This window comes from Camelus dromedarius, chromosome 9 (genome assembly GCF_036321535.1).
Source record: "Camelus dromedarius isolate mCamDro1 chromosome 9, mCamDro1.pat, whole genome shotgun sequence".
Taxonomy (NCBI): domain Eukaryota; kingdom Metazoa; phylum Chordata; class Mammalia; order Artiodactyla; family Camelidae; genus Camelus; species Camelus dromedarius.
In genome coordinates, this window is record NC_087444.1 from 64,748,444 (window position 1) to 64,815,827 (window position 67,384).

General features: G+C 52.2%; 5 protein-coding genes across 18 annotated transcripts; 4 read left to right on the forward strand and 1 right to left on the reverse strand.

Annotated features, from left to right (window-relative positions):
* The first annotated feature begins 8,159 nt into the window (after positions 1–8,159).
* On the forward strand, positions 8,160–14,048 carry FXYD3 (FXYD domain containing ion transport regulator 3). Of its 3 annotated transcripts, XM_031456961.2 has the most exons (8): positions 8,160–8,337; positions 10,931–10,994; positions 12,148–12,180; positions 12,291–12,314; positions 13,172–13,246; positions 13,326–13,362; positions 13,693–13,730; positions 13,866–14,048. In XM_031456961.2, exons 2-8 carry the CDS (start codon positions 10,955–10,957, stop codon positions 13,883–13,885), a joined length of 267 nt encoding a protein of 88 aa, XP_031312821.1. In that variant the 5' UTR covers positions 8,160–8,337; positions 10,931–10,954; the 3' UTR covers positions 13,886–14,048. The 3 variants fall into 3 exon arrangements, with proteins under 3 accessions (XP_031312821.1, XP_031312819.1, XP_031312820.1); XM_031456959.2 differs by lacking the exon at positions 13,326–13,362; XM_031456960.2 differs by lacking the exons at positions 8,160–8,337; positions 13,326–13,362 and adding an exon at positions 9,592–9,636.
* An 868-nt stretch (positions 14,049–14,916) lies between these two features.
* Positions 14,917–23,244, reverse strand: LGI4 (leucine rich repeat LGI family member 4). 3 transcript variants are annotated; one of them, XM_031456876.2, is made up of 9 exons: positions 22,403–23,244; positions 21,914–21,985; positions 21,598–21,669; positions 20,144–20,215; positions 19,946–20,017; positions 19,553–19,722; positions 17,319–17,483; positions 16,729–17,234; positions 14,917–15,877 (listed from the first exon to the last, which is right to left on the reverse strand). In XM_031456876.2, exons 1-9 carry the CDS (start codon positions 22,582–22,584, stop codon positions 15,563–15,565), a joined length of 1,626 nt encoding a protein of 541 aa, XP_031312736.2. In that variant the 5' UTR covers positions 22,585–23,244; the 3' UTR covers positions 14,917–15,562. The 3 variants fall into 3 exon arrangements, with proteins under 3 accessions (XP_031312736.2, XP_064345304.1, XP_031312737.2); XM_064489234.1 differs by lacking the exon at positions 21,598–21,669; XM_031456877.2 differs by lacking the exon at positions 21,914–21,985 and having other exon boundaries at positions 22,403–23,243.
* Positions 23,245–26,523: 3,279 nt separating this feature from the next.
* Positions 26,524–30,825, forward strand: FXYD1 (FXYD domain containing ion transport regulator 1). Of its 3 annotated transcripts, none has more exons than XM_010978802.3 (7): positions 26,524–26,654; positions 27,822–27,886; positions 28,360–28,392; positions 28,982–29,056; positions 29,314–29,350; positions 30,283–30,332; positions 30,530–30,825. In XM_010978802.3, exons 2-7 carry the CDS (start codon positions 27,826–27,828, stop codon positions 30,550–30,552), a joined length of 279 nt encoding a protein of 92 aa, XP_010977104.1. In that variant the 5' UTR covers positions 26,524–26,654; positions 27,822–27,825; the 3' UTR covers positions 30,553–30,825. The 3 variants fall into 3 exon arrangements, with proteins under 3 accessions (XP_010977104.1, XP_064345307.1, XP_064345305.1); XM_064489237.1 differs by lacking the exon at positions 26,524–26,654 and adding an exon at positions 27,379–27,450; XM_064489235.1 differs by lacking the exon at positions 26,524–26,654 and adding an exon at positions 27,381–27,487.
* Positions 30,826–30,936: 111 nt separating this feature from the next.
* Positions 30,937–39,223, forward strand: FXYD7 (FXYD domain containing ion transport regulator 7). 4 transcript variants are annotated; one of them, XM_031456928.2, is made up of 6 exons: positions 30,951–31,146; positions 35,290–35,319; positions 36,907–36,981; positions 37,101–37,134; positions 37,284–37,324; positions 38,840–39,223. In XM_031456928.2, the coding sequence occupies exons 1-6, from the start codon at positions 31,116–31,118 to the stop codon at positions 38,860–38,862; spliced, it is 234 nt and encodes a 77-aa protein (XP_031312788.2). In that variant the 5' UTR covers positions 30,951–31,115; the 3' UTR covers positions 38,863–39,223. The 4 variants fall into 4 exon arrangements, with proteins under 4 accessions (XP_031312787.2, XP_064345308.1, XP_031312788.2 ...); XM_010978804.3 differs by having other exon boundaries at positions 30,955–31,146; positions 37,101–37,143; XM_031456927.2 differs by lacking the exon at positions 37,101–37,134 and having other exon boundaries at positions 30,937–31,146.
* Positions 39,224–39,578: 355 nt separating this feature from the next.
* FXYD5 (FXYD domain containing ion transport regulator 5) lies at positions 39,579–51,275 on the forward strand. 5 transcript variants are annotated; one of them, XM_031456953.2, is made up of 11 exons: positions 39,579–39,720; positions 40,243–40,353; positions 40,444–40,504; positions 42,256–42,336; positions 43,089–43,145; positions 44,440–44,541; positions 46,979–47,047; positions 48,093–48,122; positions 48,203–48,277; positions 50,941–50,986; positions 51,049–51,275. In XM_031456953.2, the coding sequence occupies exons 3-11, from the start codon at positions 40,444–40,446 to the stop codon at positions 51,101–51,103; spliced, it is 576 nt and encodes a 191-aa protein (XP_031312813.1). In that variant the 5' UTR covers positions 39,579–39,720; positions 40,243–40,353; the 3' UTR covers positions 51,104–51,275. The 5 variants fall into 5 exon arrangements, with proteins under 5 accessions (XP_031312813.1, XP_031312814.1, XP_031312810.1 ...); XM_031456950.2 differs by having other exon boundaries at positions 39,580–39,720; positions 51,090–51,275; XM_031456952.2 differs by lacking the exon at positions 39,579–39,720 and adding an exon at positions 39,751–39,779 and having other exon boundaries at positions 51,090–51,275.
* The last annotated feature ends 16,109 nt before the right edge of the window (positions 51,276–67,384 follow it).

The window sequence follows — 67,384 nt, forward strand, 5'->3', positions numbered from 1 at the left end:
CCAATTTGGTTGTTCTAATTTACAAATAACAGGAAACCTTTTTAAAACTAACTCAAACAAGTAAAAATTTTAGATTATTTAACTGCAAATTCCAGCAGGAGATCAAGCATGGCTTGATCAGGTTGCAGACTCTGTCAGCATTTCTCTTGGTTTGTGGTCCTCTATAGTGTTAGCTTTGTCCCCAGACTGGCTTTTCTTGTGGAGGCAAAATGATTACAACTTCCAGGCCTCAGATGTGTTCTCTCCACTGTCCAAAGCAAAACCCAAATCTTTCCTTCCCTCAACTACTAAACAAAATTCCCATACTTCACTTTGATTGGACCCCACTGAACCAGTCATTGCAGCCCAGTGATTGTCTTCAGCCTATCTGGTCCTAGCCTCGGGAGCTGTAGGTAGGAGAGGTTTCCTCCAACCCTCACAGCTGCTTATCGCAGGGAAAAGCCTCAAATGGGAGCCCACTCCAGTGGGCTGGCATTCCCAAACCAGTACTTCTTGTTGCAGCAACCTTCAAAGAAAGTGAATGTCCTGGAAAACCTCCCTCCTGAGACCTGAGACTTTTGTCTGAAACCCATAGGGGTGGATGTGTTTTCCACGCCTGAGGGCCCCTGCCTACAAGAGTTCCATTGTTGGCTGTTGGAAAACACACAGCGGTGCCCCTCCCACCCCATCGCCTTCCAGGAAGGAAACCAGCTTTCAGAATTAGTCATGCTGACAGCATCCCACACAACAACCCCATTGAATCCAAAGGGCAGCCCTGCAGGGTGAAAACCATCTTATCCCCATTGTATGGACGGGGAAACTGAGACCCAGGGAGAAAGACTTGCTTGCCTGAGATCACACAGTGAGAAAGAGGTGGAGCTAGGATTTGAACCTAGGTTTTCTGGTTCTGAGTTCCTTCCCTCTCCATCTGTTGGCCTGTGTGCCCACAAAGTATGATCTATTTAAGGAATGTGGGGTACCTGATTCATCTGTATGGGGCCTGGATATAACGGCTCTCAGGAATGGTTTTCTTTAGGCTCACGGACATAGAAAGCAAACCATGGTTACCAAAGGGGAAAGTGGGGGGTAGGGATAAATTAGGAGTTTGGAATTAACAGATACACACTACTGTATATAAAATAAGCAACAAGGACCCACTATACAGGGAACTATATTCAGTTTCTTATAATAAGCTGGGATAGAAAAGAATCTGAAAATATATGTAGATATATGTATGTATATGTATAGCTGAATCGCTTTGCTCTATAACTGAAACTAACATTGTAAATTAACTACGCTTCAATAAAAAAAAAATTAAAAGACCACCAAAAAAAGAATAGTCTTTTTTTCTTTTCTTTTCTTTTGAAATGTAGTTGATTTACCACGCTGTGTTAGTTTCTCATGTACAGCACAGTGATTCAGTCATACATATATATAGGCATATTCTTTTTCATTATAGGTTATTACAAGAAGCATGGTTTTCATTCATTTGCTCAACACATATTACCTGAGCACCTACTATGTGAGCCAGACTTTGTGCTCACTGCTGGGGACACAGAGGGAATGGAACAGCCAGGGTCTCTTCTTCCCACATCTGACATTATAGGGGAAGGGAGCAGAGAGAATAAATATAACCAATAAGCATATAATTATACAGTATGTCAGGAGGTCATACATGCTAGTGCTACAGAAAAAAAAAAAAAAAAAAGAACAGGGTGGTATAGGGTGTTTTCCAGATGGAAGATGTGGTTTTAAATCGAGTGGCCAAGAAAAACCTCATCAAGAAGGTGATGTTTAAGCAAATCCCTGAAGAAAGGAGATGAGGGAGGTTAGCAATGTGACATCTATGAGAAGAGTGAGTCCAACAGTAGTAACGGCAAGTGCAAAGGTCCTGGGGCTGGTGGGTTGGAGGAAAAGCAAGGAGACCAGTGTGGCTGGAGCTGAGTGAGCAAGTGAGGGGTTGAGTGGGGGAGATGAGGTCAGAGAGGTGACAGGGGACCAGATAGGGGAGTGATTTATAGGTTGTGGGTCATGGTGAGGACTTTGGCTTTTACTGGGAGTGAGGGGCAGCCAGATGAAGTCCCTGAGCCAGGAGGATCCTGATCCAACTTAAGGATTCACAGGCTCCCTCTGTCTGTATGTGAGGAGCAGACTGTAAGGGGGCTGGAACGGAAGCAGGGAGACCAGGGAGGAGGCTGTGTGATTTTAAATCAAGTAGCCAGGAAAAGCCTCATCAAGAAGGTGATGGTCCAGGAGGGAGACGATGAAGGCTGGGCCAGGGTGGGGGCAGTGGAGAGCAGGAAATGGTTGGCTCTGGAAACATTCTATGGGGTCTAATTCCCTCTTCTAACCTCCTGTCTGTTCTTGGGACCCTCAAAGTTATGTGAGGCCCTTTGTCCTTTTGTTATTCCTCACCCCAGCCTCTCTTCCTCTCCCTCCACGGGGTGTGGAGTCAGACAACCTGCCTTGGAATCCCAACTTTGGCCCTTAATTAACCAAGCGACTTGTAGGGAATTGACAGAGCCCCTCTGTGCTGCAGTTTCCACTGGGAGAATGTTGCCTGCCTAGCGAGTGGTAAGTCCTGCAGCCGCACGTGCCGCAGGATCGTTAGTTGAACAATTCAGAGAGGCAGTTAGCAAGAGGCGGTAAATGACTCAGGGATGTACAGGGGTGTGGAGCTGGCACTCAGCACCCCCTTCTTGGATGCCAAGGTGCAGAGGGAAGGGGGATGGGAAAGCTGAAATGTCAGGGGCCCTGGCTGCCAGCAGGCTGCTGGGTCAGTGCCTCCCCATGGCCGTGGGTGCCAGCCAAGCTCTTAGAACTGCAGACTCATCTCCCTACCTCTGCAGCCTGGCAGGAGCCTGCCAGCCCAAGCGTCAGCCTCGGAGCCCCAGGGTCCCCCACCAGGCCAGGGCTGGGCAGCCAGGAGAGGGTAAGGCACCCACAGCTGGGGAGGGGCAGAGCAGGGTACCAAGGACTCAGGGACTGGGAACTGATCCGAGAGAAGGAAAAGAAAGGCATTGTGGGAGGGCAAAAAGAAAACAAACTTTATCTAAATGGGAAAAAAAAACTTTATAATATTTAATATAGATTAGATACATAAATATGTGACATCCAAAGTCCAATGAAATTCAGGTTATTTAACTTTTAGGTTACTCAATCCTGGATTTCCTTTTTCCTCCATTCTTTTGCTGTTGTTTTTAACTGGTGTTTTATTATTTTGTGTAAACTTTACTGTAAAAATTTTTATTGATTTTTCCCCAACTTTGATTTTAAACAGTGCAATGAACCCAAATACCCTTCCAAAAGCTTCACCAGGTCTTAATATAGTGCCTCATTCGCTTTACCTCTGTATCTCCTGCTATATTTTATAATTTTTTTGAGGTCTTGCGTCTCAGAAGTCTTTTCCTGCCCCCTGTGTGCAAACATTTCACAAAACTTCGTCTTTTCTGTTGTTGGTTGGCCATCAAAACCTTTTCCGGGCTGGAGGGAGTCATATAAATATGACCAAGGTTTTTTGTAATTGGGCCTTTTCCCCTGACTGCGGGCAGAGTCGGAATCACAGTCCTGGGGATCTTTCCGGCACAAATCGCACCCCGATACATCTCCCCAGCTACGAGTGTCCTGAGTCTGTGCTGTAAAGGTGGCCTCGTAGGCGCGGAGGGTGGGTCTGAGATGGGAGGTGACAAGAACAAGCCTGGGGGCAGAGCAACTGTGGGTCTCCCTCTGCCTCCCGCCCGCCCGCCTGCCCGCCTATGAAGCCTCCAACCAGGGGAAGACAGGGCCTGGGTCACCCCCAATGAGACAGACCTACCCTTTTAACAACTAATGCCAAGGGGGAATGTGGCCTAGTATACCAGGTCTTCCACAAGAAGCTGGACATGCATCTTGTTATGTTGAAACATCGTGATGTTTAAATGTTGGCAACTGTTAATTTTTGCAACAGTCTTAGAACTAAAAGAAACATACATGATAGTTGGGTCAGTCCTGGGGCTGCCAGTTTGAGATCCTTGTCTTAGGGACTGACACAGGCTGGGAGGAGGCTGCAGGGTTCCCCCCTCGAGCCCCAAGCCCCCTCTCTTGCTTCCCTGCAATTCCCACTCCCACTCAGGACTCCTAGCCATCAGCCCAAGCCCCTCCCCAGTGAAGAGGAAACTGGTCCAGGCCTGTCAGCCAATGTGGCCCCCTTTGCCCACCTGTCTCATTAGCAGCTCATCCTCATCTCGGGCCAGGCCTCTGTGATGGGGAAGGGAGAGACAGGAGCATCTTTCTTTCATTATTTATGAAATACTTCCTGAGAATCACTACGTGCCAGGCATCGTTCTATATATAATTCAGATGAAAATCCTGAGGAGCTGATGTGACAGCAGGGGAGGCAGATAATCAAAAAAGCAAAGAGAAGTCTCCCAGGATAGGCTTTGAAGACAGGTAAGTCAGAAGAGACTAGAAAGGGAGAGGGTGGATGTGATTTTTAATAGGGAGGTCAGGGAAGGCCAGGTGAGAAGGCAGCGTTTGAGGTAGGACTTGAAGATGGTGAGGGGATGAGCTGTTATGTGTTGACATGTGGGGAAAGAATCCCAGACAGAGAGCAGCTGTTGCAAAGGCCCTGAGGCAGAAACATGCCTGGAGGGCTCCAGAAATAGAAGGAGGCCGTGGTGACTAGAGCAGAGTGACAGTGTGAGGGGGGCTGAACCTCCTCCCAGCCTGCCTAGTCCCTGAGATGGGGACTCACAGTGGTGGTCCCAGGGCCTCACCCAACCTTGGGCAAATTTCATTTGGTCCACAGGGTGTTAGGGAAATTAAAAGTCAGTTATCAACACTTAAAAAGCAGATTTCATCATAAAAATCAATATTTCCAGCTTCTCCTGGTGGGTGAACACATCAGACCAGCACAGGGACAGATCTCAAGGGACCTGTAAACCCTAAGCTGCCCCGTCTGGCACCTCACCTGGCTCCTGGAAGCCAGGCAGACAGAGACATGTCCACAGCCACACCCTCTAAAGTGGCAGAACAGGTCCACCTGCCAGCTCCCACTTTCCTCCCAAAGAAGCCAAGTTCTGAGGCTACAGGAGCTGCTCTACAGAGCCCAGGAGGCCACATTTGTCTGCCCATGGGTGTCTCCGTCTCCATCCTGCCAGGAAGTAGGAGCTTGGAGCATCACTGTGACCACATATCCTCGGCCCCCAGCCCAGCCTCTCAGCCTCTACCTGGGAAGGCAAGGCCCCGGCCCCACCAGAGCCCTTCTCTGGCTCCCACATCCCAGGCTGGCCCATTAGGGCCTATACATTTGCCAGGAGCCTGAAGAAACACTCACAGCTTTAAGAGAACAATAAAATTACTGAGCCCTGAATATCAAAGGCAGATGGCAGAACCCAAATTAACAAAACTTTGAATCAGTGACTCTGTAACACCCTCCCCGGCCTTGGTTTTGTACCTTCATTCGGCATTCCTGAAAACTCTGAGCTGTTCAGAAACTACCTGTAGGTTTGGTTTTTCTCATTTCACAAGAATTCCCAGGATACTGAGAAATCATAGCTAATCTCAGCTTCGACAAATGATTTCTAAAACAAAATGGAAAGGAAATATTTCCAATGGCTTTATTATCTATATAATATGACAATATATGTAACATACTTACATATAAACCTACACACACAACACATATACATATATAAATAAGTGGACACGTTAAATATGACTGAAGTCAAATCAGCCTGGAAGACTCATCCCAAAGAGATGCTACCCTTGATAGGATACAAGGGGCCGCATGCACTCCACCCTTTGCAGACCTATCCCCCGGGTCTCAGTATTCACACGAGTCTTGAGTCTGCCTCTCCTGGCCCTAAGCCTCAGCCCCAGCCCAGCACCCACTTGGATGGGGCATGTTCCGGTCCAGCCCTGGGAGGAAGTTATGGTTGGCCTGGGTTGGGTATAAGCCCCGTAACCCAGTCTGTGTCCCCAGATGCAAGACCATGAGATGAAAGATTCAGGGAATGAAGTTGGCAGAAGTCTCAAATTGGTGGTTCCCCCAGGCTGAAACCAGCCCTGAAATGTGTTTTATTTGACCGGTGTAATTTTTTTAAAAAATTTGAGCCAACTTTTAATGTTGGGAATTCTGCATAAAGATTCAGGTTTCAGACATCTATTGAAGGTATAGAAGCAATTGGCTGGAACTATGGAGGGGATATCCTTAAACTCTTTTAAATGAACTGTTTTATCAAAGTAGTACGTCTTCAGGACATAAAATTTAGAAGGTACAAGAGGGTGTGTGATGATAAGTGAGTCTCCCTTCCACCCCCTCCCCTAGCCTCTCCATCCCCTTCTTCAGAAGCAACCAAGGTACCAATCTGCAAAGATATTTCATTTATTTATAAGTATATGCACCTATATTTTTCCCCCTTACAAGTGGCAGCATTCTTCTCCACATCTTGCTTTTTCTCCCGGGGCGAGATGCGAGATGTCTGGGAGATACTTCTGTATCTGTCCACAGGAGCTGGCTCCAGTCTTTTTGGTGGCTGCCCTTTAATGAGGACAATAGTTCTCCTGTTTGTCCAGCTGCCACCGGGCCTTATTGTCTCACGCCTGTCCTGCTCCACTCGCTCGTGATTCTTGCCTGGCCCCTTTGGCATCCTGAGCCTGTGGACTCGCACAGGTGAAGGGTGGATGGAGCATCTCTCCTAGCCACCCAGCTCTCATCTCTTCTAGCTCTCAAATGCATGATGCATGCAGTTCCTGGACTTCCCAGCAGAGGGAGACACTACTCCACCCCAGCCCCACCAAAAGGGTCTTAAAAGGGACGTTGCAATCTTGAAATGACTGGGCAAGAGATGCTATCCACCCAGATACAAAGACTGCCTTAACTGAACTGGGATGCCCTGCCACCAGGCCTTGCTTTCTGTTTCTATTCTCCTCCTGAACCTCTCTGACTGGGTCTCCCACCCCGCCCCTGTGCCCCCTCCACTCCTTGTAGAGACTGGCCCCTCCTTTATGTGGGTAGGGGGAGACCTGTCCTAATCTAGGGCCTGGAGTTGAGAAACTGCCTGAGGGACCCGCATAAAGAGAGCATGTATCTGAGCGGGTGTTCCTTGCCCTTGGCCGTCTCTCCTGGCTGAAAAGTGGTGGGGGGGGGGTCCTTTCTCCCTGGCCTGGGCAGACCCAGACCTCCCCCAGCAGCGCCTTGACCTCGAAACTCCCTCTCCTTGTCCAGCACTCTGTGGTCCCCAGAGTCCTCTCTCCCTGGCCTAGTTCATGCGGCCCTCATCCCCACCCCCGCGATGGTGTTGGGGGTCGCCTAGAGTCCAGCTGGTGGCCAGTGCAAAGCCACCCCTTTCCTGGCCCTGCCCCTCCCCGTGACCCCAATCCTCCGCCAGCCACTCAAAGGCGCCTTGTTCTCCATCCAGCCCCCAGACAAAAGTCCTTCTGTCTAAAAAGGCGGAATTGGGGGGAGGGGGCACCCCAACGGGGACCAAGTGGGGGCCTGCACAGACCCCAGCCGGAAGGAATGCCATGAGGAGGAGGGACAGGAGAGGGAGGAGGGAGGGAAAGGGAGCCTTGTGCAGTGCAGTGGCCTTATCTGGGGTAAGAGGCGGCCCCCACCCTAATGCCCACTGCGTAGACATCTGGCTCCCAGCACCCCTGGGAAAAGCCCAGGCTAGGAAGGTCCACCTGGTGCGGGGAACCAGTTCCCAGTCTCCCTAAGGCACAACGGGCATGACGGGGGAGAGTCTCAGTCTAAGGCTGCGCAGCCCCATCCCCACCCTGTGCATCCTGCCCCCACCTCACGATCTTGGTCCTATCAGCATCTTCTGTTGACCCTCAAACTGTGTCAACAGCAAGAAGTGGCCCAGAAGCAGACTTTAGATCTCCCACAATGGCCACCAATCCCTCCTCCAAGGAGGGCACACAATCTGAGTGAGAGAAATTCAGTTATGGCACCAAGGCATGGCCTTCCTCCACCGCCCCCACCGGACAGAAACTGTGCTGTTAGAGACCTGAACCTCTGCTCCTCCCAGGTCCTTTTCTGAGGGGCGAGAGATTGGAGAAAGCCCCCTCCCCTGATGTGCAGGGCAGAGGCCCAGCCCTCACCCTGTTCTCCTTCTGCCTCACCTAAGGCTGCTGTGACCTTGGAGACCCCAAGGAGCTCCGGGCCACTAGTGTTTGAGGGGGAGAGGGACTGTCTCTTTAAGAGCAGGAGTGAGATGAGAGAGCCCCTGAGCTTTAGGGAGTGTGACTAGTTCTCTACCTGCCCAGGTTTGCTTAGGGTGTGGCAGCTGCAGCTGCAGATAAAGGCAGGACTCAGGCTTAGCAGCCTGCTTGCTCCCGGAACCTGGAACCTCACGCAGCCTGGGGAGCACGCAGGTGAGGGGCTGGGACCTCCCTCCCTCAACCCCTTCTTGGCTCTGCCCCCAACCATCCCTGCCCCTCTCTCCACTGGTCTCCATTAAAGACCCCTAGAGTCTTCCCCCTTCAAGGTCCTTTTCTAGGGGAGCAGCTTAGAGGAAGCCCCCTTCCCCATCATTCTTCTCACGGGAGGCTGGGTGAGCCAGCTTGGGTGAGGGTAAAGCCCGAGGATGGGATTGGGGTCTCTGGAAGCCTGGTGGGTAGATCGGGGTGTCTGAGTAAACCAGAAGTATCTGGATTGTGGGGCTCAGAGTAGATGGGTGGGTGACTGTGTAGACTCGAGGTGTTTAGGGACTGGGATATGTGGGTCCTGGAGATCTCTAGGGAAAGGGGCTGGTGGCTTCCTGGGGAAGTGGTAATATGGGGAGATGGGAAGGAGATTTCAGGGACAGGAGGGAGTCATTTGGCTCACGCCTGGTGGGCCTGGAGAAACAGTGGGATGGTAGGGGGTGGACGGCGGAAACAGTCCTCACACCAGCACTGGGATCTCCGGGGCCAGGAAAGAACAGGGAGGGGTGGGCACAGCCTCCAACTGTAGGCTGCCTCCTTTCCAAGCCTTAGCGCCGATGGCGGCAGTCAGTTTCGGAGCAGCCCAAGGGCCTCTTCCAACAACAGCGGGAACAGGGAGGGGGAGGGCAGGTGCCCAGACACCAGCTCCCACGGCCCACACCGTGGGACAGTTGGGTGGAAAAGTTGTGCAGAGGTTGGGGTGCGGCTGGAACTACCCACCAGAACACCCCACCCCGTGCTGGGGATGCTGGGAGACGATGCCTGGAGATGGGGCTTCCAGAGCCCTCACCGGCCAGGGCGGCTCGGAGGCGCCCAAGGAAAGAGGCTGAAGCGCTGAGACTCTGGGTCCCGGGTGACAGCATAGAGCATTAAGCTGAGTTCACAGGGGTTACAGGGTTGCGACAGCAACGTGGGCTAATCGTAGTGCCAGCTTCGTCAAGCTGCGAAGATTATATGCGTGAGTAAGTGCAAAGAGCTGAGAACAGTGCCCGGCGCAGGGTAAACACTCAGGCAGCATCAGCTCCTGTTACTAGTATTAGTGGTGTCATGGGGTGACCAAGTTTCACGTGTTCGCTTTAGACAACAGGTGGTCCTTCTACAGACCTGTGCCAGGCCTGCTAGGCTGTCCTGCCCACCCACTCACTCCAGCTCCACCCCTCACCTCAAACCTGGGCGGGTCCTAAACGCCTTGGTACTGTTCCCCAAAGCCATAGGCTCTTTTCTGACAAGAAATAGGTGCTCAAAATTGTGAGTCTGGTATATGGGATGAACTGGGAAGCTAAGAGGATTCCCAGGATCTGGGGTGGGTGGAGGGAGATGGAGGAGCCTGTGAGAACAGGCAGGAAACAGAAGGAAACTCAAGGTGGGGGTTATGTGGAGGCTAGAGAGGGAGCTTGAGATGAGAGGGGTTCCCTCTCCAGCTGTGGACAGGAGACGGAGCACGGAATGTCAATGGGCTTTTTAACCATTCTTAGGGACTGCGTTTAGGCGTGTGTTTTGCTGTCAGTGAAACAGGGCGTGTAACAGACGACCTCTGGGGTTCTTGGGGGGTTACGTGAGGGGAACCCAGCAAGGTCATTTGGCAGTGCCCAGCACAGAGTGGCTCTGAGTTAAGTGTTAGCTGTTGCTATCAAGTTCGGGACAACAGATACTGTGGCAGTGGGGCAGGGGCAGGGAGAGGGCAGGGGGACACTCAGAGATGGTGGACTCATACCGGACCAGGAAGGGGACGGAGCAGGGTTCTTCATGCTGGGCAGGTCTGTCTGGGGAAAGTGGAAGTGTCTGCTGCCAGAGGAGCTTGGTAGGGGCAGGGGCTGGTCTGGGACTGGACAGTAGAGGCAGGAACTGGGGCAGGGTGGGCAGGAGTGGGGCAGAAGTGGGAGAGTGGGATGTGGGTGGGGCAGAAAATGGGACTGGGGCTGCAGCCAGGGGGTCCTTCTCCTCCCCCTTCCTCTCCACCCTCCCCAGGAGTTCTCTCCTCTCCACTTCCTGCCCTGCCCAGCCCGAGGTCTGCAAAGTCTGGGCAGGGCAGGCAGGCTCAGAGCTGTTCATGGGGGACACTCCCAAGAACCGGGCCTCCTGCCACCTGGCTCCCAACACCCCATTTCCCAAAACACCCCAAGGTGCTGAGAGAGTCCTGAGTTAGGAACAGCCTCCACAGAGCCAGGTCTGGCTTAAATCCCGCTTCCTGGCAAGCTGACCTTGAACACCCACCTTCACTTCCCTGAGCCTCGGTTTTCCCATCTGTAAGATGAGGATAACAACGGGCAGCACCTTCCTCGTTTGTTTGCCAGGGTGATTCACTTTGAGCCTCCAATCCACATCCAGTGAGTTATTACTGCTGCTCCCTCTCAGGTCTGAGTTCTCACTCAGCCCCCACTGCACTTTTCGGCTGCCTTATCTCTCAGCCCAGCAAGTTTCAAGGCCAGTTCTTCAGCTTTTCAGGGGCGAGCTGTGCCACCCTGGGTGGGGAGCAGAGTAGGAGGGGGTTGGGAACCAGAGGCATCCCAGTGGCCCTGCTAAAGCTGGACCCTCTCCCCAGACCCCTCCAGGCCAGTGCTCCGACATGCAAGAGGTGGCCCTGAGCCTGCTTGTCCTCCTGGCAGGTGAGTGACTGTCCCCAGACTGCCTTTTCCCTGATCCCCTTGGCTGAGTGGTCACCACGCTTGAGTGCGGCTCTTTCGTACTTTCCTGTGGGGTGGTGAGTCTCAGGACAGCATCTCCTTGGGTAGGAGATGATTTCAAGGGGCACATAAAGGAGGACCTCTCTTTATTTTTAACGGAGGTACCGGGGATTGAACCCAGGACCTCGTGCATGCTGAGCACACACTCTACCATGAGCTATACCCACCCCCGCAAGGAGGACCTCTTAGAGCAGAGGTCTTGACATCTTGACATCAAGGAGAAGGCTCAGCCCGCGCTACTGTCTTTAACACTTTATTACTAGAGGTAACAGAGAACTTCGTGGTTATGTGGCAAGTAACCGAAATCCCTTGTGCCTCGGTTTCCTCATCTGGACAACAGTAACAACTACTTATATACTCATTGTGAGGATTAAATGCATTACTATTTGCAAAGCCCTTAGAATAGTGCCTGGTACAGAGTAAGCACCATGTGTTTGTGTTTCAAACGTTATTTAAAAATGATCAATCTCCCCTTAACAAAGAAAGAAGAGAGTGTAGGCCCAGAGTTAAGGCAGCCCACTGCTTCAGAATTCGGTCCTAATCCTTTGCTTTCATTATATTTGTTTTTACCCATTACATTGGACAAGACTGGTATCCCATTCAGGGTAGTGATGTAAAGTTGTTTTTTTAAAATAAAGTGTATTGAGTTGATTATCAGTCAGTTGCTTGACAGGGAATGGTGAGCAAACGGCAGAACCAGAACTGGTAGGGTGTGGAGATAAGGGCTGAGAACGCCTGGGGGCTGAAGCCATCTGTCACCTTGACAAGCCCTGCACTCCGTTTCTGCAGGAGGTGTGGATTAGCCTGGTGTCCAGAAATGTGAGCCTAAAGGGTCGCCAGAAGCCACCCAGATTAAAACCTATTTCAGGTGTCGGGCTGAGAGGGGGCATCCACATCTCCAAGGTGGGCTGTGCAGAGACAGCTAGCTTAGGGCTAGACCCTTGTGTCTTTGAAAGGTGGGGAACTGTGCCATCAGGGGACCCTATGCTGAGGCCCGAGGTTCCACAGCTCTGCCCCCAGCTTTGCTGAGGCCAGCACCCCCATCTCTCTCTTTCCCGCTCCTCCCCCTCCCCAGGCCTGCCTGCCTTGGATGCCAACGATCCAGAAGGTGAGTCAGACTGGACTCCTCCACCAATCCCACCCTCAAATTCTCCCCCATGACCCCAGCATCCCAGCTCTCATCTCTCGGATTCATGTTCTTTTTGTCTTTCCTTGCAGATAAAAACAGCCCTTTCTACTATGGTGAGAGCCTGTGCCCCTCCTTTAGCACCCCCCCATACCTATTTTGTGCCAAAGGTCTCCCATGGGGTGGGGGAAGGGTCTGCTTGGGGTGACCCCCAGGCGAGGATAGGGGCAGTGAACAGTAAACACAATGGATCAAGGGAACAAGACAGTCGGGTCCTTGGGAAAACTGTTTTGCTGCAAGTTAGACACACACGGAAGCAAAGATAGTTCACAAGAAGCCACTGTTAGGGTGCAAATCAACTGCTGGGAGGAGGGTTGACTTGAGAAGACTGCCTGGAGGAGGTGAGCCACTTGGCCCTACTCTTCCTATGGCCTCCAGGTTCCACACACCTGCTCCCCACCCACCCTCACCTGTCGCCCCTCTGCCTTCTCTCCCCCCGACACCACTGGCTCTGCTGCAGCCATGCTGGCCTCCTCGCTGCTGCTCAGACACAGCAGACGCACTTGAAGCCTCCAGACCTCGCTAGCATCCATCCCTCTGCCTGGAAGACCCTCTCCCACGTAGGCCCACACTCCCTCCCTCCCCTCCTCAGGCCTCTGCTCCACATGGCCCCTCAGTGGCCTTTCCTGACCACTCTCCCTAGAAGAGCTGCCCACTGACTTTCTGTCCCCCGGCCCTGCCTTTTTGTTTGCAGACTGCTTCTCTCTCCCCGACCTGACATTAAATCTCTGTCGCTTGCTCTGTGTAAACTAGAAAGTGAGCACAGAGGGGCTGGGGAGCTGTGTGTCCTCTCTACTGCCGTCTCCCTGGCATCTGCACATCAGAGGTGCCCACTGTATAGGGTCAAGTGGAAGGGGGCTTGGCTGGGGAGGGTGCAGGCCGGCACCGAGAGTCCCCTCCGGGTTTCTCCTAGACTGGCACAGCCTCCGGGTCAGCGGGCTCATCTGCGCAGGCGTCCTGTGTGCCCTTGGCATCATTGTCCTCATGAGTGAGTGGAGGAGCTGGGGGGCAGCGGGCAGGGCGGGGCTGTGGGTGCCCTCTCCTGTCACGGCTTTCTCCCCTAACAGGTGGGAAATGCAAATGCAAGTTCAGTCAGAAGCCCCGGTAAGATGGGTTCCAGGCAGCATGCCTGCCTCATGCTGGACAGACAGCTTTCAGGGGTAAAGAACTAAATCTTGCAGAAAGAGGCCAGGCCTCTGGGCCCCTGCCCTGGAGAATTCTTGCTAAGATTTCTTAGGTTTAATCTTCAGAACCATCAGTCCTCAAAGGGCCCCAAATCCTGAAATGCTTTGGTCCCTGCATTGGGTTGGGATGGTACAACCCAACGACAGAAAAATAGCCAGGAAGTGACGTCAGGGCAAGCTGAGATTCCTCTAGCCTTGAGGGAGAGGGTAATAGGGGTGAACACAGACCTCACCACCTTTCTTTCCCTAGCCGCCACCCCGGGGATGCCCCACCTCTCATCACAACAGGTAAGACAGGGGCAGAATGGGGCTGAGGGGAACACAGGGTGTGAAGTGTGTGTGTGTGTGTGTGTGCGTGCGCACGCACCCTGGGGAGAAATAACTTGATCCACTCTCACAAGCTGACCCGGTCATCTCTCCCAGGCTCTGCCCATAACTGCTGAGGATAGACAAGCTGAAAGCACACAGAGAGCCTCTCTCTGCACAGGAGCCTGAATCCAGGACCCTCCCTTCCCTCCTTAGACGGCTTTACCAGGGCACCATCTCATCTCTCACTGGAGGGATCTCTTTGTTGAATTTTTACTATAAAATGATCTTGCTCCTGCCCAGGCAGCCTCGAGACTCCCTATATGTGCATGGGGTGGGTTTGGGGGGCCAGGAGAAGCGGGTTGTGCAGCGGGGGCTGGCATGGAAGCTGGCAGCTCTCTTTGCCGGGACAAGCCCAAAGGCCTGTTTCCTCATGATCTGGTGGACAGCACGGGGCCTGCCCTCTCCCTCTGTGTCCACGGGAGCCACGTGTACAATTTAAAGTTCTCTCATAGCCACTTGGGGAACACTTTTGAGAATGAAAGGGGGCTCAGCCAGGTGGCACGCTGGGTCATTCAGGTGGACCCTGGGACCGTCCTGGGGAAACCAGGCAGTGGGATCATCCTACCATGACAGGAGTACCCGGATAGCTTGTAATAGTAAGACCCCTGTGACCCTCCTCTCATCTGAGACCCCACTTTATTATAAAAGACCCTCCTAACACCCGAATGTCCCTGTGAGACCTTTAAATTATTTCCCACGATGCCCCTAATATCTAATGGCTACGTGGTGAGAGGCCCTTCAACAAGCCTCAAACTCCTTCAGTCCCAATACCCAGCAAGACCTCCAAAATGTTCCCAAGAGCCATAAAAATGCCTGAAATCCTTCAAAACACCACAAAAATGTCTCCTACAAGAGGCATGAGACCAATAATAAACCCATGACCTGTCCTTTAATAATGCCCTTATAGCCCCTGAACATCCCACAAGGGCCCCCCGCCATAATCATGGGCCCACAGTCCTTAGAGTGAGCAAAGCTCGGGAAAGCTCACCAGGGGCAGCCAAAATGCACCCCGGAATGCCTCTCTGCTCAGTAATACTGCTCCTGGGACTAGCCCCCCACCTCCACAAGAGTCACCCCTCCCAGTGACCCCACAACAACGGGTGGGGCGGGTGCACAGCGCGTTTATTGAGCTCATACACTTTCTGTCCTCGCCCCTGTCACCGACCCGGCGTGGGACTTCCGGCCTCCCCGCAACAACTCTCACTTTCCCATCCATTCCCGCGCACGCGCCTGAGGGTCTTCGCGCGGGACTTCCGCCTCGGGAGCAGGCATGCGCACAAGCAGCAGAGGAAGTTAGCACGCCAGCCAGGAAAACCTGCCCGGAAACTGATGACGTCACGGAGGCGGGCACTTATAGCGATTGGCCGGATTGAGTTCAGAAAGGAAAGGAAAGCTATCTCCTCCTTAATACTCACAGGGAGCAGGAGACGTGGGTGGATTGGGAGGGGGCCGCTTCCAGACCTCATGGAGCTCTGCACATTACCCCCACGTGATTTCTGTAGGCTGGCTCTGTGCGGTGGTGCCCCAGCCTGAGCCCCCAAGTCACCCTTGGGGAGAGCAATTGCCCCCAGCTAAGATGTTGCTTGAGACTGAAAAGGCAGCTCTTGCCTTGAACTTGGCCTGTGGTCAGTATCTCACAGGACCAGCTGTCACCTCCAAGTAGGGTCAGGAGGCCAGTCACGGGGGCATCCAGGGGCCTAGGACTCCCCATGCCAGCCCCCTGCCGTCCATGTCCAGGGTCCCATCCGGTCTCAGGCACTGAGGTCTAACTCGTGATGCTGGTAGATCTGTGTGGGGCCCTTGAAGCAAGCGGCGAAGAGGAAGCGTCTGCCAGCCGTGGTGATGTGGGCAAAGGCACGGGGGGCCACCAAGGCTGGGGGCCCTAGCTCCTGCAGTGGCTCCAGGAGCCCCTTGTCAGGGTCAAGGCGAAAGACCTGGCTGAAGGCAAAGTCGCTGCCCAGGATGGCCAGCTGGTCCTTGGCGATGAGCAGTGGCTGAAAGACGTGGGCACCGCGAGAGGGAAGTTGCTGCAGCAGGCGGAACATGGAGCCATCCCAGCGCATAACCTGAGAAGGGTGGCCGCTAGTTAGGGGCTGGGGTCCAGGAAGGCCAGGCCTGCCAGTGGTCCTCTGGGCTTCGGAGGACTTGGAATGACTTGGAAACAGAGGCCGGTAAGTCCCCAAACTCACACAGCTTTCTCATCTTCATAAATGTCCCCACCCAGCTGCTCAGGCCACAGACTTGGGAGTCATTCTTGGCCCTTCTCTCCCCCTCACAGCCCACACAGAATCAGTCAGCCCTGGAATCTGTCAGTTCTACCTACGATTTATACATTTCTCCCATCTCCTCTGGCCGCACTCTCACCAAGCCACAGTCACCTCCCTCCTGGACCATCACAGCAGCCTCCTCCCTTGTCTCTCTGCTCCCATCCCTGCACCCACAGTCCGCTCCCCATGCCGACACCCAGTGAATACGTGAGTCAGATCAGTGCCTTCTAGGCTCAGAGCCCTCCCCCTGGCTACACCCCACTCCAGAGGGAGACTTCTGGAGGAGGTGGGCCGTCAGCCTTGGAGGTTCACGGTGTGGTGGCTATGGTTAAATGTAAGCGCTGGAGTGTATCAGAGTTTGGGGGGTAGAATCAGAGTCTTGGGGCCAGTGTCAGTGTTGGGAGATAAGGAATGGTTTAGGGTCAGCCAGCCTTGAGGGGTCACAGTGTTGGAGTCAGTGTTGGGGTTGGGTCAGAGCTCAAAGATCAGCACGTTAGGAAGGTCAGCCTGTGAGACAGGTTAGAGTTTCGAGGACAACGTGCAAGGTGAGATCAGTGCTGAAAGGCCAGCCCCAGGTGCGAGTCAGATGCAGGTGAGGCCTGGCTCACGGCTCGGCTGCCTGCCCTCCCCGTGACCAGGCCCAGCCTCACCATGGAGTCCCCGATGTAGCGTGTCAGGCACAGGAACACATCCCCACCGGCCTGGAAATGGTGTGTGGCATAGACGTCCTCCGCCTCAGGGATGTCCGTGCGCCTCTCAAAGCGGCCCCCAAACCAGTGGAAGAGCACGGGCCTCTGCGAGGCCGAGGCCAGCAGCAGATGGGGCCGGCCGTCCAGCTCCAGGGGCTCGACGTCCGTGTCCCGGTGCCAGGCGTGCAGGCTCTGGCGCGGGTAGAAGCCGGGCCCGTCGCGGCACAGCAGCGTGGTGCTGCCCGCCTTGGAGGCATCGGCCACCACGAAGCAGGGCTGCCCTTCCAGCCACAGGAGCTCGGCATCATTGGGCCGCAGCAGCCGCCGCGGGGCCAGGGCCTGCATCGGGGCCAGGCGCAGGTCGGGGCCGGGCCGGGCCCACAGCTGCGAGCCTCCCCACAGGCGGGCGGCCAGCACGAAGAGGCGCGGGCCCAGCACCAGCGGCTTGCAGGACACCACCGAGGGCGCTGCGGGGAGCGAGGAGCAGGGGGCCTGTCAGGCCCGCGGGGCGGGCCACCTGGCTGGAGGGAGGAGGCGCGGAGGGGGCTTACCAGACAGCTCTTCCTCCGGCCGGAAGCGCTGCAGGCTGTAGTCCCAGGTGAGGATCAGGCAGCGGCCAGCAAAGGGCTGTGCCAGGATGATGTGGGGTTCCCCCTGGTAGGAGAAAGCCTCTGCGCCCAGCGCCAACTCTCCGACCGTCTGGAACCAGGACAGCTCTAGAGGTGGTGGTGGGGCAGGAGAGAGTCAGGCAGGCCGAGGGGACCCCAAGGGTCCTCATCGCTGAGCCTCATTTGCACATCTCTGAAATGAGGCCCATCATGGGGCTGACCTCATAGGGAAACAGTCTTTTTACCTAGGGATGTGTTAACTCACAACATGGTGATACTTTGTTTTCTAAGCTGTAGGGCCTCATCAACTGATTGCTTAGAAACAGCATATTTATTCATTCATTTAATTTCATAAGATCCCTCCCTAGGGGGCAGATCTGTTATTATATCCATTTTACGGATGAGGAAACTAAGGCTAAGAGGCACAGGCAGCCCGCTGTCCAGCCAAACCCATCCTTCCCATCTTCCAGGAGATAGGACGCAGCTGGGCACCAGGCTGCCCAGCCAGAGGCCACATTAACCCAGCACAACCCAACCCGGGCTTCACTCCCTGCCCTCCAAGGCTCAGTGTGGCCATGACCAGACAAAGTTCCCAAGGGAACAAGAACAGGGTGATGGTTGTAATGCTTGCCTAGCTTGTAGGAAGACAGCTCGTCCTGGAATTCTCCTTGTGAACTGGCAGATGGACCTTCCACAACTCGGTTTCAACCGGGGAAAGCAGTATAATGCCCAGGGGCTGCCCCATCTGCCTGCACTGCTCACCTCAGACCCTTCTGTCTCCTTTAATTCGTGGTATTTAGAGCCTCTTTGTTACAGCAACTTAGCTTTTATAGTAACGGTGCACCCCTATCGCCCTGTGTGGTGGTGGTGGACTTCAGGCTACAATACTTCACTCTATGTGCCAGGCCGTATTTCTAGGGACCAGGGTTGAAGCAATGAACCAGACCACAAAGGATGCCCATCCAGAGGGGATCTTTTAAAAATGTCCATCACATAATCAAATCTCCCTGCTCGAAACCCTCTAGAGCTTCCCGCGGCCTCTCCGGATAAAATCAACTGTCTTCTCTGTGGCTTTGAAAGTCCTGCAGAGGGAGGCCCCTGCACCTTCCACCTCATCTGTGTCTTTCCCTGCCTCACTCCTCCAAGCCAGACCTGTCTCCCTTTGACCTCCAGTCAGGACAAGCTCTGTGCTGCCTCGGGGTCACTGTACACACTGTCCCTTCTCTCTCGAGTGTGCTTTCCTGGTACTTCTGTTTGCTAAATCCACATCTAATACTGCCTGATCAGAGAAGCCTTCCTCAATGCCCCACGTACGGGAGGACCAGCCTCCCTCATCACCCTCTGTGTATATCACAATGTGTACCATACATTTATTTGTGCAGTGTTTTATTTCATGTCTGTCTCCACACCCCCAGGACTGGGTGAGAACTGCGTCCAGGATTATCTTGTTCCTTACAGTGTGCCCATCGCCTCTCCAGGCTGGACACCGAGTGGACCTAAGTGAGTTTTGAATAAACCGAATGAAGAGTGACCCCTAAGTTAAATTCCCTTGTTCTCTGAGTCCCCTAGACCAAAAACATGTCTTACACTTAGATGATGATGATGACGATGATGACAGTGACAGTGATGGCCTTCAGGTTTGAACTCAGATGTCCAATCCTCCTGACCCTCCAGCCGTGCCTGACTCCTGCTCTGGCTCTGGGCTCCCCTACCCCAGCCCTGATCATACTAGGCTGTCACTCTCTGCCTGCCTCTGGCTGGGGGCTCTGGGAGGGCAAGACCCAGGGCTCTCTGCTTTGCTCAGTATCCATAAAGTTACCAAAATATATTTGTGATCATAGGAATCAAACTGATCATAGGAAGTATTTTGTACATGGTCAGTTTTATATTAAGAACAACAACGAGCGTGAACATTTAGTAGGGCCTCCCCTCCCAGGTCCTGCACCAAGCGTATCACTGAATTCTCACAGAGGTCCTAGGTCACTGTTTATTACCCCCATTTCCAGACAAGAAAACTGAGGCTCAGGGAAGCGATGCTGCTTGCTCAGCAGTCTCACAGCCAGGAAATGGCAGAGCAGGGAGGGAGGTGAGCCCCTCAGCCCTGGCAGCCTTCCCGATCTCCTGCCTGAGTCTGGGAACCCCTGCTGTCCCTCCCGCCCCACCAGGAAAGCCCCCACCTATGGCTCTGCACTTGAACGTCTTGGGGTCGAGGTGGCGGAGCTGCATGTGGGCCAGGGCGGTGGGGCCGGCACAGGCCCCGGTCCCCACGCTGGCGTTCACGGTGGGTATCCACTGCAGCAGCCAGAGGACGCGGCAGTCACACTGGAACGGGTTCCCACGGAGGTCCCTGGGGCAAGAGCCGGGGAGGGGCTGCGACCCGGCTTCCAACCCCTGGAGGCCACGCTCCCCACCCCTCCCCAGTCAAGGGTTCAGGACAGGGGCCCGGAGGTGGTGTGGAAAACATGGAAGAACCACTGTAGTCATACTCATTTATGCCAACCAAAAGTGGGCGCAGGTGCCCTCTTCCCCCCAAGCACCCCCAAATGCCTCCCAGCCCCCTTGAGCCTCACACATGAGTCAGGGTCTCCAGGCCTCGGAACAGGAATCTGGGGAGGGTCTCAAGCTGGTTATTGGCCAGGCTCCTGGTGGAGGGAGAAAAGGAGCAACCATCAGTAGCTACCAGGGGACTCTGTGTGCCGGCGGGGTGGGTGCGGATGCCTGGCAGGGCGGGCTGGGCGGTGGAGGGGTGGGGCCTTTGAGGCACGCACAGATGTGTGAGTGAGCGAAGTCCTCGGAGAGCGTTCTTGGAGATGGAGCCAATCTCATTGTCCTCGATAAAGCTGTGAAGGGAAGATGGGGTCAGGGGAGGCCCTCGGTTCCCTGCTGTGGCCCCACAGTGCTTGGGGGAATGCACTCCATGGAAGCCAGAGGCCATTGGTATGTGCTGAGTTCTCCCCCAACACCTTGCTGAATCCCAAGGAAAATCTCCTAGGAACATCTCACCAAGGTCGCAGCCTCCAATCCCAGGAGCCAAGAACCTGACCCTCTGGTCATTACCAGCCTCACAGTGAACACTGCCACCATGATCACCAGCAGCAGCACTGGCACCAGTATCACCACCAATACCTCCAGCATCATCCATGATATCCAACACCCATGCCCCTACCACTGCCATCAACCCCAGTACCAATAACTGCCATTATCACCAACAATATACCCTACCACCACCATCACCAACATCCCATCCCACCAACACAACACCATCATCACCAGCCTTACACCAGCAACACTGATACACATCACCAAAAACACAGCCTTCGTGGCCAACACCAAAATCACTGCCACCACCATCACTGGCACTGCCACCATTACCACGAGCTTCAGCACTAGCACTGGCATTGCCAACATCCACAACATCACCACTACCCCCAGCACTCACCCACCATCAGCGCCACTACTGCCACGATTTCCACACATACGGATACCTCCACCATCACCGCCAAACCCCACAGTGTTGCCATTACACCAACACCAATGTCTGACCCCAAACCATCACCAACACCAACACCAACACCAACACTAATGCTGTAATTATTAAGGCTCACAATACTGGTATTATCACTAACATCAACCCTTCAGACTTCATCATTGGCATCACCAATAGCTCCATCGCTGGTGAATCTGCCATTTTTGTCAAAATCATCCCCACTCCATCATCCTCAATCATGCCACCACTTCCCTGTGAACAGCTGGAGCAGGATCACCACCACAGCCATTATCATCAACACCAGCATCAACACTAATGCTAGCATTGTCATACTGTCATCACCACACCACCGTCAGTACCACCACCACCACCATCAGTACCACCATCAGCACCATCACCATCTAACTCAGAATTGTTTCCTCTTAATTTGAAACATTTCTTTATCTCTGGCCTCTGCACCCTCTCTGGGCTCCTGAGAGTCAGGTAGAACCAGAAACAGTCATGGGTTAGTCAGGCCTTTTGTGAATCTTGAAACACAGAGAGGGCAGTTGAGCCGGCTGGGATTACACACCCACTCAAGAGGCCAGGCCTCTTGCCCCTCCAGGACAGTCCCTTTTCCAGATACTTTTTATCCCAGGCAACCCGCCCCTCCTTCCCCCTACTCTAGGAGTCACAGAGGGGCCCATCCTTCCTCTCCCAGGCCCCCATTCCTGCCCCCACCCCCGGCTCACTCACAGGTACTGCAGGTGGGACAGGCCTGCAAACGCATCGTCCTCAATCACGGAGAAGGAGTTGGATGTGAAAAGACTGGCAATGGAGCAAGAAAGAAGTTTTTCCAGAGATGCTGCTCCCTACCTGACATTTTAACCTTGCCCGCCCACACCCCCGCCAGCTCACATGGGGGCATGGTCACACACATGCATGCAGTGTGAGTTTGTGTGACACAGGTGCTCCCACAGACACATACATACACATGTGTGTGCACCCCCCACACACGTGCATGGACACCCACTCCCTCGAGCTAGTCATTGCTCAGTAGGGTCCCACTCACAGCAGGTGCAGCGACGGCACCCTCAGGAAGCTTCCGGCCTTCAGCTGGGTAACTCCAGTCCTAACAAGTGAGCTGGGGACGTGAGCCGGGTGTGAGGAGAACACCCCTCCAGGGCGCCAGTCTCATCTCAGAGCCGTCTCTTGTCCGGGGACCCTGGCATGCTACCTGACCCCGGGTGTATGTATGTATCTCCCCTGCATCCCAGGGGAGACAGGCATTTACCCTCCTCGTTTGGTAAGGATCCTAGCAGCGCTCAGCCCACCCCACGTCTCTCCCTCCTCCCATGCTGTCCCTGCCCTTTGGAATTTCCCTTCTTCTCCCTTCCAAATCCCAGCAGCCCCCTTTCGAGCATCCCAACATCCTTTGCTGCCCCCTCCCAAGGTCCTGACAAGGCCCTGTTTCCTTGGGGACCCGGCACCCCGCCCCCAGCCCCTGGGGTCCCAGGACTCCCATCCTCAGCTACAGGCCCCCAGAGGGCCTGACACTCACAGCGACAGCAGGCTCGGGGAGAAGCTCTCTGGCAGGTCCGGGGAGCCCTCACACAGGGCACTGTCTTTGGAGCAGGAGCATCTCAGAGGACACTTTCCCTTTGGGGGTCTCCAGGCCTCGCCCACCCCCGCCCCAGCCAGCAGCAGCAGCAGCAGCAGCAGCAGAATTCCTGCCCCTCCCATGCCCCCTGACCCCCGCCGAGGCACCGGCTTCCCTCTGCCTACCCAACCTGGCCCGGGCGTGGCCACTACATCTCCCACGCCGGGCACCCCTCCATGCCACCAGCTGGCACGCTGTGCCCTGGCTTCTCTCTCCTCTTTCTCGGTCTCTCTTCGGTCTGTCTCCTGGGTGTCTAATTTTCTGTTTATTTCTCTTTCCCTGTCTTTCTCTCCCCCTTTTTGTATTTCTGACTCTTTGAGCTAGTCTGTTTCCCACTCTCTACCTCTGTCTCTCTTTATTTCTATCTGAATTGTCTCTCTCTATTTCTCTTTTTCTCTGTTTCTTTCTGTCTCTCTCTGTTGGCCTCTCTTTCTATGTGTGTGTGTGTGTGTGAGAGAGTCTTCCTCTGTCTGGTGTCTTTATTTCTGTCTTCCTACCCCCCCTCCCTCCAGCTCCCTGGAAGTTTCTTCCCTTCCTCCCACGTCCCTTCTCCCAGGAGGTTTGGAAAAGGGACTCACTAGGCACGGGGTGCGCCAGGCAAAGCAGGGAAAGGAGGAGGAGTTGGGGTGGGGGTCAGAGGCCATAGGAAGAGCAGCCCTGGGGAAGGGACTGAGGGCCCCATGGGAGGGGAGGGGCCACTGAGGGCTGGAGCTGCCCTGGCCCCTCCCAGCCAACCCCCTCCCCAGATTCCCCACTCACTAGTGTGAGGAGGATGTCACCAGGGTGGGGACCGGATGACTCTGCAGGCAGGAGGAGGGTGGGCGGAGAGACCACTAAGCGCTGTAGCCCTCCTGGCCACGCCCAGCCAGCCCCCTCCCCTGGCTCCGGGAGGGTGTGGTGGGCACTGGCGCGGAGACTTGAAGGGACCAGCTCAGGTCTGGGTGCTCCCTCTGGTGGTTACACTTGTCAGGGCAGCTGCCCTGCCCCAAACCCACAACCTTCCTTGCCTACCCGAAATTAACCCCTTGAGTGTCCCATCCACTGGGGGTAGGGAGCCAACCCAAGGGATAAAGGATGATGAAGATGCCACCTCTTTCTTCAGCATTTTGACTCTGTACCACGCCTTGCCCTACAAGTTCATCTGTTAGCTCATGCTGACCTCACCCCAGCCCTCTGAGGTTGGTACTATCATTTGGCCATTTTACAGATGGAGAGAGGTCCAGTTGTTTGGGATCTAGGTTTTCTGGCTGGGTCCCAGGCAGCCGGTTCCACAGGGTCTCTGTCTGATTTTCATTCCTTCTTTGGAGATCAGAACCCGTAGCTATTGGCTGTTTTCAGTTGGATTTAGCAGTTTGGATAGAGCCTGTCCATTAAATAAGAAAAATAAATAAATGACTCTTGTCACCGAACATGAAATAAGAGTAATAATACTCATTGAGCACTTGCTGTGCACCAGTCCTGACATGAATTTTCTCAGTCCTCACAACAACCTGGTGAGGTGGGTAGAATCATTCATTCCCACTTTACAGATGGGAAAACTAAGGCCTGAGGAGGTTAAATGATTAATTTCATGGTGCTGGGCAGATCTAAGCCTACCAGCCCCCATGCCAGAACACTTGGAGAACATGGGGCTTCACAGGCAGGGTCACTCAGATCTGGGGGCCAGGCCCAGGTCTCTGTGGCCTCAGGAAAGACATTAGACCTCCCCAATCCTCAGTTTGCCCATCTGTCAAGTGGAGCAATCGTGACACCCACTTCTTGGGTGTGTAGAGAACTCAGTGAGAGAAGATGGAGGCAAAGCCCCTTGCTTGGGGGTTCAGGGCAGGATGGGCACCCAACAGCTGGGGTGGATTCTGGACCCAAGCACTTGTCCTGCACCCGAGCAGCTCTGTGATTTCAGCAAGGCCATTCGGGTCCCAGTGACCTCAGCTGTAAAGCGGGGTTGGTAACCTTCTTTACAGGGTCTTTGAAAAGATGGATAAAGAGCTTAGGGCCAGGGACACAGTGGGGAGACAGGCCTAAATCCTTACTCCCAGAGTGCCCAGCCCCACAGACTTCTCCCTTCTGTTCACGACGAGAAGGATGACAAGGAAGAGAAAGATGAGAGAGCTAAGCGGGGTTTTTTTTGGCGCTGACCATGTGCCAGGCTTTGTTCTAAACATTTTCCAAGGATTGTTTCAGACAATCATCTCGACTGCCCTCTGAGGCTAATTCTGTTAGAGCCGCAGAGAGGTTAAGTCACTGGCCCATCACCAGCTACAAAGAAGCTGGGCCTCTCCACCCTAGAGCAGCTGGCCCTGTGAGGGGCGGAAGCCGAGGACCGGCTAGAGCTGGCCAGGTGCCCCTCCCTGCTTGCCCCCTGCCTCCTCCATCCCCACTCCAGGGATACGCAAACAGCAGGGTTATCATTAACCAGGGACTGCTGGTGACCCTGGGGTACAGGGTCACAAGGGGCAGAAGCTCTGACAGACAGGGATGAGGGAGCCCTCTGAAGCCACCGGGGTCCTCTGAGGCCACAGGCACACACATGTGTGTGGGTGTCAGGACCACCTGTGCTGAGTGTGAGTGCGGCCACCTGCCCCTGGTCTGTGTGGTGTCTGGGCCCAGGTCTCTTTCAGGCGGGGGACCTGTCCTTAACAACCAGGGGGACCTTGTGAGAATTATCCCCACTTTGCTAAACTTCGCATATCTCTAAAATGGAGTTAATGATAAGACAGTGTCGGGTTTAGAGACCTCTGAGCCGGGCCCAGGGTGACAGGCATGACCTTAATAATTTGTCTGTTTTCTAGGATGGAAACCTAGGGCACAGAGAGGTCTTGAGGACCACTCAAGTTCCCACAGCGGGGCGTGGCAGAGCCCAGAGCTGCTCCTCAGTTTCTCTATCACCAGTGCCTGTGAACCTGATCTGCCCATGAGGACGCCAGGTGCGTTGTCCTCCAGGGGGCCACATGAGCTCAGGGACAGGGAGGTTCTGTATGAAACACATCGACACCTGTTTAGGGTACCTCCAAGCGTGTGAACACAGCGTGTAGGCCTGTCTGTGACTGTGTGTCTATCTGCAGGTGCCTGAGGGTGTGAACAGGAGCGTGTGTGTGTTTCTGGTTATGAAACCACAGCATGGCTGGTTGTATGGCTGTGTGCTTCTCTGTGCACCCACATAAACGTGTGCGTGGGGCTGGTTACGAATGTACACAGTCAGTGTGGCTTCACGTGCCTGCAACTGTGTAGGAGGGCTGGCTCTGTCAGTGCTTCTGAATGCATTTGTGTGTGTGTGTGTGTGTGTGTGTGTGTGTGTGTGTGTGTGTGAGTGAGTTTGTTTCTACAAACATCTGTCAGTATGGTCCTCACAAGAGTGTGTACCTTTTGACCATTTGTAAGAGTGGCCAGTCATGTTCCTGTGTCTTTGTGCTTCCGTACGGGCATCCAACTGAATGAGTATGTGTGTTATTCCGAGTTTGTATGCATGTACATACATGTATTTGTCTTGCTTTGTGCCTGTTTATCTGGGTTTTTGGCTTTCTGTGTGTGTGTGTGTATGTGTGTGTGTGCAACCCTGAGGACCTCACAACCAGCAGCAGACAACATAAACACACACTGAAATGCTCCCAAAACAGCCCTGGGGTGCTGCCGAGGGCTTTGCAGAACCCTGGGGTCATGGTCAGTGGACTCCTAAGCATTCAGGACAGGCGACCTTAAGCCCAGGCTGGGCCCAATTCCCAGGGAGCAGTGCAGAAGATCACTGACACCCACTGTCCTGTCCCAGCTCAGAAGGTCTCTGAGGTGTGCCTGAGGCTCACCTGTGAGTGTGTCTATGTGTGCATGTGTGCTTGTGTGCCTGTAATTCAGTGCTCCCTGCCAGTATCTCCTTTCCCCAGCTTTCATGGATGCTGGCTGCCTACTGTTCCTCCATCTGAGCTGAGAGAGTTAACCTAGCGGGCCAGGGCGGTCTGGGCTGGGGGCCGCCCCCTGGCCCCCCTCCAGCCCGGCTCCAGTTACAGCTGCTGGTTGGGGAGGGTGAGGGTGGGGTGGGGCTGGGAGGGGAGACCGCTGAGGGCGGCGCGTCCAGCTCTGGGCCAGGGGGTCCAAAGTGCTCGCCCCGGGGCACAGCCGGACGTTTGGGGGCCTCCTTTCGGCAGGGGACAGCCTGACTGGGGTGAGCGTCCCCGCCCCTCTCCTCCAGGCCTCACCCCTGGCCTGGCTGGGCCGCCTCTTTTGGGAGCAGGAGTGGCTTCCCGGGCAGGCAGGCCAGACCCGAGAGGAAGGGAGTGAGGAAGGGAGTGCGGTTGGGACATTGGGGTTCCCCCAGGGGTGGGAGCGGGGGGGGGGGTGCAGCTCTTTGCTTCTTCCACTGCTGCGTGTGCACCTTGGCTGCTGTGGGTTCTGGACACTCATGTGTGTAGGTCAGGTTGCGTCACTGTTTGGGGGCACGGGAGGCCCAGATGAGGAGGAACCGTGCCTACGTCTCCACTCCACGCCCTGCTCCAAACAGCAGTTTGGGGAGTGGGCGCCGTCTCCATCCCAAGCCCCACTATGTGCATGTGCGTGTGCGCATGCGTGCGTCCCTGCCCCTGGCGTCTGTCTTCTCTCTCTCAGCCCCGCTGGCCTGGGCCTCATGTCACTCGACTGGTGGTGTCCGCTTGTGAGAGATGTCACCCGGAGACAGGCGAAGGGGACGTTTTCCCTGTTCTCATTGCTTCCAGGAGGGAGAAGGGTGGCCTTTCCCACGGGGGCAGCCTGGGGCGATGTGGCAGCCCGGCCTCACCCTAGCGGGTTGTGCATGACCCCCGAGTGGGGGAAGAAAGGCTGTTGCCATGGTGGCCTGTGCGAGGCAAATTCCTCCAGGGTGAAGTGGGAGATATTTATACCCAGGGTCAGGCCAAGAGCCGGCCAGCCGCCGAGGGCAGAAGAGCTGGGATATTACAGACAGCAGGGCCGTGGTGTGCAGGCAGGTGGGCCCTTGGGCATGTCCTGGCTGTCTCGTCCCAGGTATCGTGTCTGTCTCTCCACCTGGGTGGGGCAAGGCATCCTGCTTACCCCCCCGGGGTAGGCGTGGAGAGTCTGGGGCCTGTGGTGGGGGAGGCCCTGGCCTGTGGGAGATCCCTGTGGACTGTGTGTCTCACCCCTGTCCTTGCTGCTGTGTGACTCCCACTGTGTGAGTTATTTTGGTGACATTGTGCCCCTGTTTCTCGGGGTGACCAAGCTGGATGATGGATGCTTTTGGAATTAAGTCCCTGGACTGTCCCTGACTTAACCCCTTGGGCTCAGGCCCCAGTGGTAGGGGAATGAGGGGGCATATTTCCTGACCCTTGGTGTCCCCCAGGACAATGGCCTCTCTCAGCCACATCTTGGTTCTCTGTGTGGGTCTCCTCGGCATGGTCAAAGCAGGTGAGTCTAGGGGAGGCAGCCCACTACTCACTTCAGCCCCAAGGGTGGCAAAGGTAGGGGAAACCCTGCAAGAGAAACAAATTGGAGAAGCCAATCTCAACTGAATCAGCTGGGGCACCAGGAAATTGAGGTCTCACATAGGGTCCAATCACAGGCTGGTATCTGGGGGAGGGGTGAGGATGCCCCAGGACAGGCAAAGATGAAGGTTGGGTGGAGACTGGCTTCCCATGAATGATGGAATCACAGACAACCTGTAATAAGATGGGTAGCTGAGGCAGTCAGGTCCTCCCTGCCCCGGTCAGGACAGCACAGAGGGCCATCCAAGACGCAGAGAGGGTGGGCAGCCTGCTTGCGGCCCGAAAGTCCCCAGACTCTTGGCTCAGGAATGTAAAGTCCCAAAAGGATCTCCTTCCGCCCCTGCCTGTCCAGGATACCAGGAAGCATCCAACCCTGATTTCTTTCTCTCTTTCCAGACTCTCCACAGGAACACGACCCATTCACCTATGGTGAGGGCAGGAGGGGCATCTTTCCTTGGGAGTTGGGGGTGCTGGGCTGGTTTAGCCTGTCCTCTCCTCATTCCTCCTCAACTCCCATCTTTTTCTGTTTCTGGCTCCATCTACCTCTAGACTCTCAGTGTTTATATTTCCTCTCATTCTCTCTTTCTGTTGATCTGGCTCTCTGACTCTTTCTGTCTTGATCTCCCTTTGTTTCTCTCTGTCTCTCTGTGGGTCTCTGTCTCTTTATTTGATCCCTCTCTGTCTTTCTGATTCTCTCTTTCTCCCTTTACTTCTCAATATCTAATGGCCCATCCTCTGCTGCCGCCTGCTTTTCTCCCTTCCCTGTCCCCTTCATCCTCTCCATTATCCTCCCCTACTCCCTTGTTTCCTCCCTCCCCCTTGCCCTGCCCATCTTCCCCCTTCCTTTTTTTTACACCCTCTCTTCTCCCTGGTCCCCCTCTCCCATTTCTCCCCCTCCTCCTCTCATTGATCTCCTTTCTCCTCTCCTTTTCCCTGGTCCTTCCTCCTCACCAGTCTGCCTCTCTCCTATCCTTCCTCCTTCCTTCTCTGCATTCACTTTCCTTCCTGCTGCCCACAGACTACCAGTCCCTGCGGATCGGAGGCCTCATCATCGCCGGGATTCTCTTCATCCTGGGCATTCTCATCGTCCTGAGTGGGTATCCCCACCGTGCCGCCAGCCACTCATCTGCGACCTCAACCCTGCACCTGTTCCTGCCCCGCCCTCGGCCCCACCCCTGCCCCGCCCCTTCACCGCCCCGTTTCTATCCCCGCCCTCGGCCCCGCCCCCGTTCCTGCCCCACCCTTATCCACAAGGCTCCGCGCACTGCGAGAGAGCTGGAGCGGGAGCTCCTCGCCGTGCGGCGCAGAGCGGAATATCAGCCCTCTCCTCCCCACATTCCCCACCCACAGGCAGAAGATGCCGGTGCAAATTCAACCAGCAGCAGAGGTAAGAGGCCTCTCTGGGCTCTCACTCACCTACTCCCGCTCTAAAGGGGCTCTGGGGGCGAGGCCGGAAGTCCACTCAATCTACAACCAGAGACCCTACGGCAAATATCAAATATGTATTAAGCACCTACTACGTGCCCAGCCCCACGCCAAGCCCTGGGACCAAGCCGCGAATTAACTGCCCTCCCTTCCTGGCTGAGCTCCCAGCCCAATGGGGGCGGTGGCTATGGGTTCCAACAGACCCACAAATATGAAATCACGAAGTGTGATAAGTGCTGTGAAAGAAAGCCGCGGCGAAATGAGATCACCTCACTTGGCGGCCCAGTTTAGCTCGGAGTGCTGTTCCTAGCTCTTTGATTCATCTTTAAATAAAATTTTAAAGCCCAGGCAATGTATGAATACCTTTTCCGTGTTAAGATACTTGTAGATGCTATAAATAAAGGTAGGTTTTATTAGGTGTGTCCCACGTGCAGGATGCTGTTTCATTGTGTGTTATTTACCCCCCCCCCCCGCCCACACCACCTCTATAAGGTAGGTGATATTAACCTCATTTTACAGAAGAGGAAACCAAGGCACAGAGGGGTGATCGCATGCCCCCACCCAAGTCACTCAACTAGAAGATGAGAGTTCTGGGTTTCTAACCTAGGGCATCTTTAGGCAATCTGCCCTGAAGTGGCTTTGGCTATCCCTCCCCCTCCAAATTCCAGTTCCTTCTCCAGCACTCTGGGAGGTGCTGGAGCTTGGAGCGTCTTCTGCCACACACTTAAACTGCTCCTGGGTGCTCTAGATTTTCTGGTGGCCACTAGCTTGCTCCTCTCCCACCTCTGGGTCTTGGTACACTGGACTGTTAAATGGGGGCTGCACTGAAGTTTCCTGGGAGCGGCTGCCTCTCCCCTTTTCCATCCCCAATTCCTTCTGCATCTCCTTTCCCAGGACTGGGGAACCTGATGAAGAGGAGGGAACTTTCCGCAGCTCCATCCGCCGTGAGTTTGGGGGAGACTTCGGGTGTTTGGGGGTGTGAGCTGGTTTCAAGAACCCCTTTCCTGGTCCTCCCTGGGCGCGTAGAGGGAGGGGCTTGATCTGAAACCCGAGGTCGAAGAGTTGCCCTGCCTTGCCCCCATCTTCCAGAGGAGCTGGGAGTGCCCTTCCTAACACTCGAACTCTATGTGTTCCCCCTCAGGTCTGTCCACTCGCAGGCGGTAGAAACACCTGGCGCAATGGAACCCAGCCAGGTCGTGCAGCTCTGACTAGGCTGGGGGAGGGAGAAGGAGGAGGGGGTGAAGGGCTGCAGTAGGGGGTCTGGAGGGTTCTCCTGCCTCTCACCCTTTTCACCCCCATAGAATTCCCCCTGCACCTGACGCCTTCCACCCACCTCCCGCCTACCGCCACCTGGACTGCCCTTTGCCCCTCAGCCCTGCCCCTACAGACACCTCTCAGCCGCCCAGATTTCCAATAAAATGTGCTTTCCTCTCTTGACAGCGCTGTGTAGATCTGTCAGTCCTTCCGCGCGGAAGGCCTGGGGGCCCCCTTGGCCCCAGCAGGGGGCGCCCCCACCCTTGGGGAAGGGGCGGGGACGTCGGCAGTGGGCGGGAGCGGGGGCGGGGGTGACCGGGACGGGGGCGGGCTCTCTGGGCCTCCATTGGCTACGGCCCCCCCCGCACCAGGGCTCCCACCATCTACCCCCCACATCAGTCTGTCCCGCTTCCAGCTGCTGCAGCCGCGCCTTCACTGCCTCGGCATCCAACTGCCCCCTGCTCCAGCCCGGCATGGCGACCCCGACTGAGGTCCCTACAAAGGGTGAGAGTCGCTTGGGAGAGGGCGCAGGGCGGGCTCCGAGATCTTAGAGCTTAGGAGAGAGGATCTGGGGAGATCTCACTAATGGAAGAGGAGGGGAGTGGGGAGGGGGATGTCCGCTCCTCCTCCTCCCATGGGCGGCGGCGCCTGCAATGCACCCCTTGACACCCCTCTGGGCCTCTTGGACACCCCCTCCCGATGGTGTCGTTCCTGTGCGGGACCCACGGTTGGAGAGCGGCAGTCCCGGGAGAAAGGATGCTCGGACCGGTAGCTATGGCAACCGGGTGGCTGGTCCAGCAGAGCGGTGGTAGTGGACTCGACAAGATGGGCTTCCAGCGGATGGGTCTGCAGCCACAGAGGTTCTCGCAGATTTCAGGGTCCTTGGGGTGGGTAAGGGGAGAGGCTCCATAGCCCTCTTTTTTCTGGTGCTGGCCCCTATGGTGGGTGTTTCCTGAAATCCCTGACAGGCAAGTTCAGCGGGAACTGGGGAGAATGAGGGAAAGACGCGAGCTGGAGGAAGTGAGACAGAGATGGGGAGAGACAGAGTGAGAGAAGCGGGACAGAAAGGAATATAGAAAGAGACTGACTGAGAGAGCCTGAAAGAGAGACTGAGAGATAGACTGAGGCAACTATGGAGAGGGAGGCAAAAACACAGGGGAAGAAAAAGAGACCCACAGTGTGAGAGAGAAATAGAAAAGAGAAGGAGGGGCAGCGCAGGGTGGGGCCCGCGCTACTGCAGTGAGCCCCCCCCCCCACCCCCACGCCCCGGGAAGCAGTGGGTGGGAGGACCCTCCTTCCCAGCCCACATCCAGGGGTGTTCTCTGGTCCGGGAGGTGCAATCGGATGTGTACACACATGCCCCCTCCCCACCTCCATCCAGCCACACAGAGATTTACATTTCACACCACTAACCCAGTTAGGCATCCGCTGAAACACTCACTCCCCCCTAACAGCCCCCTTTCTTGAGCCTAGTTTTGCGGAGGAGTGAGGGAAATAATGCTTTCATGGTGGGGGAGAGGTGGGCAGGGAGAGGGTCTCTAGCACTGACAGCAGGGCCAGGGGATAGGCCAACGGAGCTGAGGAGCCCCTGGTGGAGAAGGGAACCCCAATTCCACTCTCATCTTTCCTCCCCTGCCCCCTTTCCCGGCAGGCGGGGGCTGCTGCACTGAGCCATATCTGCAGAATTTGAAGCAGGGCGGCGAGGGGGGGGGGGCGGTTGCAGAGGCTGGAAGCCACCCTAGGGAGAGGGGGCAGGGCTGAGGCAGCAGGCCTGGCGGGAGCCCAGGGCTTCTTTTCGCGGAGATAGTGGTTAGCAGGATCGATGGCAGCAGACCGGCAGAGGTGGGAGGACAGATGCCTCAGCCATCCCCTCTTTACACACACACACACACACACACACACACACACACACACACACAGTCACCCCTTTTCCCCAGTCACAGCATGAGAGGGGACCACAGGTCTTGGGAAACCCCGGGGTGGGGAAAGGAAACACATACTGGCTGTTGCAAATCACTTAATGAAATTAATTAATGGATTGTTGGGGAGAGAGGGGCGAGTGGCTCCCTCCACACTCACCCCTCCTAGTCAGAGAGCAGGAGGGTATGATGGGGGGCAAACAGAAAGGAGATGTGGGAGCATAACTGGGCCTGGGTCCCTATCCCTGGCTAGAAGCCAGTCCTGCAGGGGCAATGATCGGAAGTACAGAGGGAGCAGGGGGAGTCAAGTTTGGCTCCAGAGTTAGAAACCCAACCCCTCAAGTCCCACACAGGACCCCACACAGCCTAAGGTACCCAGACCCATCACCTCTCAAGATGCCCCAGTTGCCATAGTAACCACCTCCTTCCTGATGTCTCCCTGGCAACTGGCCAGGAGTGGTGCACATTCCTTCTCCTGTTTCCTGGCTCCACCCTTAGCCCAGCTTCACCCTGAGGACCCAGATTGCTGTGGCAGCAGTGACCAAAGGAGGAACTTCTGCATGGAGCAGGGAGCACCCAGGGAGGAACCAAAGAGGATTCTAGGGCAAGTGCTCACCAAGTGGGCTTCTGATGGTTTGGGAGGCAGGGTGTGTGGAGACACAGGAGACAAAAGCAAGATAATCCAACTGCTCCAGTTCTGATACATAGTTTCCTGCAGGCTAGCCAGATGCTCACATTCATTCATTCATTCTTTCATTCTAGGAAATTTTTTGAAAGACTTTTATAAATACTGGGATTAACTGCAGAGATGAGTCAAGTGAATTTACTCTCCATCTGATGGGGTAGCTAAGCCCACAGATGACTTTAAAATGTTCCCCATCTTGATGCTTGTGAGTACCAACTTCATGATTTTTGCCCTATTCAAAAGTTCCCCACACTGACATTTACTTAACATTTTTTCTTCAAAGGATTAACTCTTAGACAATGTCATTAGCTTTATTTTATATCATTATCACTAATGGAAATATCAGGATTTTTTTTTTTTGCCTTACATTGAAGGCAAGTATTTAAATGATCTTAAACAAGTGATTACACTTTTCTGGGCCTCAGTGTCCCTTTTTTGTGGAATGAGAATGAGGATAGCACCTATATCAGAGAGCTGCTGTGAAGATTGTGTGTTAATATCTGTAAAGTGCTTAGAAAAGAGCCTGGTGTGGAATTGGTGCTATCAAATGCTGTTTAGATAAATAAATAAAGGAGAAAACCAAATAATGTCATGAAATTCTACTTAGGAATTGTTGCCTGCTGAAGGCCCTTGGCCCAAGGCCTGTTTTCTCTTGGGAGATTAAAAGGCGTACAGACACATCATTAGCTATTTAAGACTTCCCCTTTGAGGACTGGACAGGAAACTGAGAAGGGCGAACTTACACACTATGAATCAGTGTTACTCAGGGTCTTGCCTGGGTGCTGCCTAGATCAGTCAGTTTAAGTTAGAGTATGCTGTGATAACAAATAGTACCAAAGATCTCAGTGGTTTCTGACAACCAAGGTTGATTTCTCACTTACATGATATATCCATCACTGGCCGACTGGGGATCTCTACTCCCTAAGGAAAACTGGAGCAGCCACAAACTTGAACATTCACCAGGCCAAAGGCAAAAGAGAGCTCTTGCATGGGCACTTCAAATGCTGCAAACCGGAAGTGACGATGGCACTTCCACTCACAGTCCATTGGCCAGAATTAGTAAACATACCCCCTTCCCAACCTCAAGTTAGCCATCCTCCCTGAGCACTAATGGTGACCTCTGGCTTTGCCCTGGCCCTCCTGGTATCCCCCCACCCCCCAGTGGTGCATGCTTTGCAGAATTCTGCTCTAGACAGGGCAGAATGTACTAAGAGCTGTCAGAGGAATTAGGGAAGCATCAGGATGGGCTTCTTGAACGGGAAGGATGTCCTGAGCTCTCCTGAAGGGGAATATGGTTTGAGACAGGGAGGTGGGAGACTAGGAAAAGTAAATGCACAGACACACACACACATTTTATCCACATATTAACACTGATGAAATCAAGGTGAGTCTTCTAATAGGTGGGTATGTTTCACATGGTACAGTTACATACACACGCACACATACACACACACTGAGAAAGTTGTTACAGAGTCAATTTTGAATCTTAAAAATTGATGGGGTCTGAGAAATAAGTAACATAGGATATATATAACTTAAGTTATTGGACAGCTCCACTCTGCTGGATTTGGTGGCAGGAGCATGTGGATGAGAGCAGAAGCCACAGTGCCTACCTTTTAGAGCCCTCAGATGACTGAGAAGTTTTAGGGAGTGTTTGGGGGAAGCTGATAGGCTCAGCAGTCCACAAGTGAGATTGCAGTATGTTCACTCCCATCATATGCCAGTCGGAGTGTATATGTGTTTTTCAGGAAAAGAGTCCATGTTCACATCAGACCTCCACAGGGGGCTAGGACCAAGACTGCCACGTACGGTTAGGTAGGTTGTGCACTGTACAAGGGAAGATATTGACCACTGGAGTGAGTGGTGGCTCTTCTCTTAAAACTTTATGTCCTGCCATGAGGCTACATCATCCAGAGCAAGGGGTCTGATGGTCATATTTCTACACAGAAACCACTGGGCCAGTGGCCCCATCAGGATCCTAAAAAATGTTGAGCCCAGTGTTGAAAAAATTTTTCCCTCTTTTTCTCTGCCTTCTTCCCACAGTTCCTCAGGAACCTGACCCATTTTACTATGGTGAGTGGCAGATTCTGTGATAAGGGTACCCTGGAACTGGATGGAGGGGTGGTTGTAGATCCCCACAGGTCACAGCAGCTGGCCATGTGCTACGTCCTGGGCCACCGGCCATATGATCATGTCGATATAATTCACCTCAGCTGGGCTCATGGAGGGTAGGATCACATTTGGGGAGGGGGGTACCCTCCATGGACCCTCTCCAGGCTTCACCAGGACTCTGGGCTGCTGCACTGGGGTCATCAGAGAAGCAGGCAACTGTGATGCCAGGCTCCCTGGATTTGAATCCTGGCTTATCCACTCACTAGCTGTGTGGCCTTGAGCAAGAAACTTTGCCTCTCTGGACCTTTCTGTAAATAAAGAATAGTAATAGTTCTCACCTGAAGATTGCAGAAAAGATTTACCTGGATGATACCATTAAATCATCCCCAGAGCACTGAAGCTCAAAGAAGTTGCTCCAGGTCTAGCAGACCTGACCCCAGTTCCCTCTCTAAACACCCTCCTGCCCTCTCCTTTTGCTCACTCATGCTGCTCCTCAGTATGCCAAGATTTTTTTTCTGCTTCAGGGCCTTTACACTTGCTGTTCCCTCTGCCAGGAACACTCCTCCTCTAACGCTTCACACAGCCAGCTAAGGCTCCATTTTCTTCTTCAGGCCTCAGATCAAATAATGACTGTCTACTAGGAGAGGCCCTCTTGACTCCCCAGGAAGAGGAAACTCACCCACATCTAGCCATGATCACATGACTCAGTTTATTTTATTTTATTTTGTGTATCACAATATAGAAGTCAACTCCCTGAGGGCAGAGGCCTGGACCACTGCTGGTACAGAGTGGATGCTTTATAAATTCACATTTCAACAAATACGAACTGTGGCGTATTAGACAATAATAATTCTTACGAAAACACAGGAAAGAATGAGATTTAGAAGTGTTAAGGACAGGACGGGAAATTCTAATTAGGACAGCCAGAGAAGTTTTCGCTGACATTTGAATAAAGCCCAGAAGTGGTTAAGGGAGGGATATTTGGGGGAGGAACTTTCAAGCAGAGGGCCCAGCAAGTGCAAAGGCCCTGAGGTGGGGCCACACCTGACAGGCTCCAGGAGCAGCAGGGAGACCAGTGTACTTGCTGTAGGGGATTGAGGAGGAGAGTGGCGTGGGATGAGGTCTGAGAAGGAATAGGGACTAGACCACCGAGGGCCCTGTGGGTTGTGGGGAGGACTTTGGCTTTTACTTGGAATGCAGTGGTAGTTGGAGGGGATGGAAAGGTGTGCTCTGAGCTCAGGAAGACCCCTGATCGGACTCCACTGTTAACAGGTGGAATCTGCGGTGGGGGCAGGGAAACCAAAGAGAAGGTTGCTTGCTGGAAAAATACGTATACATGCAGTAGAGGAAGGTCATATCTATATCTATGGCCAAAGAATCCTGAGACGGGGAGAAGGTAGAGGTCAAGGGGAGCTCCCAGTGTCCAAGGTCATGCTCTCGATCCTCGCAGTAACCCACTGGCGGAGCCTGCAGCCTTGAAGCCAGGCCAAGGCTCCAGGGGGGCTGAAGCGCCACCCCCACTTTGATGTCCTCCAATGTCTCCCCCAGACTATGACACGGTGCAGACTGTGGGCATGACGCTGGCTACCATATTGTTCCTGCTGGGCATCCTCATCATCGTCAGTAAGTGCGATCCTTTCCTGGGCTCCAAAGCCCCTCAGAGAGGACCTGCAGTTCGCCTGCTGGCCTTTGCCCAAACCCTCATGTCCTGTCTCCTTGTTCTGTTATCTCTCTCCTAACAGGCAAGAAGGTGAAGTGTAGGAAGGCGGACTCCAGGTCTGAGAGGTCTGGCAGCAGTGGGGAGAGAGGGGGTGGGTGGGAGCAGCCCGGGGCCCAGGGGCGCCGCCATAATGAAAGGGTGTTTCCTGTAAAGGCTGCGCTACTCAGCCTCTATCTGCTCTCCTCTCTCATCTTTGCTTTCACAGCCCAACATGCAAATCCTGTAAGTCGGAGCTTCCCTCCTCAGGTGAGGGTGTGAGAAGGTGTGGTTCTGGAAGGAGGATGGGTGGGAGCAGAGAAGGGAGTCAAAGGGGGAGTGGCACTGGGTGTCCCTAAGAATGGAGTCACCAATGATGGACGTGGGAAAATCAGTCCCTTGACCCTGAGACCCAGCAGATCAAAAATGTTAAGCCGTGGAGTTAGTGGGATGTGAAACGTCCTAAAGAGTCCTTCAAACTGCCCAGAAACAAGTACAGACCCCTATAAAAGCAAGGATGAAGGAATTCCTCAGAGGAGGAAGCCAGAGCCTGTGAAGAGAGGGGTCCCACATGGGAGAAGGACTTTGGCAGTCAGAATGAAGACAGAACTGAGCACTAGGGAAAGGCAGGAAGATAGGATGTTTTCCAGACTTTACTGTTCAGTTTGGGGAGATCTGGGATGAAATGATCTAGAAGAAGGAAGGGAGGGAGGGAGGAAGGGTTTCTGAATAACTGTACCTAAAAAAAAAAAAAAAGGAGAGACACAAAGAGTCTAGAAAAATGGAGAATATAGGATAAAGAGTGAAGAGGATGAGGGTATAAGAGGAAGAGAAGGGTGCTGGAGGGGAGCAGAGGAGATGTTGGGGAGTGAGGGGGGAGGAGCTGTTAGAGGGGGTGGAGGACTGAGGAGGAGGGTGGGATGTGGGAGGCGTGGGGTAGAGGAGGGGGAGAGTGAGTGCAGGTGGACGAAGGTGTAAAGGAAGACGGAGAGAAATGTAGGATGTGTGAGGGGGCTTAAGCATGTAGATGAAAGACTGACTCCTTGGGGCTGTTCATTTTAATTTTGTAAAAATATCTCGACCTGTTTTTGGTGGAACTGTGTTCTTTCCAGGGACTTTTTAAAAATCAGAGATGGGATTCTCTCTGCCTCATAAAGTTTTTATAACTAAAAAAAAAAATGGCCTTGGGGTACTCAATATTGGGGGGGGGGGTTGGTGTGGAATTTCATGTGTTTAGTTTCACATTCATTTAATGAGATTTAAAAACATTAATGGGTAATTTTGTGGATGACTGGGGGAGGGGAGGTTAGTCCTGGCACCTGGGCACATTCTAAGTACAGGATTCAGACCCATTCCAGTTGAATGATGGTCCCAAGTGGGTGGGAAACAGGGGAATTCTGGTTGTATCCAAATGTCCCAGAGATGGGGTGTTGGAAAGGGGTAGAGGTGTAGCAGGAGGTTGGGGGCCTAGGAAGGGGATGGAGACTTCCTTTCTGGCAGAGGGATACCCCAGCAAAGCTGGGCCAGGGGTCTCTAACCTCATCACAGGTGTGTTCCCCCAAGATAATGTATTGTGGGGCAGGGCAAAAGCTACAAAAGTGTCCCCGCAGGGGCACCTGCACTGGTGACTCCCCAGTGCTAGTTCAAAGGGTGACAGTCTGGAGGTCTGGCTTCAGGGGTTGGGATGAAGGGCCCACTGGCAGTGGAGAGGGGACTGCCTCCACCTCTTGTCCCTGACTGAAGCTCCCTGGTGCTCTCTCTCCCTCTCTCTCCCTCTCACCCCAGCCCCTGGAGGTGGCGGCGTGTAAAACCAGTCCTGGGCACCTCCACTGCTGTCCCTGCCTGAGTGCAGGAGCCTGAGAACCAGGTGGAGGCGGTGGGGACCCTAGCCTTGCCCCAGGAGCGCTCCCCTGAATGAGCCGCCCCACCCACTCCAAGGCTGGAACCGCTGCACCTCCCCAGGCCTTGGCAATGACCCCCACAAAGAGCCCGTCTGCATCCCAGATCCAGGGACTCAGGCCTCCAGCCGGGGTCCGGGAGTCCAGCCCCCCAGAATTCCGGTGTACTGCTCCCGGCCACCTCCCTGTCTCCTCTCAGAAGATCCGTTCTCTTGCACCCTTGGTGTCTCTGTCTTGAGCTTAATAAATGTGCATTTGATTTTTCCCCCTGTTCTGTCTGTGTGTTCTCATCTGTGGGGACAAAATGGGGGAGGGGCAAAACTGCACCTGGTGGAGCTCTCTCCCCCCTCCCTCTCCTTCCCCTCCCCCAGTGCCCCAGTGGCCTCCCCCTCCCTCAGAGCCGCCCCCCCCCGCCCCAGCTGCCTCTTCCCTTCTCGTCCCCCTGAGACCCCAGAGTAGACCTCTCCCCCTCCAAAGGGCCCCACCCAGTCCAGACCTGCCTGCCCTGTTTCCCCACCCCCACCCTCCCCCAGGCCGGGTGGGTGGAGGCCTCTGCCCTGCCTCTCACCCCTGCCCCCCATCACCCTCAGCGTCTCCCCCTCCTGCTCCCACCCCGGGCTCTGAAGCCAGGAAACCCAAGAGGAAATGACTGAGCCCGTCTCGGTCCCCGCCCGCCAGCGCTCCCCTGGCCACACCCTCCGCCTGGACGCAGCTAGCGCCGCTGCCCTCTCCGCAACAGGCTGCCGGCTCGGGACCCCCAGCTCTGACGTAAGTCTCTCCTCCGATCCTCCTCCATCCGCTCCCCTCTGCCCAGGGGCCCGGCTCAGGTGGGTCGAAGACCGGATCTTCTCCTTACCTCTCCGCCCCCCATTCATGCTCACTTCTCCCGCCCGCTCCTCTGTGCCACCATGTGCGGCACTGCTTCTGTTCCTCCTGCCTCAGTCTCTCCTCCTCCATCCCTCTCAGCCCTCCTAGATCTGCCCAGCATCCTGTTCTATTGTCCCTGCAGGGAGGCCCCTAAAACCAGCTCACTTTTTCCTCTGAGGTCAGGAGCACATTACTCACTCTTCCTCTTTCCCCCTCCTTGCTGACTTCTCTGCTCTGGGGACAGCCCCAGAGGGAGGCACGAGGCCCTCGGATCTACTCCTGTGCCCCAGACCCCTCCCCATGCCCTGCAGGCTCAGTCGGGTCCGGGTAAGTGCTTCTCTGCCTCAGGACTGTCCCTGTGCAGTGGCTGCTACTGGAAGCCCAGTTTGGTCTGATGTTTCTTGTTTTCTTTGGGGCCTGCAGAGGGAAGAACGGAGCGGTGGCTGAGAATCCCCACTTCTGAGACCCTCCCCCTCCCCGCAGCCCACCGTTAGCCCTGGCAGGGGTCCTTGAAGCCGCAGGTGCCTGCTCAGGGTAAGGAAGGGGGCGGCAGGCTCCCGGGGGCGGGGTGGGGGGGCTGCCTCACTGATATCACCGCTGACCCCAGCTCTGACTTCCCCACAGATGTTGCCCACCGGTTGCCTGTGTCTCCTCCTCATCCGTGGTCTGATTCTCCTCACCAGAGGTAAGGCCTGGTCCTTGTCCCCACCCTGCCCCAGAACCCCCAGCCCCACCTTGAGTACATGTGCTGTTGAGTGGGCGGCTGGTGAGTTTGGATGCTCCCCTCCCGAGCCGGCACCAGGAAGTGGTGGCCGGATGAGGAGGCCAAGGTTACACCCTCTTTAGATACCTCAGACCTGGGTGGCTGCTTCCATTGAGTCTGGCCAAGGCCGATCCTGCTGGGCAGCCTCCACTTCACCTCCAAGAAGAACTCACTGAGTTTGATTTGGCTGGGAGATGGGTGTTAATTTTCTACTCGGCAGCCAGGAACCCTGGGCTCCCAGCAAAGCAGCTCCCTAGACCCCCAAGTGATATACCATTAGGGAAAGGAGGTGAGCTGGGGCCAGTCCAGGAGTCAATCTCTCACCCTTGCCTCAGAAGTGTTTTCTGATGGCAGTACCTGTGGTGGGCCTTTGCTGTTGCTTCCTACAAGGTGGGGGCTGCATGTGTGAGCTTGTATTGGCTTTGACCCTTCTCTATGATGCTGTCCTCATGCCCATTTTATGGATGAGGAAACTGAGGCTCAGTGAAGGAAAGAGCCCTGTGCCAGAGGCTAGTGAGTGGAGGGGCTGGGCTACAACCCTAGAACCCAGAGCATACTCTCCACTGAAGCGGCCCCATTTCTCTTTGATAAAATGGTTTTCATGCGGTCATTCAGTCATTCAACAAGCATTCACTGAGCAGCTCTATGTGCCAGATCTTACCTCTATGCACTGGGGAAACAGAAGCTCACGTTCTAGTTGGAAAAGACAGGCAGTAAATGATCCATCAGTAAATTATATAGCATGCTGGAAGGAGAAAAACAGAGGAGAGTAATGAGGATTGATCAGGGAAGACCTCACCAGAAGGTGACACTTGAGCAGACACTTGAAGGAGAGGAGGGGACGAGCCAAGCAGGTATGTGTGGAGAATGTGAGCAACAGCCAGGGCCGGGATGGGGTGAACAAGGGGTGGAGATGTGGGGGAGAGGAGAGGCCAAGAGGTCAGAGAGGTGACAGGGGACCAGGTGGCAGGGGTACTTATGGGCTGAGTGAGGACTCTGGCTTTGACCAGGAGTGAAGGGCAGCCAGAGGAGGGCTCTGAGCCAGGAGGGCCCTGATCTGACTCAGGTTCACAGGCTCCCTCTGGCTGTGTGTAGGGAGCAGGCGGCAGGGCCAGGATGGGAGCAGGGAGAACCAGGGAGGAGGCTGTGTGATGGTCCAGGAGGGAGAGGATGGAGGCTGGGCCCAGGAAGGGGCAGTGGCTGTATCCAACACTGGCTGCCTTCCTCCCTCCATCTCATTTCACCCCCTCTACAGTCCTGAGAAGTAAATTCAATTACTTGGCAGATGAGGCAACCAAGGCTCAGAGAGGGGACTTCACTTGCTCCAGGTCACACAGCAAGGAAGTTACTGGGAACAGAATTTGAGAACAGGGCCCTGGCTGACTCTAGTACCTGGACGCACTAGGCTAAACTGCCTCTCTCATCCCACAAGGATGGGCAGGGCGAGGGGGCTGGAGGAAGAGTGTGGGATGTTAGCATTTCTTAAAACACTTTCAGGAGCTTGGATTGATACCACCAAAGCTAATCAATCAAACATCTGTCTGCTGCCCCACCAGCAGGCAGGACTTCCTGAGTTACTTCCCAAAGTTTCAGAAGGGAGGGCAGGGTGGGGGTACTGGTGAGGGAAGAGGGACCAGAGGCTTCTCCCTGACTTCACATCCTTGATTTCCCAGGACAGACATTACAAGAGGCCACATCCATTCCTCAAGCAGACCCAACTTCTGAGAACTTTCATGCCTTGACTTCAGCCCCAGGTGAGGAAAGAGGGATGGGTTGGTCAAGATCCGGTCACTATAAATAACAAAAGCAACAAAAATCTTAAGCTTGGACCAAACAGGATTTTTGGGAATTTGTGTAACTGAAGACTCCAGAGATAAACCTTCATGCTTGGCTCCATCCAGGCTTAAATGATGCTATCAAGAATCTGTTTCCGTCTTCTGGTTCTGTTTTCTCTGTGTTGGCTTTATTCCCAGGCAGATTCTTCTCTTATGGGGACAAGATGGCCCATAGAGACCTGGGGCTTCTAAACTACCTGCTAAGAATCCAGAAGAAAGAGAATTTCCTCTTCCCCAATCCAGCAAATGTCCCAAAACTGAGTGCCATTGACTGGGCTCAGGTCACAAACCCATCCATGAGCTGATTATTGTGACCATAGGCACAGAAACTGATTAGCCAGACCTAGGTCTCCTGTTCCATGTCCAACAGGGCTGGTGCCAGCCCCAGTGAATGAAGTGGACCGAAAGTCAGGGAAGGATGGTTCCCCAAAGGAAGTTCTGGGGGCTCTTACTGAAGGCAGGTGGATGCTGAATAGGGGAATGGACATATGTGGGAGGGGAGGGCCTGAGGCAGGAGAGGTACTGGCATCGCATTTAGGCAGTTAGTAAATGGCTGGATTAATTCATGTCCATTACATCAAATTTGAGTTGCTATGGAAGACACCCTGTACCTCCATGCATGGGCCTTCTCTGAATCTTCTTTCTTTTCTCTTCCTATTTCCAAACTCTAGGCACATTCCACCCTGAACTTCAGCCCACTCCTCCGATTTCAACCCTGCAGACTGATGGTAAGTGGGCAGGGACAGAGGGTGGGAAGGTGGGCCTGGGATAGACACAGTTCCCCCTCTTCCTCTGATACTCTGAGTCCTTGGTTACCCATCTCAGTCCCCCAGCACTGAGTCCCCTGGTTTACTTTAAAAATCACTTGAAAAAATCATTTGAAATTGTGAAAAAAATAACATGCATTTAGAAAAGTATAAAAACCATAAATGTACAACTTAACAAATGACTCTAAATTGAACCCATGTAACCATCACTCATGTCAAGGAACAGAGCTTTCCAGACAGCCCAGAAACTGCATATGCCAATCCCATTCATTGTTTCGCTTGTTTTCTTTAATTTTTTTTCCTTTTTTGAATTTTCAAATCATTTCTTAAGTTTTTCTTGGAGTGCAACATAATTCAAAAAGTGTTCCCCAATTTTGTCCATTTCATGTTTAATGATACAGTGGTACATAAACACATTCTCCTTGGAAATAATAAAAACTATTGCAGGTAAGATGAAATCCCTTCATCCACTCCCCACTCTCGTTCTCTCTTCCCTCTCTGAGAGGTCTTCGCCGCTAGAACTGAATTAGGAGGAGGTCCCCAAAGATACTGCATTACCTGTGTATTACCTGGAGAAAATATACCAACTGGGAGGTGTCTTTGTGACTGTCCTGCACCTTGCTTTTCCCCCCCATGCAATAATGTATTTGGAAGCTCTTCCCACATTTCTACAGGAGCACCGATGTTGGTCTTTTTCATTGCCACGTGGTATTCTGCTACGTGCTTGAGCACAGCTAATGAAGCCACGCTCATCTTGACAAGCATCTTGGTCTATTCCAGTTCATCCTGCTGCTCGCAGTGCCACAAGGAGCAACTTTGTCCCCTACTCCTTGAGTATTTGTAGCTTATTAAGTGCCAGTCACAGTTCTAAATATTTCATCCACATTCACGCATTCAATCCGCTCACAAACCCTCTGAGGTAGAATTGACCATCATCCCCACTTTACAGATAAGGAAATGGAGGCTCAGAATAAGTCACCCAAGGTGTCACTACAAGTCAGTGACACAGCTGAGATGGGGGTCCTGGAACCTGGCTCTAAAGTTGACCCACGACACTGTGGGGCAAAGGAAGACCGATTTACTCTTCTATCAGCAGAGTGTGAGAGAGTCCACCCTCCCATCCTCACAGCCACACTTGTACCTGGACATCTGTGTTCTTCACCAGCCCGAGGAGGGGAGAGGGCCCCTTGCTGTTTGCTGCAGGTCTCTGATTCGCTCCTTTCTCACGCCCACCTCCTTTCTCTTCTAACCTGAGTCAAAGCAACACCAGACCAGATGCAGACCCAGACTCCGCAACCGACAGAAATGGATGTGCTTCTAACAACAGGCCTGGGGACGGACAAGAGCAGCACGCAAGGTACAGCCTGGGATGAGATCAGCAACATTCGAATTGTGTTTAATTCTCTATCTAGGTCAGCATTCCCCGAGTACGTTTCTCAGGGCACCCGTTTGGGGAATTAACACATTTTTCAAAAAATTCTTTTCGGTTTGCGGTCAAAGGTATTTGGGAAATTCTGAGTTAAACACGTTTCTTTCTGGTGGGACTTCTCCGAGTCGTAATAAAACTTATTTGCAGCAGGCGGCCCAAGAGGGAGTGTCTCGTTTGAAGCCTTTCCAAGCTTAATAGACTTCAGGAACCCTCTTTAAGCAGGTGTCTTCACAGGGCTGGTCAGGGAAAACGTGACTGTGGGTGTTTTCTTGGTGTAGACCTTAATGTTAGAGCTGGAGCCTTTCATTTGCAAAATACAGAAAACTCAACTTAAGAAAAAAAATGTATTGGCGGTACACAGTCTAACGTTTGAGGCACCCATTTCAGGCACAGCTGGGTCAAAGAGTCCAACGCTGTCATCACGACTGACTTGCTCCCGCTCTCAGCTCTGTTGTCTTCATTTTCAAGCAGCATTTCCCCTCTCGGTGACACAGGTGGTCCCACAATTCCAAGTTTAGGTCACAAACTCAGCGGTAGAGCGCTTCTCTAACTCAAAGGCCTGGACTTGACTCTCATTGGCCCAGCTGGGGTCACGTGCCCTTGTCTGGCCAATGGGAGCCTGGGAAATAGACTGCTCTGATTGGTCAGGCCAGAGTCTCGTGCCCCATCCTTGGGCTGCCTGAACCAAGTAGACCAAGAATCAGGGAAGAGGTGGCTCCCTTCCGGACGAGTGAGTTATATTACCAGGGGCATACGTACGGGGGCTAAGCGGAGATAAAGGCAACAGGGAGCCTCTAATGCCTCTGTGATGATCCGTATGTGGGGGGCAGCCCTCACTGAAAAGTACTATAGCTTAGGCCACACTCAGGCTGAGATGCATGCACGGTTGCTCAGACTGGGCACTGCACAAGATCACTACCTCTAAGGCCACGCCATTCCCCTCGTAGATTTTTATAATTGTTACAGTATTCCAGTGATGGCAGTAAGGCATCTCATTCTGACAGAATCTGTCTACTAAAACAATTTTACTACACATGGAAATAAAGTGTCTTGGGGGAAGGAGATTTTTAAATTTATACAAAAGTAGGGGTGAGAGTGTAGCAGCTGTGTCCACACTTCCCAGTTGAGAAAACATCTTCACATTTCAGGATTCACTTACTCCCAGTCCTTGCTGACCTGAGTTCCTCTATGTGTTATTCCATATTCCTGGTTATACACGATGGAAATTCCACACAGGCTTCACTTAGTTTCCACTCAAAGTCCCTACTTGGAATTTGAAAGGCCCCGGAGAAGGGTGAGACTGGGTCACATGCTCCCCCTTGTGGCTGGATTACAATAGGAGAACAAGATGGACTGGGCATTTCCCCTAAAGGCAGGGGGCTGTTGCCAGAAGAAGGGAGGAGCTAGAGCCAAGTCGACAATAACAACAGTGGCCAGCATGTGCTGAGAGTTTACTCCGTGCATGAAGCTTTTGGGTAGTCAGTCAATGCTGACAACCCTATGTGGTAGGAGCTGTCAGTACCCTGTTTTACAGGAAAGGGAATGGAGGCCCAGAGAGGTTGCTCGGCTGGCCGGAAGCCACACAGCACAAAGTGGCAGAACCAGAATTTGAGCCCAGACTCCCCAGCACCAGGGCATGTGAGCCTCACATAGCACTGAGGCTGTTGGTTACATTTCCTACGGTTTCTCCTTTGTCCTTGCTGATGGTTTTGCTTATACCTTCCTCTGGGGAGGCTTTCTTGAACATCTCATAATCCTTGGCTGTCAGTTTGTATTTAGGCACTGAGACTGGCCTGGGGAGCTTGGGGTGTGTGCGGCAGCCTCTCTGCCTGCTGACTTCATATCAGGGCATCGGTCAGGGGTGACCACCTCACTGGGGACACTTCTCAGTGCCAGAGGGGCAGGTCTTTTCTTGGGGGATATTGATGTTTTTAAAGAGAGGAACTCTATGATATGTTTGATCTGGGAGCAAAGGCGATATTCAATATGTTTTCTAACAAGTGTCTCCAGGCTTTGTAACTGGGCCGGGGTCCTGGAGGCCCCTGTCTGGCTCCAATAGTTGTTACTTTTATTCCTGATCTTGGGGCGGTCCAGGAGGTCCTAGGATAGGGGCCAGGGGTTCCTTGGAGGTTGGTGCTGCTGGTCTTAACCAGGGGGTGCAGGCTTGTTCCAATATTTTGGTACCTGCCTCTCCTGGCTGCGTTCAGGGGTGGGAGTGGGGGTACTGAGCCTGCGCACTGAGTATCAGCGTGGGAGAGGGTCTTCTCCCAGACACAGATGTTCAATGATGTCTCTTGTTTTCCTCCGTGGCTCACTCCTGCCCTCCACCATCTTCTGGACACTCTGTCTGCCGATCCTACTCAAGGCTCCACGCCTGCCAAGACACGACCCCCAAACAAAGATATGAGAAGGGACCCTGCCTTCAGGCCGACTGGTCAGTAACTCCCTTCCCAGACTGGACACAGGCTCTTTGCTCTTCATTGTGTGTTTTTAGCACCTGAAATACTGCCTGGCACAGAACAGTTGCTCAGTAGACAGGTGTCAAGTGAATACCTGACTTCGAGGCTGGTATTCTTGTGGGTGGGCACGGAGTAGGCACATAATAAATGTCTAAACAGATGAACGAATGTGTAAGTGAATGCTGCATGCAGATGACCCCAGAACCCTATGGCCTAAAATGACAACCATTTATTTAGCTCTCAAGTCTGCAGTTTGGGAGTTTAGTGTGGGCTCAGCTGGGTGCTTCTCTGATCTCAACTGGAACTTAGTCATGCATCAGAGATCAGTTTGGGATCAGCAGGGAGCTCTGTTTGAAGGGGCACCTCGATTCTTCCCCTTGTGGTCTTATCTTCCACTTCCTGTCCAGCCAAGCCCAGTGAACAGAAGGAAATGATATACCTACGGGTCACATAAAGCATTCATTCATTCAAAAAATATTCATTGAGCACCTGTTGTGTGCTGGGTGCTGCTCTAAGGTGCCAGGGGTACAGCAGTGAACAAGACAGGTAAAAATCTCTTCTCTCTTGGAGCAGATGTTCTCATGGGGAGAGAGAGTAAATAAGAAACATAATAACTACATATCAGGTGGCTTTAAGTTGCTATCAAGAAGAACAAAGCAAGGTTAGGGTGAGAGAGTGACTGGGGAGTATTTTCTGTAAAGGTTGGGGAGACCTCACTGAGAAGGAGCTGAGGGGGAGCCACGTGGCTATCTGGGGAAGGGTGCTTGAGGCAGCGGGAGCAGCCAGTGCAAAGGCCCTGGGGTGAGAAAGGGTCTGACACCATCAGCAGCAGAACGGGTGGGGTGCAGAAAACAGCCAGTGAGGAGAAGAGGTTAGAAGTGACGGGAGCCAGGTTGTGTGCCGCCTGAGGACTTCGGTTTCCCTGTGAGTGCACCAAAGCTGAGACCCAGGTGTCCCCTCACTGACTCTGCCATTCACTGATTCACTCCCCACAACTTTGCTCCCTTCTGCCCCTTCCAGGTTCGAGTGAGGAAGACCCCTTCTCCTATGGTAAGTTACCCATGGGAGGCTGGGTGGGGGTGGGGAGGGCTCAGGCCCCTCCCACCACACTCCTCCATTTCTCTCTGCAGATGAGTACACTCTCCGGAAACGGGGACTGTTGGTGGCAGCAGTGCTCTTCATCACAGGCATCGTCATCCTCACCAGTGAGAACCGGGCTTGGGCAGAAGGGGCTCTGGCACTGGGAGGGAGGAGGCCTTGGCTGGCACTCTGACCCAGGGGAAGGCTTTTGAAGGCCTCCGGGCAAAGTTGTCTTAAAGGCGGCATATCTGTATAAACCACCGCAGAACTCAGTGGCTTGAGATGCTAACCATTTACTGAACTTTTAATTCTGCAGCTTGGGCTCAGCTGGGTGGTTCTTCTGGCCGCAGCTGGATGGCTTCATGCATCAGGTCAGCTGCAGGTCTGGAGGGAACTCTGTTCCTGTGGTCACCTTAGTTCTTGGCCTGGTCGTCTTCTCCTCCAGTAGGCTAGCCTGGGCTTGTCCACATGGTGGTGGCAAGGGAACAGGATGGTGCAGCTCCCCAGGGCTAGAAAGGGCAGAGAGCTGTGATGGCCCCGGCCCACAGGGGCGAGGGAGGGCAATGGCTGTATCAGGGCCTGGTGAGAGATGGAACTGGAGGAGGGGGCCACCCTCCTCCAGGGAGAGTTTTCAAGCCTCTGCCTCCTGGTAAACCCGCCAGGAGGGAGCAAGTGGAGGGCTCTCTCCTCCCCTCCCCTCCTGCCCTGCTGTCTCCCGCAGTGCCTCCCTGCCAACACTCGAGTAGAACTCAAGGGCCCTTGGGCTGTAGCCTCTTAGGTCAGCCTCCCAGGGCCCAGTGTCTTGCAGGGAATGGGGGACAAAGGGAAGATAACAAGCAGATAAACTAATTCTTTTTAAAGTTTTTTAAAGGCTACAGATTACATAAAACACAGGGGCTCCCAGTTTGCAAGTTAAGCTATATAACCCTTGCCAAGTTTTATGACCTCTCTTGTCCAACTCCCCTCATCAGGAAAATGGGCACAGTTACATCTTTTTGCCTTAAGGTGGGAGGCAGGACACTGATGGGTTTAACAAGAAATTGCTGATGTGGCCTAATCTGGGTTGAATTTGGGGGGGGGGGGGGTCAAGCACTGTAGCCTCGGTTGTTCAACTTGTGTTGATAGATCCTGACTCCATGCCAGGCCCTACTCTCTCCCCCGTGGGAAACGTGAGGCTCAGAGATTTGAGAAGTCTGTCCAAGGTCACACAGCACATAAAAATCAAGGAAGGTCTGGACCCAGGTCTGTGTGAGGGCAGAGCCTGAATGTTCACTCTGGGGCCACTCATTGTTCCAATGACACACATTTGTGAGCACGGGCTTTGGGCCCAACCTGTGCTGTGACACTGGGGTCCCTGGTCCCCACCCTTGGGGACAACAAACAGGTAAATGCATTTGTGAGCCGAGTGGATTCAGAAAAAGAGCATCACCAGGAGGAAAAAGCAGAATGACAGGACTGAGAGGGGTGGGCAGAGGCGCTCCCTCTAAAGAGGTAGAATCAGAATGGATTCTGATGATAAGAAAGATGGCTGGGAAAAAAAAAAAAAAAACTAGGTAGAATAGATAAACAAGGTCCTACTCTACAGCACAGGGAACTATATTCAATATCTTTTAACAACCTATAATGGAAAAGAATATGAAAAGGAAGATATATATGTATGTATAGCTGAATCACTATGATGTACCCCATTGTAAATCGATTATACTTCAATTAAAAATAAAAAAGCGGGGGAAAGGAGTATAGCTCAGTGGTAGAGTGCATGCCTAGCATGCATGAGGTCCTGGGTTCAATACCTAGTATCTCCATTAAAATAAATAAATAAATAAACAAACAGATAAATAAACCTAATTACCCCCCCCAAACAAACAAACAAACGAAAAAGAAACCTTAAAAATAAAAGGAGGTAGAGGGAGCAATAAGTGCAAGACCCCGGAGGCAGGAATAAGCTGAGCATGTCACAATAACCACTGGAAGAGGCCAGGGTGGCCGGGGCAGTGTGAGCAGGAGCAGAGTAGGAGGCAAGGTTGGAGGACCAGGGAGGGGGGAGGCAAGGGTGGTGGCCAGGCGATGGTAGAGGGCTGTTTTCTAAAGTCCCTTTTGTTTTCTAAGATTCCCCCTCATTTGCTTTGGCCCAGCCCCCTATCCCTTAAACCCATCTGTCTACTCTTGCCTCAGAGTCTTTGCAGTGGCTGTTCCCTATGCCTAGAACACCCTTCCCCTAGGTACCCACATGGATCCCCCCTCACCTCCTTCAGGTCTTTGCTTAACATTACCTCCTCAGTGAGGCCCCTCTAGTCATCTCCATGAGGATGCCCCCAGCTCCTGGGCCTCCCTGCCTCCTTCCTTGTTTTGTTTTTCTTCATAGCACACATCACCACCTGACTCATCACCGTCTGTACGCTTGACTTAGTTCTTTTTCTCACTGTGGGTCTCCCCCACTAGAAAGTCAGCTCTACTAAGGCAGGGATCTTATTCATTCTTGTTCCCAGCTGTGTCCCCAGTGCCTAGATCACTGCCTGGCACAGAGTAGGTGCACAGTAAATATTTACTGAACACAGGAGTAACACACAAGCTAGGATGAGTTTTCAGAGGGCTGCTCTGTGTGTGGGGGGAACTCCTCCCTGGGGCCCTTGCACCAGCTCTCCTGCTGGCTTCTCGTCACTTGCTCACAGTGGCTCTGGAGCCTCCTGAGGGGAAGGGTGGATGGGCCTTGTCCTCAGGCACCCAGAGCACACGTGATAATCAACATTGTCCCAACTCAAGACTGAACCATTTCCTTCGCCCGCAGGTGGCAAGTGTAGGCAGTTGCCCCGATTATGCCGGAATTCTGACAGGTGAGTCCATCGGAATGGGGACTGTTGACTGGATGGGCGCCCGGAGGCTGACTCCCCACCAGCTCACTGTGCCTGTCCTCCCTCCCTCTCCTTCCCCTCGTAGAACCTACAGAGTAGTCAGTAAAGCCCAGCCCGAGAGGGAAGGCATGGATGGAGCCTGAGCTGGGGCTGGTGGCCGAGCTCCCTACTCTCCCAGCCCTGCTCTCCCTGAAAGCTGCCTGGCTCCCTGGGCACTGCTCCGCAAGTTATGCGTCTTGTTCAGACAAGAAGTAAAGCACTGTGTTCTTTGCTCGTGGTCTCTGATCATTCCTGACTGTTGTGGGGTGGGGCGGGGGAAGGGCGGTGCACGGAGGTGGGGCTGGGAGTGGGGATGGGTGTTACCAGTGGAAGAAAGTGGCAGGGGCTGGGGAGGGACCCCGAAAGTAAACTGAGAGAATCACAGACTCAACAGCCAAGGTGGGGATTCAGTGAAAGAAGCCAGCCCGGGGTGAGGCGGGAGGGAGCGTGGGGCAAGACTGGTCAGTGAGAGGGTAAGCTCTCACTAAGAGGATTCCACCTACGGAGGATTGAGACCCCTGGCCTGGCCCGTGTGCAGAGCCTGGTGTCCAAAGCCGGCTCTCCCCTGACACTGGGGGGGAGCACTGATAACTGGGAGGGCACAATGGAGGTCCCAGGCCCACGGCGACCCCCTTTATTCCCCACTCCTGGTCCCTCCAGCACATGCATGTGGATACCCCAGCCCACACACCAAGCTCCATCCCACCTCTACCCACAACTGACCGTCCCTGGGCTGCCTTCTTGGTCTGTGGGTGTGTCCACAAAGAAGGCCCCGCAGGCCCCGCAGTAGGCTCAGAGCAGTTTGGGCAGGGAGTTCCAGGGTCCCGGGGACCAGAGGCTGGTGGAGAAGGAGCACATGCTCCAGTGGGCACTTCCTAAAGGCCCCTGGGTTCTGCAGCCCTTGGAGAGGGGGTGAACCAGATTAGGTGGGAGCAAGTCTTCTGAAGGGCCGGGCCTGGGGCAGGGGCTCTACCCAGGTTCAAGGGTCATCACACCAAAGCAGACACAAGGTTCTGTTCAAGGGGGTTACATAACAGTGTTTCACAAACTTGAGGTCACAGCCTGTTCATGGGTTGCAAAATCAGTTTAGTGGGCTGTAAGTAGCATTTCAAAAGAAAGCAAAAATAAGTAGTAATAAAGTAGAAAAGAAAATATCAAAATAAATCACAAATAATATGACTTTATATGTACATATATTCTCACTTTTTGCCACATTTTCATCCCACCTGTATTATTTTTCACTTTTTAAGAGGACTCCCCTTTTAACTTAAATAAATATATTTTAAAAGGCACAACGATATGCGGAAAACCATTATTGCTTCGTATAAATAGAAGACAGCCGTAAAGATGAATTCAGTGAAAGCAAGCACATATATTGCATGCGATATATATTGTTTATGTCTATATGTGACATATGTGTACACATGTATGTAATATATACATATTATATATGTGATATATATCATACATGACACATATAAGGGGATGCTAACAGTATTTTTGGGGGAAGAGGGGTAATTAGGTTTATTTATTTATTTTTTTAATGGAGGTACTGGGGATTGAACTCAGGACCTTGTGTACGCTAAGCGAGCACTCTACCACTGAGCTCTACCCTCCCCCACCTAAAAGTAATTTTTGATTGACACCCACCACCTACTAATCAGAACAGAGGCCTAACCAATCAGGAGGGAATATTATTCATAAATATAGCCTATGTTATATATGTACACATACACATACATGTGCATATTCATGTGTGATGTGTTATATCTATTAAATTCAATCATATGAAATTGTCACTATTCAATTTTTTTTGACCGATAAGCATAACAATTTCATATGGCACAACCTAATGATATACATAATGATGATGTATTTCATACTGCAGGTGGCTTTTTAAAACTATTGAAAAGCACTGGGGAAAGGGAAAACACTAATTTTCCTTCTCAGAACAGGAAATGCTGGCAGCCACATTCACCCCCTGGCTGGGTGGCCTCACAATACGTGGAAGGGTCTCTAGGACCGTATTTCCCAAACGTCAATCATCCCACACCCTCTTTGCAATTTCTGCCACATTCTCACCCTGCCTGTACTATTATTCACTTAAAAAAAAATCAACTCCCTTTTTAACTTAAATACATTTAAAAGTGCGATCATATATGGAAAACTAGTACTGCTTGATATAAATAGGGGGCAGCCATGAAGATAAATATCCAATGAAGGCAAAAAAGGAAAAAGATGTATTGTGTGTTGTGGGACACAACGGTGGCGGTGATGGGCTAGTTGGTGACATGGTGACATGAGGGTTGGTAAAAGAATTTGCCAGAGATAAAGTATGAGAATAGAAAAGGAGTTTATTAGGAGTTCACTGCCACAGACCACAGTGGGCCACACAGGTGAGGGGTGCCTGCGTGAGCACCAAGGGCCGGTTATTGGGGTCTTTTGTAAGGTCGGATCCCAGGGGGACTGATCGGCTTGTGCACTAGTCTCTGATTGGCTGTAGGTGAGGTAAGAGGTTTAGGGTCCGTGAAGGGCGGTGGGGTTGATGACTGATAAGGTGGGCGCAACAAGCCAGCCTGAGCTACTGTGAGATTAGGCATTACCTAGGGCTATCAGTTTGTTAGGGCAAACTCGCCCAGTAAAGAATGTACTGTATCTGTTGAGGGATCACAGGCAGACATCTGAGAGCCCAGAAATGGGGGTCATTGGACTTTGAAGGACGTCAGCTGGCCCGACACTGCGTTCTAGTTGGACACTGAGTTGCTGGCTGCAGGCTCCGAGCCAGAGGCCAGAGTCTGCTCTGATGGAGGAGACCATCTGGTGTCAGGGGTGTGATTGTTCTCTTGCTGCCCAAAGACACTGCAGAGTTTGGGAGGCCCAAGGCCACTCCCGCTTCTGGCACCAACTGCAAATTTAAGTGTCCCTAGGTCCACCCTTGGGTTCAATAATTCACCAGAAGGACTCACAGAACTCACGGAAAGCCATTATACTCACAGTTATGTCTTATTGCAGTGAAAGGAACCAGAATAGAACGAGCCAAGGGAGGAGACACATGGGGCTCCGTGAGTCCAGGAGAGCTCAGGCACGAAGCCTCCAGTTGTCCTCTCCCAGTGGAGCTGTGGATGGTGCTAACTTCAGGCGATGAGGTGTAACCATACACACAGAGAACTGCCAACCAGGGCAGCTCCCACAAACGCTGGTGTCCAGAGTTTTTATTGGAGTGCAGTCACCAAGGCATGACTGATCACCCATGTGGTCACCTTAGCATCCAGCTCACCTCTGGAGGTTAGGCTGATACCTGTGACCCAAAGCCCCACCATCAATCCCATTGTCAGAAACTGTCTGGGCTGGTCCAAGGTCACCAGGTAAACAGTCTTTTCAGGCAAGAGATTCCGGGGTCTTAGAGATCACCTCTCAGGAGCTGAGTACAAAAGCTAACTAGCCCTCTCTATGGATAAGGTTAAGTCTTTACCACTTGGAGTCTTCCTCGCTCATATCATTTGATGGATTAAAAGACATCAAAAAGGGATTTACTCTATCGCGATGCAATTCAATATGAGTTAACATTGTTTGGGGCCTAAAAATATCTCACGTGCCCCGCCTGGAGCACAGCCTGGACTTGAAGCGTCACCAGCTCAGGAGAACGCCTGACACCCTCCAGGGCAGAACCAGGGACGGGCCGACCCACTGTGTGTGCATAACTGGGGAGCTGGCTCTGGGTGTAGCCGGTGCCATCTTCCCACGGGGTAGAGATGAAAAAGTTAATACTGTATCCTGCAAATGCCCCTGATAGGATTCAGTGCTGCCAATTAGAAGCCCTCGTATTTCATTAGGAAGACAGAAGAGATCTTCCAAAGTTGGAGGGGAGGGGGTGTGAAAGCTGATTGATAGCATTTGCTAATTTCCACGGTGTAAATCTCCCACCATTGCCAATTTCAACGGAAAACGGATGTGGGGCGTGAGGAGGGCCAAGTCCCAGGTCTTGGTTGAGCCTCTGGGACGTGCCCCGCCAAGTGCGGGTCCTTGGCTTCACGCAGGAAAGAATTCAAGCGCGAGCCACTGTTGAGTAAAGGTAGATTTATTTAGAGAGGTACATACTGCACAGAGTATAAGGCAAGAGAAAGACAAGGAAAGAGGTGTGGGAATTGGGTGCTCAGGTTAAAGTAAAAGTGGGTACACCCTCCATAGACAGAGTGCGGGCCGTCTCCAAAGGGGAGAGAGAGTGCCAAGGGCCACTAGGCGTGGTGGTGTCACTTTTTATGGTCTCAGCAGCTTCACACGCCTACAGGTGGGATCAATCCAACTGCCCTGGGGAAGGGGCTGGGATTCCCAGGGATTGGGCCACCGCCCATCCTTTGGCCTTTTGCGGTTAGCCTTGGGGCTGTCATGGTGCCTGCGGGCATGTATTTGATCACGCTGTTACAATGAGTATATAATGAAGCTCAAGGTCTACTAGAAGTCAAACCTTTTAATCCTTAAGGCCAACTAGCAGGTGCATCTTCCACCATTTTGGTTGCTGTCATTCCTTGATTGGCTGTGCCCTGCCCCATTCCCTCTTGTCTCAAAGCCACCAATGTGATTTCAACCAAAGTTCAAAAAAAACTAACAATCGACTCTTGCCAGCTTGTAAGAGCCAGCTCCAGTCCACCACTGCGGTCCACAACCCCTCACCCACCACAGATTTGTTGAATGAGTGAATGAATTAATAAAATTAGTCCCACAGAGCTAGCTTTCCCTTTCTGTGAGTATCCATGGCACACCCTCCATCTGCCTGATTTTTTTTTAAAGCAAACTATGATGTTTTCATCAAGTGAAATGTATTCAGTATAAAGGAATGGTCTATGGGTCCAACTTTCCCACTTTTTCCTGGTGTTAAATGATCCTTTTGTGTGTGTGTGTGTAATTAGAGCTTTGCAAACTATAGATAGTGACTCATTAGTGGCTCACAAGATCAGTTTGGAAGGTCATGACAGGCATTTTTAAAAATGAAATCAAGTAGAAGAGAAGAGAAACTTCAAAGTATCAGCATTTGTCTCAGGCTGTCAGAAAGAGTTGTTCTGGGAAACTTTTGTTGTGAGTTATGAAGCAAGTGACTTTCTTAGAGTTGAGAAAGTTTGAAAGCCACTGTGGTTGATAGCAATGGTTTTTTTTTTAATTAATAAACTTTTTAAAGTTAATAAACAGGAGTTCTCATACACTCCATCTCCCCACACAAGAACAACCTCCCCATTATTAATATCTCCCACCAGAGTGGTCCATTTGTTACAATCGATGAACCTACACGTGACACATCGTAATCACCCAAAGTCTGTAGTTTGCATTACCATTCACTCTTGGTGTTGTACATTCTGTAGGTTTGCAGAAATGTATAGTGACACGTATCCATTATTGTGGTACGGTACAAAATAGTTTCCTTGCTCTAAAAATCCTCTGCACTCTGTCTATTCATCCTTCCCTCACCCTTAGCAACCACTGATCTTTTTTTTTACTGTCTCCACAGTTTGCCTTTTCCAAACATCATATGGTTGGAATCATACAGCATGTAGCTTTTCAGATTGGCTTCTTTCACTTAGAAATATGCGTTTAAGTTTCTTGCCTGTATTTCATGGCTTTGAGACAGGATGGGAGGAGGCAGGGCACAGCCACTCAAGGAATGACAGCAATTTAACACCAGAATGGTGGAAGATTCAACTCGCAGTTGGCCTTGAGGATTAAGTTGGGAGGTTTGACTTCTAGGAGACCTTGAGCTTCATTACATTCTCATTGTAACAGCATGATAAATAACATGCCTGCAGGCACCCTGACAACCCCAAGGCTAACCACAAAAGGCCAAAGAATGAGCAGTGGCCCAATTTCTGGGAATCCCAGCCCCTTCCCCAGGGCAGTTGGAATGGTCCCACCTGTAGGCATGTGAAGCTACTGAGACCATATAAGCTGACAACACCAAGCCAACCTTTTTCACTCCCTCCTCTTTGGAGACGGCCCACACTCTGTCTATGGAGTGTGTACCCACTTTTACTTTAACCTGAGCACCCAATTCCCACACCTCTTTCCTTGCCTTTCTCTTGCCTTACACTGTATGCAGTGTGTATCTCTCTAAATAAATCAACCTTTACTCAACAGTGTCTCGCGCTTGAATTCTTTACTGCATGAAGCCAAGGATCCACTCTTGGCGGGGCACGTCCCAGGGGCTCAACCAAGACCTGGGACTTGGCCCTCCTCACGCCCCACATCCGTTATCCTGCATCAGCTTGATAGCTCATTTCCTTTTAGTGCTGCTTAATATTCCATTGTCTGCATGTATCACAGTTTGTTAATTCATTCACCTTCTGAAGGATGTCTTGGTTGCTTCCAGGTCTTGGCAATTATGAATAAAGGTGCTATAAACATTGTGTGCAGGATTTTGCGTGGACATAAGTTTTCAGCTCCTTGGGGGAAATACCAAGGAGTGCATTTGCATTTGCTGGATCATGTAGTAAGAGTATGTTTAGCTTTGAAAGAAACCGACAAACTCTCTTCCAACCTGGCTGGTCCATTTTGCATTTCCATCAGCAGTGAATGAGAGTTCCTATGGCTCAGTTTCCTTGCCAGCATTTGGTGATGCCAGTGTTTTGGATTTTGGCCATTCTAAGGGCTGTGCAGTGGTATCTCCCTGTTGTTTTAATTTGCATTTCCCTAATGACGTGTGATGTGGAGCATCTTTTCATGTACCTATTTGCCATCTGTATATCTTCTTTGGTGAGGTGTCTGTTCAGTTCTTTAGCGTATTTTAAAATCAGATAGCAATGCTTTTTCGTTTAAGAGTTTTATTTTGTTTCCCACATCCTCCTTTGCAAATGTTTTTCCAAAGTAAGAACACTGTATCAGGCTTCATATTTTTGTTGCACGCTCTACCAGTTTTAAGACCAAAGTCTTAAAACAAAACAAAACAAAACAAAACCACCTGGCCTTCCCAGGTCCCTGTCTCCCATCCCCCAGGGAACTAAGGGTTAAGACCATTGAGCTCTAAGACTGAGACTGAGAGAGAGAGAGGGAGATCCTGGAGGCCAGGGAACTTCCTGCTCTCCCCAACCTCACCCCCAATTCCCTTGGCAATAAGTGGGGGCCCTTTCCATCCAGCTGCCCCCACCTGGGCAGGGCAGGGAGCACCATGAGGCTGATACCTGCTGCCTCCATCCTCCCTACATGCAGGGAACAGCTGGCCCTTTGCTGGCCCTTGAAAGCTGAGGTAAGAGTAGGAGGAAGATTGAAGATCATTGGTGAAGTCACCTGTCCTGCCAAGAAACCCTTCTCAAGATTATAGTTGGCAGAACAAATTACATCATAAATCACTTTCCATTTGTTGCCGGGAGTGCTATACTTTTATCTGCGTGAGCTCATTAAGCTTATACCACAGCTGTGTGTGTGTGTGTGTGTGTGTGTGTGTTTGTGGGTGTGTGTGTGTGGCGGGGAATGCAGGAGCATGGCGGTGCTGCAGGGAGCCCCATTTTTACTGAGAAAGAAATAGCCCCAGTGTGGGGAGATCACTTGAACAGGGTCACAAAGCCAGGAAGCCCCAGTGCGGCTGGAATCCATGCCCAGTTCCCTCCCATAGAATTCACAACAAGCCTGGGATGGTAATAATAACAATACAGAGGCTGGCCTTAGGGGGCATCTACTGTGAGCCAGGCTGCTTGTTCTCAGAGGTCGTGTCTGTTGCTGTGCCCATTTTACAGAGGAGGCAACTGAGGCACAGAGAGGGCACCATCACACTGGGTAGAACAGCAGGGAGCACAGTGGGGTTAGATCCCTGGCACTGAGGGGCTCCAAGCTGCTAGATCTGGAGCCCTCAGAGCACCTACTCTGTGCCAGGCTTTGTGCTGGGAACTGGGGTGGCAGCTGGGACTGCGACAGGCTCACAAGCATGAAAGTTTCCAAGAAAGGAAGTAAAGCAGGGCAGTGTGAGTGGGAAGGGGCTGCGGGTCGTTCGGTTGGGGTGGTCAGTCTGGGGAGGGCACACCTGGCTGAGACCTGAGGGCCGAGAAGGAGCTAGACACACAGCGTTCTTGGGGAAGGGTATGCCAGGCAGTGGGCACAGCCAGCCCAAAAGCCCTGGAGTAGGAATAAGCTTGGTCTGTTCGAGGAACAGAAAAGAGGAAGTGAAAATGATGTGGGAGAGGGAGGAGAGAGGAAGCTTTGGACTGGGAGGGGGTTTCTGGGCAGTCCCCGGAGCCTCAGGAGCAGAGGGAGGGACGAGGGGCATCATCTCCAAGGTAGGGACCGCTGTCCACCCCTCTTCTTGGCTCTTGGGTACAAACACCCCTTTCCTTCCTCTCTCCTCCTCTCAGGCAATGTCTGCAGGCCCCACTTCCCCTCGAGGCTACAGTCCAACCCTAGCTCCCTCATTACTAGAGGGCTCATGGGTTCCTTCTGAGCAGGAAGATGGGCTCTGTGAACAAAAAATACCGCAAATCATATCAGTAAACAAACAATGCTGAAGCCGTCAAGTCATCGGCCGCTGCAGTGAAGACAAGCCTGCAGCCCAACCTCTGCAGCTACTCACAGTGGTGCACTCTGAGGGGACTCAGAATAAGAAAGGACAGGATATTGGCCCTAGCTAGCTAGATGCTTGTCAAAGGAATGAATTCAATGAGCCCAAATGTTTGCTTCCTCCCATACATAGAAAAGCACAAAATTCTTTAACTAGAGATGCCTGGTTTTCTTTAGATAACAAGTAGTCTTTATTGTTCCAACTACCTGGTCTTTGTTGTAAAGCTCCTATATATCCTAGCTCCTCCCCTACCTGTTCGGTGCAGTCCTTCAGAGCGATCTGAGAGGCTGTCATCCCGGCTTGAGTCGTCCCGCCAAATAAAACATAACTCTCAACTTTTAGGCTGTGCGTTTATTTCAGTCAACAGCTCTCATATACAGTCCCCGCCTGTAGGCATTCATCCATCCATTCACTCATCTGTGTATTTATCCACTCACCCATCAAATGTTATTTGCCTCAGGTCTTTTGCCCTTGTAGGTCTCTCCCCCAGAAACACTATCTTTTATCCTTCAGGACCCTGCTTCCAACAGTTTCCTCTTCCAAGATGCCTTCCCTGACCATGTCCAGCTAATTTAGCACCTTATCACTGTTAGCAACTGAATTGTTCTTCATGGACAAAACAGGAAATGTTGGTGCCCCCAGGGGGTCTCTCTCTATCTCTCTCTCTGTATATGTATTTCCCCTTCTCATTTTCTTTTGGGAAACACCATCCTTTGCTTCTCTTTGTCTGTGTGATTTGGATGGGAACAACCCCATTTCCCAGCTCCAGAAATGAGCACATCATCCAAGTAAAGCCAACGAGAGACAGCTGCAGGACTTTTGCTGGAACTGCTGGGAAAGATTTTTGTTCTGCCAGGGTACTTATCTGGTAGGCTGTAAGGCTGGAGCTGCTGGGGAAGGAAAAGACTTGCCTGAAAATGAACTCAATATTGAGGAAAGCAGAGGTGAGAGAGGGAGGGAGGCACAGTTCTGAGTGTACTGTGTGAGCACCTGGATTCAGCCATACCTGAAATCCAGTTTCCCCTAGACTTTTCCATTATAAGAACTAATAAATTCTCTCTGTGTTAATCTAGTTTGAGTTTCAGTCACTTGCAAGACAAGGTCTGATTGATAATAAAGCCTCAAAGATTTGCAGACAGTCAAGCTTAGGTACTTTCCCTTTGAGGGATGTGGGCAGGTGCTTCTCTCACTCAGAAGCCACTCCTTCTCTAGACGCTTCTAGTCTATGAGGCCTGAGTGTTTAGGTTTCATTCAACCTGAAGCAGAAAAGAAGAATCAAAGTGTTAGGCCAGAGGTAGGTAGCCATGCAACCAGCAGCAGGAATTAGGAGTCTGCATTATTAATAAGCAAAACCATTTTCCTTCCCTTTCTTTTGTAGGCAGAGCCCTGATTTTCTTAGCATGTTTATTAACTCTGCCCACGTGTTCAGAAAAAGTGGTCAAAGCCAGTCGTAGTGAAACCGAGCTCTCCTAAAATCGAGTTCCTCTGCCAAGTGTATGATTGACCTCTCTATCCAAAATGTTATTCCCCTTTCTTGTCCAACATCTGTTCCCCTCAGGACTGAGGATTATTGAAGGAGAGGGGGGAAAAAAGAAAAAAAAAAAAGGGTGGAGAGTTGAAACCAAGCAGCCCCCTGTGGGGCCCTCCTGGGTACAAAAGCCTTTCCATGTAACCCATTTCTTGTTTGTAGAAAAAAGGCTTTTAGCCTCCCAGAACTTCCCTGAGTTTCATACAGCAGATTCAAACAGTTACTAATTAGAGGAGTGAAAGAAAGCAGAAATAAAGGAAAGGCGGTCAAGAAATCACAGTGCAGAGATGGGGCAGGGTCCTGGTTCCTCCTCAAGGGATGTACCTAACAATCTGACATGGATCTCTGAGTTCTTCTGCGGGAACTAAAGCCCCCACCCAGGTGGAGGACGGGAACTTCACAGGCTGAGCACGAGCACGTGGACCTCAGCCAGGTTGCAGTCAGAAGGCTGATGATTGAGATTCTGGGGACACCACTCTGTTACGTCACCACCAACCAATCAGAAGAGGGTTACACGCCCTGTAGCCCTCCTCCCCTAAATTTTGCCTATAAAACCTTCCCTGAAACCCATGGAGGGTTTCAGTTTGTTTGGCCTCACTGTACATGTGAACTTTGGTTCGACAACAGTAGTTCTCCACTCTTGTTAGTGACTGCTGCAAAAGGGGCTGGGGCGCACTGCTGGCCAAGATGCAGTTAGGGGAAGTGTGCTGGGGTACTTAGCGGTGCTTTCTTGGGAAAATGATTTTTGCTCTAAAAAAGAAATGCAGGGAAAAGACGCTTCCCTTTTCTGCCTCCCACAGAAAGTGAGGCAATGTGAGGAACATTAATTGCCATGGAATTCAACTCTTTTAAACGCTTAGTCAAAAGCAAAATCATAACAGAGTCTATGTTTTGTTTTCCTCCTCCATCCATGTGGGAGAAGAGAGGGTGGTAATAATATTTTTCTGGTTTAACCAAGAAAAAACTCACAAGTATTTATCCTTTTCAGAACCTACGTGCCAATTTAAGTATTAGTCCCAGGGCCATACATTATTAAGACAACAAATCAGAATTGCAGATTTTTGGAAGGTTAAATTTTTCTTTCACAAGATGTACTAATCTCTGAAGTCTGTATGGCCTACAAAGAATATGTGCGTGAGGAGTTTAAGGATGCTGAGGAGTGTCTGATTTTCTGCAGCTGCAAAGAAAGATAGCTTTTCTACTTATCTTTCTGCAATTTTTTCCCCCAGCACTTAGAAGAGCCTATAATCCTCAATGCCAAGATCAAGAATTTCACTAGTTAGTACCAAGAGCAAAATCAGAGAGGCTAAACACTTAAAATGTATGGAAAAAAATGGGCAAAGTCAGATTTAGCAAAAAGAAGTGTAAAGTTGTAATATTTTGTATGTATAGGAAATGATGGCTGGAACTGTGGCAGCCATGTTGCCACCTTGAGGGATGACATTGCCAACATGCCAAGGAATCTTAGTCCATGATGATACCATTCAACTGATGCATTGACTTCTGTAGACCCTCTTTACCTTAGTAGAACTAGTTGTTTTGTAAAATAATAAAGGCCTTTCTTTTTAAGATGTTTAGAATTTGTTCTTCCCTACTTCAGCCAACAATCCATTTTATGTGAGACATCCAGGGTGAGTGATGCACACGAGATGGCACAGGAACTGAAGCAGTATGGCTCATTCAGTGCTCAGACCACCAACCTCACCAGAATGGTCCTGGCTGCCAGCACTGAGAGACCCTCAACCTCTCCAGTCCCAGTCACTGCTGACATCATGGTGTTGACTACAGTCCCCATATTCTATAGACGGAAACAGTGAATTTTTTTTTCAATTCAAGCCATCAAGCCACAAAATTTAATTAAGTTCAAGTATCAATCTTGATAACTTAACAGTAAGTGTATAAAAATTTCAGAACCATGGTTGCTTTTGGGGGTGGAGTTGGGGGGTGTAAAAGGGAACTTTATGGGATGAGGGAAATGTTCTTTATCTCAATAGGGGTCTGTATCACACAGTATAAGCACAGGTCAGAAATCAGCAAACGTGTTTAAGGTGTGTGCACTTCACTTTATGCAAATCTTACCTCAAAAAAAGAACTGTAAACATTGAATTCCAGTTAGTGACATGAATGCTAAAATGTGGAAGGGTTAAGAGCCCTGATGTCTGCTTTCAAATACTTCACTTTAGCTTGTTTAAAAATCCATCAAAGAAACCGTATGGGTTGAATAAATAGAGGGAAAGACTGACAGGTATCTGGTAAGCCAACTACGGTAAACTGTTAACAATTGTAGACTCTAGATGACATATATGGGTGATATGATAAAATGCATCCAATTTTCCTGTAGATTTGACATTTTTCCTAATTAGATTTTGGGGAAAAAGTAAAAGCCGAGGCATTTGGTTCCACCGCCGTGGCTGATGCCCCAAATAAAGGTGGCTCATAAGCGGCAGAATTCTGGGTCTTTCTGGGTGACAGCACAGCCGGCCCTTCCTCCTGCTGCCGTGTCACCCAAGGATGCTGTCCTCAGCGTCTAACGACCCTCCACGCCCCCGTTTCAGGCCAAGGGAGAGGAAAGGTAAGAAGACATGGAAATCTTTGTCTTTATCCAGTGTTACAAATATAACTAACAGAGAAACCAGAATTAATAATGATGATTAAAACAACAACAACATCAAGGCCTGTGCTAAGGGTGTCCTGTGAAGAATTCACTTACTCCTCACGACAACCTGATGAGGTGGGTGCTGTTACCATTCTCACGTGCGGATGTGGAAACTGAGGCCCCGGGAGGTTGAGCAGCATCACCACATCAGAATCGAATTCTCATCTTCCGGGGCAGGAAGTCAACAGAGATTGGCTTTGTGGGTAACCTTGACGGATCAAAAACCAGAGGCATGAACATCTTAAGAGATGTGGAAACTGTGACAGAGGAGTAACAGCAGAAGCCGTGACGACTGCTCGCCTCTGGAGGGAGGAAGTGGTGGAGCCGGGAGACACGGGGTGACAGGGCCCTGCGGTGACAGCAGCACGTTGGCCGTCAGGAAATGAGGCCGGAAGCCGTGAATCTCAAAACCCAGCAGCCTTCGCTCATGGGATCCTGAGTGCCTGCGCCTCTCATCCGGGGGAGCATCTGCAGCCCACTGATGGTACCTGAGAAGAGGGGGCAACAACATCAGAGCTGAAGAATGAGGTTTGGAGGCCACCATTGACGCCTGCACAGCCTGCCAGGGCAGGGAAGGCCCAGTCTGGAAACCTGAGGCCAGGAGGGTTGGCCACGTGGGCCCACGCACAGGGCTTTGCCTGGTGTCCTGTCCTGCTCTCCAAAACCAGGGTTGAATGACAGTGGCATCAGCTACCACAGCAAACATTCATGAAACACGTGCTGGGCCAAGCACTGTTCTAAGCACTACCCATGCATCAACTCATCTGATCCCCTCAACAGTAAAGACATGGGGGTGGGAACCGGAGCCCAGAGCAGTGACACCCCCCTGAAAGGCCATTGCACTGGGGACTCCTCTGAGAACCCCTATCCACAAAGGATCCCTGCAGAGTAAGAATAAACCAAACATCAGATTCCTCCAAAGGTGGACAGTTTATTGATTCATTTCTGGTGTCTCTGCTGGAATTTTAGGCACTCGATCAGAGACCATCGGCGGAGGGAAGTGCCGAGAGCATCAGTGGCAGGAGAGATGCAAATCCCAAATGCGCCGGGAGACGCAGCCTGGGGGAGCCACCTTGGCAATTGAGCTGATGTGGGTGGGTTACTCCCCTAATCTGTGAAATGGGGGTGCCAACAGAATTTATCAGAGAATCAGCAGAGGCTGGGTGAGTTTCCATTTGTGGAGGACTGAGGGGGCACCCCAACCTTCCCTAATGCTACCTATTGTTGGCGTTATGATGATTGCTTTGATAAAAAGACAAACAAAGAGAACAGAGAAAAGGAATGCGGAAGGAATGAAGAGGAGGGAGAGATGAGAAAGAAGAAAACATTTTAATATCAAAGAGAAAGGAAGGGAGCGGGGAGGAAGGGGCAGGCAGGCAGTGAAAGAGTGCATGAGGCGGTTAATGTTCCAAAGATTCCCGCGAACAACTGAAAAGTGAGTTTTGTCCTCAAAGGTACTGATGGGTGGGTCCTGACGGTGCAGCCCAGGGCGTTTGCTGGGTGGGGTGAGTCCTCCCGGATTCCACTCCCAGCCCCACCAGGTCCTGGCTCTGAGGGATGTCCAAGCCACCTTCCCTCTCTGAGCCTCAGTCTCCCCAGGCCCACAGGTGGCCATGAGAACCTGTGAGCCCACGTGGCTGACTTTGTTAAGGGGCAGGCGGCCTTGCCTGGATTCTGCTCGTGAGATGTCATCACGTTTACCTAGTTCCCAGTTGGCAGACAAATCAACAGATTATAAATAGCCACGTCTTGATTTCTCATAAATGCGTTAAATATGACTTGGCATCTTGCCCAGATTCCCTGTCAGGGCGGTGGGCACAGGCTGTTTTGCCGAGGTCTGACGGGTGTCAAAAGCATGGGCTCCAACCCCCAGCTGCCCCGTGGCCCCAGGTGTCTGTCACCCCTCCCACCCTACGTCTGCCTTGGCACCAGCTCACACGGCCTCTCTGGGCCACTGCCTGTTTGCCTGGACTCAGCCCTCCTGCCCAGCCTGCATTAGGTCAGTCTGCTCACAAGTGGGTTCTGGGCAGGCTGTGCCAGGCGGCGGGTGGAGGGGAGAGGAGAGAGGCAGACGCGGCCAGTGAGCACTGGACTGTCCCCAGGGCCTCCCTCTATGTCACTGCATCGAGTTCTCGGAGACTGACCTCACCCCTGGCTCAGGAGTGGGACCCAGAAGGCAGGAGATACAGATTCTGGACCCCACTATCTGGGTTCAAGTCCCAGTTTCCCCACATGTGACCTTAAGCTTATCTATCTTCTCAGTGCCTCAATTTCCCCATCCAGAAAATGGAGATAATAACACTGCAGTGGGGAGGGTATAGCTCAAGTGGTAGAGCACATGCTTAGCATGTACAAGGTCCTGGGTTCAATCCCCAGTGCCTCCTCCAAATACAAATATATAAATAAACCTTCCTCCTCATAAAACAAACAAGCAAAATAACGCTGCCTACTCCGTATTGTTGCTGGAAGGAGTAAATGGATATTATGATGATGATGATGATTTTAAAGTAATTTTATTAAGTACTTTTTATCAGTCTCAATCTCACTTTAGGTTTATTTATTTATTTTTTATTTTATTTTATTTTTTTGGTAGACTTTATTCTCTTAGAGCAGTTTCAGGTTCACAACAGAAATTGAGCAGAAAATACAGAGAGTTCACACATAGCCCTCCCCACCCACACATATATACTCCCCTACCCTCAACATCCCTTTAATGGCAGTACCGGGGATTGAACCCAGGACCTCCTGCATGCTAGGCGTTCACTCTATCACTGAGCTATACCCTCCTCTATTATTTTTTATTATTATATTCTGTTGCTCCAGACAGTGTCAGGCAGGGCCAGAGTATCTACTGTGAATAGGATTTGCTGTTATTACTGCCAGGCTAGTTAAGTAGTTAAGAGCAAAAACTCTGGAATCAGCCTGGTTGAGTGAAACTCCCAGCCCCACCACTTACTACCTCCGTGCCCTTAGACAAGGACCTTAACTTCTCTGTGCCTCAGTTCCCTCATCTGTAAAATGTGGATGGTGATTACATATGCCTCATAGGATGTTGTGAGGACTAATAAGTATAACCCCTGCCAAGTGCTTAGAACAGTCCCTGGCACACCGTGAGCACTCTGTGGTTGTTGCTATTGCAGTGGGAGGTCTCCTCTCTTTCCATCGAGGTTGCTGAGCTCCTGTGATGTGATCCTGGAGCAGCCCTCATCTCTTCTCGGGAAGCAGCGCTTGAGAATTAAGGCAATGTAGAAAAAAAGTGGAGTAGAGAGAGATGAAGTAAGACAACACTGGAGTATGTCTTTTGAGCACCTGGATCTAACTGTACCTGAAGCAGAACCTATCTCTGGACTTCTCGATTCCAAGAACCAGTAAATTCCTTCTAAGCTTATACCGCTTTGCTCGGATTTCTTTTACTTGCAGCCAAATGTGTTCTAATACAGAAGGCTGTTGGAGAGCTCAAATAACAGCTAGATATTAGAGGAGGTGGGGAAGCTAAGGAAAGGACAGAAGTGATACACCTTGAAATGAGAAGGCTACACAGAAGCAGTGTGCCTCCAAGTTAGAATCCCAGCTGTGCTACTTACTGTCTTTGGTAAGATGATTCCAGGATGGACAGAAAGGCCCCAC

Coding starts and splice junctions, on each gene's coding strand:
- LGI4 (XM_031456876.2), bottom strand. CDS start 22,584: ATGGGAGGGGCAGGAATTCTGCTGCTGCTGCTGCTGCTGCTGCTGGCT. Junction 20,018..20,143: donor CTTCGCTCACTCACACATCT/GTGCGTGCCTCA, acceptor TCCCTCCACCAG/GAGCCTGGCCAATAACCAGC. Junction 17,484..19,552: donor GTTCAAGTGCAGAGCCATAG/GTGGGGGCTTTC, acceptor CACCACCTCTAG/AGCTGTCCTGGTTCCAGACG.
- FXYD1 (XM_064489235.1), top strand. CDS start 27,465: ATGTCCTGGCTGTCTCGTCCCAG. Junction 27,488..27,821: donor TCCTGGCTGTCTCGTCCCAG/GTATCGTGTCTG, acceptor GGTGTCCCCCAG/GACAATGGCCTCTCTCAGCC. Junction 29,351..30,282: donor AAATTCAACCAGCAGCAGAG/GTAAGAGGCCTC, acceptor CTCCTTTCCCAG/GACTGGGGAACCTGATGAAG.
- FXYD3 (XM_031456959.2), top strand. CDS start 10,955: ATGCAAGAGGTGGCCCTGAGCCTGCTTGTCCTCCTGGCAG. Junction 10,995..12,147: donor CCTGCTTGTCCTCCTGGCAG/GTGAGTGACTGT, acceptor CCCCCTCCCCAG/GCCTGCCTGCCTTGGATGCC. Junction 12,181..12,290: donor GGATGCCAACGATCCAGAAG/GTGAGTCAGACT, acceptor CTTTCCTTGCAG/ATAAAAACAGCCCTTTCTAC.
- FXYD5 (XM_031456950.2), top strand. CDS start 40,444: ATGTTGCCCACCGGTTGCCTGTGTCTCCTCCTCATCCGTGGTCTGATT. Junction 47,048..48,092: donor CCCTGCCTTCAGGCCGACTG/GTCAGTAACTCC, acceptor TGCCCCTTCCAG/GTTCGAGTGAGGAAGACCCC. Junction 48,123..48,202: donor GGAAGACCCCTTCTCCTATG/GTAAGTTACCCA, acceptor TTCTCTCTGCAG/ATGAGTACACTCTCCGGAAA.
- FXYD7 (XM_064489238.1), top strand. CDS start 31,116: ATGGCGACCCCGACTGAGGTCCCTACAAAGG. Junction 31,147..35,289: donor GACTGAGGTCCCTACAAAGG/GTGAGAGTCGCT, acceptor TTCTTCCCACAG/TTCCTCAGGAACCTGACCCA. Junction 35,320..36,906: donor ACCTGACCCATTTTACTATG/GTGAGTGGCAGA, acceptor TGTCTCCCCCAG/ACTATGACACGGTGCAGACT.